This window comes from Condylura cristata, unplaced genomic scaffold, assembly GCF_000260355.1.
Source record: "Condylura cristata isolate star-nosed mole 26May11 unplaced genomic scaffold, ConCri1.0 scaffold00002, whole genome shotgun sequence".
NCBI classification, from domain to species: Eukaryota; Metazoa; Chordata; class Mammalia; order Eulipotyphla; family Talpidae; genus Condylura; species Condylura cristata.
In genome coordinates, this window is record NW_004567103.1 from 75,993,687 (window position 1) to 76,065,775 (window position 72,089).

Here is a 72,089-nt window from a genome sequence, read left to right on the forward strand (position 1 = left end):
AGTGGGCGGGTCAGGAGAGGTCTGCCACGCCATGTGGATCTCCTCGGGGCAGACGGGGATCGAACTCATGCGGAAGTGGCTTTAGTTTCTCAGTGCAGTGCTTTAACCCACTGTGCCACCAGGGAGGGCCCTCTTATATATTTTTAAAGATTTATTTATGTGTACAGAACTGGGTACAGGCCAAAGGTATGTGGATGGAAGGTGTGAGGATTCACCAGAGACAGAGTGGGGAGCACAACAGGCAGATGGATGAATTACACTGCTGAGGGGAATAACGGGCAGAACAGGAGAGGTTTGCTGTGCCATGTGGGTCACATCCCCTGGCTGTGGCGAACTTCCTTGTGCTATGGTTTTACCCACTGTACCACAAGGGAAAGCCTAGCTGGCTTTTTCAACAATTTCTGTTTAACTTCCTTTAAATTTAAATTTAATTTAAAGTTAACTTAAATTTCATCAAAATTTAAAACTTCTCTGTGTTTGATGCAGTTACAAATGACTGGTCTCTCAGATAAGCATTAACAAATTTCTCTCTCCCATGTATCATACAGTTTCCTCCCTTGTTTGACAGGCTTGTCTTTTTTATACTGGTCTCTCTGATAAACATTAGCAAGTTTGTCTTTCCCCTATTTCTTGCCATTTCTCCCTTGTTTGACAGGTTTGTCTTCTTGCATTCCAAGGAAAAGGGAGTTAAAAGCAGTTGTTGATAAAGCAAGCTGGCTCCCACTGGTCTCTGTGCTGACTCCTTCTCCTCTCCCCTTTGCAGACTCTTGCATATCTCCCTTTTTCTTTTTTTTTCCCTTTGCATAGATAATCCTGCACCCTGCCAAAGGAACAGGACAGTGGTCTTTCAGACATGAGTCTGTTGCCTTTCTCATTTGTCCACTTAAACCACTTTGCTTTTCTTCAAGCTCTGTTTCCTTTTATTGGCTGAGAGAAACTGATAAAAAAAACTATCAAAATTTTAAAAGTATCCAAACATATCAAACAAAGATTTAGTATCTAGATATATAGAGAACTGCTATAATTAAACAACAAAAAGGCAACCCAATGGAATTGTCAGTAACAACGTTACTTTTTTTTTTTTTAAGTTTTATTTTATGCTGTACTGAGCTGGGGTACAAGCCAGAGGTTCAGAGGCCATGAGAGGATTCACCAGAGAAAGAGCGGGAAGCAGAACAGGCAGATGGACTAAGTACACTGCTGATGGGAGCAGTGGGTGGGTCAGGAGAGGTCTGCCATACCATGTGGGTCACCTCCAGGGCCAGGGATAGAACTCACACTGAACCTGCTGCAGCCAGCTTGCAGTGCTGCATCCTAACCCGTTGCGCCACCAGGGAGCGCCCACAAGGTACTTTCTTAACAAGTAGTTACCATCTACTTACTGCTCTAAGGATGTACTAAATACCCAATAAGCACAAAAGCTGCTCTTCCTAAGTCAGCAGGAAATTGCTTATCAAAGTTATGATGACACAGAATTGTAATGTATTAAATATCATTGAATCATCTTAAGAATGCTAACACTGATAAATTTTATGATATGCATATCTTACCACAATAAAAAAAACCTTAAGCATAGACTATGAAAACAAAACCAAAACTACAATAAGATACTACTTAAACCTCCTTGGATAACTATAATGAACACATACACACACCACACAACAGAATAACTGAATTAAAGCAAATGTTGATGAGGTTGTAGAGAAACTGAAACTCATACATTGTTGTTAAAATGTACTATGACACAGTCACTTTAGAAAAGATGAGCAGGTTTTAAACACTGAAAACAGTCACCATTTGACAACAATTCTATTCCCAAGAAAAATGCAAACAAATGTCCACACCAAAACTCATACACAAATATTTGTAGCATCAGTATTCACAGTAACTAAAAGGTGGTGATAACACAAATGTCCATAAACTAATCAACAGGTAAACAAAAGATGGCATATCCAAATAATGAAATTCATTTGGCCATAAAAAGGAAAGAAGTAACAGCCATATACCAGAGACATTTTGTGGGGATGGAGTGGGGAATGGGATCAAAAACGGGGGTGGGGGGAAGGAAATGCATGGTACTATGGTGATGGCACATGGGTGACTTGGTGATGGGAAACCCGTGGGGATTACAATTGAGATTAAAAAAAATGTACAAAATGTAAAAATAAACATATTATTTAAAAAAAAAAAAAAGGAAAGAAGTACAGAGGTACTATAGCAAGGGTGAACTTTGAAATCACATTAAGGGAAAGAACCTAGACTCAAATTACCAAATTACCACATATTATATGAAATGCACTAAATAGGCAAACATAGAAACCAAAAAGCAGATTAATGGGTTTTTTTTTTAGGGTTGGAGAGAATATAAGATTTAATGGGGAGTCCTAGGTGACAGTGAAAGAGTAGATGTAAGTTGGGAATGATGAAAGATTTCTAAAATTGACAGTTTTTCTGTGAGCAGACTAAAAACACTGAGTTTTATGCTTTAAGTGGGTAAATTGTGTGGTGTATATCCCAAGCTATTATAAACCAGTATGATCTAATTACTAAGTAATGAAGGCCCAATGGTAGCAAGGCTATCAGTGATCAGTCTTTCAAGATTACCCTTACTAAGAACCTTCTGAATCTTGACATCTAGGACGTTCTCTGAAAATGCTCTACTTGAAGCATTGAGAATCTGAGTTACCAGCTACCACTTTGTCATTTTAGACCTGTAAAACTATCATTCACCACATTCACCTGGCTTTTCACCTTTTAACTCTTGACTTCTCCACATTGAAATGAAGCATCAAATGAAAGAAATTTGGCATTCAGAGAGAAACAAGACTACAGAGCAGACTAAGTAAAGGTGATTGAAAATGGTAGCTTTAGATACCTGCCAACTTATGTGATTAGCATATCAAATGAGCAAGTAGGGGAGGGAGTGCTTTGAAGGCCATTTATCACCATCATCTATGGAAAAATACAGTTAGTCCATTGTTCACTAGGACTTTTGATTGATTTCTCTAAAAAGAGCTCCTACAAATCAGCATATAAAAGATCAACAATCCACTGGGGAATTGAATATATAGTTCATGGAAGGAAAAAATGTAAAAATAAGATTTGAATATGAGAAAGTATGCCTCTTCCCATAGGACAAAACTGCCAGTTCAAACTACCCCAATATTGCCAGACTGTCCAATATTAAAAAGCCTACTTACATTGGGTTTTCAGATATTAAGAAACAAAATACAAAAAAAACTGTTCACTAGAAACCTATACGTTATATCCAGTCTTATTTCAATAGTAATAATTATAAAATGAAGACCCTCATGCATTTTTACATAAAAAAAAAAAAATCAACCAGCACAAAGGTAAGCATCTAACAAAATGAACAAGACCTGGGACCCCGTGATTCCATCCCAAGAGCCCAGGTACCAGTGCACTGTAGTATTTCCTCTGTCATTTATCCTCTTTCTAATTTCTACTCTAAGCCTCAAGTGAAGTCAATAAATGGAAAATAATTCCCTTAAAGTCCATGGAATTAATTTCTTTTTGACTATAGGAATTGGCAGTTCAAAAAAATCTCGATGCCTTAATAATTAAAGAGAAATCTCAAAAGTTCCTTTTAAGATGGTTCATAGCTATAAAAGTAATAAATGAAGCTACTAAAAAAAAAAAAAATTGCCCTGTAGGTCGGGTTAATAATCCTGTTCAACAAGAGCTGGGTGTTGAAAACTGAGCCCAATTATCAATATATGTGCTACCAAAGTGCCCCCTGCTGGCCCAAGTTAAAAACACAGTTATATGGTTTTCATCAATGATTATTTCAGGTAAGTGCTCCAAACAAATCACATTTCCTGAAATTTCCTGTTAATTACCTCTGCTCTCCTCACAGTATTTTTCTTGTTGTCAGATGGGCTTACCTCCTGCTTCTTTGTGAAGATCAAGATCCCTCTGAAGTTCCTTTTTTTTCTTCTCTAAAACCAGACTGTAAGGAATTTTGCTGTTAGCGTAGTATAAAATGAAACTTCCAATAAAATAAAAATAAAATAAAATTAATAAAATAAAACATTCCAGTTTTCCCTGGGAGAGCAAACCCCCTTTTACATTAAAACACAATTTCAATGTTAAACCCAGGAGTAGACTATGTATGACACTTATTAGTGTTCCTTTTACATCTTATTCTTGCCTTTCTTTTGTTTGTTCATTTCTATTGTGTATTTATTTTTACTTTTTCATTTAACTGCAACAGAAGGTGAGGAAATACACAATCATTCATATAATTGTGAAATTTTTATTCAAATTAGGAAGAATTTAGGACATTAAAGTAAAATTGCTACAATTCACTCAAAATGGTAAAATGGCAAAAACTGTAGGCTGTGTGTGTGTGCTTGTCTTAGTGGTGGAGCTATTTATAACCTTGATATGGTTATATATGTAACAATCTCAACTATCTCAACCACTAAGAAATCTCTAATGAGATAGTCCATCTCTAAGGAGTTGGGTATTAGGTCACTTGGCAGTGCAAACCCCATGTGGATTCCTGTGTTCACAGCCTGCTTTGCTATATCTACCAAAACATGGCCTCATTTAGATTTTGCCTGAACTCTAGCCTTCAGAATCATGTAACTTCTCCCCTTTAAGTCAGAACCCATACTCCACTGAGCTTTCAAGGCCTTAAGTGAATAATCCCGATGTGAACTGTAGGTTTGTCTCATGATCTTGGGCTGAGGGATTAGGGCAAGATTCTTGGCCAACCACTTATGTGTGGATTGCTTATTTTCAGGAGAGCCTACTAAGTTTTTAGCAAGTGAGTTAGGTGATCAGATCTACATTTCAGGTAGGGGCTAGGAAGAAATAATGTGGTGTGGAATTAACCCAGGAAAGTACTAGCAGAAAGAAGGTAAGACCCACCTGAAATAGTATAGAGAAGAAAGGATAAGAAATAAATGAGGCCAGTGGCATGGATGATGGAGAGGAGCAGGTGAGACAAAAGCCAGTGACAAAGCACCTTGACATTCATAATCTCCTGCCCAAAGGATTTTACTCCTTCACATCTCATTTCCCTGATTTTCTGTGCCTGGGCTTTCATTTCTTCAGTAATTATAGTTCTACTTGTTCTTGTCACTGAAAGTGCCTGTATTTATACTGTTCACTTACAATATTACAACTCAAACTTGCACTCAGACCACCACCATTCCCTTGCTCACTACCTCAGACCACCTGCAGTTTATTAATCTCTATGATCCTTAATCCAGAGTTTCTAAAATATGGTCTGTGGGCCAGCTACTTACTATTTATCTGGCTAATTTCTAAAAATGTAGATTGCTGGACCCTGAGTCAGACACAAAATCATTTCTAAAAAATCCCTGGAGAATTCTTTTGCATACCCACGCATACAAAATATAAAAACTAGCCTGATCTTTATCAAGCTGTATGCTCTTGTTCAGAATTTTGCCATAATTCTAAACCACCTAATGAATTATGTGCAAAAAACTCAAGAATCATGATAAATATTTCAAAACATCTGCTGTTCCTTCCTGTTAAAGGATTATATATCCTTTTTTGCAAATGATTTGCAAATCGACATGGCAAAAACCTGTAACTTGCAAAACAAAACTTCACCAAATATATCACAGCTATGCTAAGGCAATTTTTTTACAATTATGGCCCAAATTAGCTACTATATATTCCTATATTCAGGAAAATGTATATCCCTGCTTATGCTTAAATTAAGCAAAGTAGAATTACAATTTCAAAACAAATACATTTTACCAAGCCCCAATAACAAAGTACTATTTCTACAAACCCTTGTAGCAGAGTTCTTAAAGATTTGTTTATTTATGAATACAAGAACTGAGTTGTAGGCCACAGGTGTGGGCTGGGGGGCAGGGGTGTAAAAGGATTCACCAGAGTGGGGAGCAGAACAGCAGATGTGCTGAGGACAGCAGAGGCCAACCAGAAGATTTCTGCTGTGCCATGGGATCACATGGCCAGTCTGGGATCACAACAGTGGCTGTGATAGCTAAACAGCACTCTCTTTTAACTCCTGAGACACCAGGGAGGCCCCCCAAAGTCCTTATTCTCAATGACAATCCTTTGCCACCTCTCTCCAGCATCTATCAAGTTAATGTCCTCTGACATATTTTGGCAGTAATTGGAAAGCTACTTCAGGTTTTTCTGAATCTAATTTTGAAAGGACAGGAAATTATTTTGAAATGTTTTACCAATTTCATGCTGTGTAATGTTTTATTGCAAGGGGAAAGTAAAAGTACTTTGTATTTATTAGGAACACAAAGTTGTTTGCCAGAGCACCTCAAATCAGCAGTCTATGTTGAGAAAATACATCATTCATTCAGCCTCATTATCTCAGGGGGTAACATTTCTTTTACAAAAACCTCAAAATAATATAAAAATGCATAAAGATTGCTGATCTTTTGTTAGTTATTTCCCATATTGATATCAGCATTTTCTAAATTTTACTCTGTGGGACAGTAGTGTCTCTGAAATATAGATAGATGTTTAGCCAAAATAAGCAAAGGGTTATGCAGGGGTTGGAGGTGTGAGAGTGGCAATAAATCATCAATCAGAATGTTTGAAGGAAACCACAAATTAGAACTCATTCCCAAAATGAGTTCTAATTCGAGATATATATCCACCATATTATATATGTGTGTGTGTGTATACATACATATGTGAGTTCTAATTTGATATATACATGCATATATAATAAAAATTTCATTTAATCCTGCAGTGCAACAAACATATGTACCTGTTTCCCAATATACTGACCCATGGTATCTGTTTTGTTCTTTTGTTTTAGAGTACTGGTACTCTAAATTAACTGGTACCAGTTAATCCCATGATATAACAGTGTGGATCTCCAGAAAAAGGGAAGGTTCCAGGTTCCCTGCCCCACCCAAGGGAGAGTGGAGCTAAGCAGGGAGGAGATGCTGGAGAAGACACTTGAGAGGGAAGAAAGTAGGATGGAGAGCCAGGAGAAAACCTGAAAGAGGCACATGGAGCAAAGAGACATGTGAAGAAATTGCACTTGTTTCTTGTTCCTGGACCCAGTGAAACAGATATGGGTAAGAGACCCATGGTGAGGTTAACAATGGTAACTTTTATCTTGATTTTACCCTTTTTCTCCCAGACTTGTCCATTTCTTTTTCTGTGGGACCCCACCAGAAGGTTCTACAGACTTATGGCAGGCGTTCAGACCTTGCTTTGGGCCAATCCCTTTTGAGTGACTTTTACCCATGAGGGGATGGGTAACTTCCAGTGTTTGATGTTCTGTATTGCACACTAATTTTATTAAAGTTCCTTTCTATTAAAGATCTCATATGTTTTATCTTGAAGTGGCAGATGACATAACCTATTTAGAGCAGTCAGGGGCATGGAATGTCCCCTTTTTATGGGAACTAGCCAGTAACAATGAGACACTCATAATCAAAAGAGATAAAGGGCAGTTAAGTATGCTTAAATATTCTATCTAAAATAAAAGTAAAAAAAAAAAATTCTTATTTGAAAATTCAGGTTCATGCAAGTACATCCAAACTAGTGATTTCTCAATACTAAGCAAGCAGAGTTAATGGTTCTCAATGACAGTCACTCACAAGAAAAGTTTTCCTAGTTCGATCCTATTTTGATTGTTGAAGTGTTTCAATGTACCCTTAGTTGAACTTCTGGGATTTCTTTCAATTTGCATTTAATTGCAGCCCAGACTGACTTACAATAATTTTTAAACGCTCACACTTAATTCTAAGGTTAGGAAGAAACCTCTAATTCCTAAACTATTACTGAAAAGTAGAGTTCAAACCACACTTCAAATGCTCTAACATTTATGGCTGCTGGGTGAGAGGCAGGGCCTCTAAGTCACCTACTTCTGATTGCCAACAGGGCTTGGTTTTCAGGAATCCCACAGGCCCACATGTAACAAAGCAGCACTTGTTAAACAAGTTAGGAAGCATTTCACAAGGCTAAACCTTCAGTTCCCGCACAGATAGGAAGCAATAATGCAGGTTTTCTTGAAAGGGTGTGACAGCATACTAGCCCAGCCAGGCCTGACATTCTGGTTCTAATCAGTCTGTATCTGGGGGGCTAAAGGGGCTAAGCAGCTGCTCTCGCCCTGCTTCCTCACTCCATGTTGACACTCAAAGGCTGCACTGCTCCTGAGGCAGCTTGGCTTTCAGTCAGGTTCTGCTATTGGGCATTAACTGTAAAAAAAGAAATATCATCTCTGACTGTGGATCTGCTAAACCTAGGTGGCTTATCCAGCCTCCATTTTATTACCTACAGTTCTGTATTCCTAAAGCAAGGTCAGAACTGCCTGGTCATAGGAGACCAACCCTACGAGATACCATTCACATCAATTAAGAGTATAAGCTGGATCACTCTGGGAAGGGTAGGCATCATGAGGTGGCCAAGAACACCCAGGGGGCTGACCACAATGCATAAACTTACTCCTGACTTACATATCACGAGTTATGACCGGGAACACTGGGGGTGCCGCTGACTGATGTTAAGGACCCCAGAAGCCCATCAATGGAATGCCTTATTGATAAGACTGAAATCCTGACTGGGGAGTCAGGGCTGGATCTACATACCAAGCTATTAGCAGATGATAATTACAGTTCCACCCCTCCCCTGCTTCTTCTACTTCTCCCTTTTTTCCTACTTCCTCATAAACTAATGCTGTATGACTGCTTTATCAATAAAAAGACCAGGATCTTGCTCTTGAGCAGCATCCTGCATTTATATAGCCTGCTCCACGACTCCTGTCTCTTTATCAGTGCAGTGTTGCCCAATGCAACACCTGACTATCAGTACATCACCTGTAAGTGTCCTGCTCTTTGCAGTGGGTGGTTTGCTCTAGAAGACTCCAGCCTTGGGCTTTGTTAACATTATCCCTCTGCTCCACCAGTCTAGAGATAGTATTGGCTTCCTTCCATTGCTAATCTCTGAAGCTGCCTCAGTCTTTTGTCTGCCTTCCTATCACTAATACCTAAACAGTCAATTCTGCTTTAAATCCCTTCTTTTTAAAATACTCGAGTAAATTTTGATTAGTGGTCTTGCGTGTTGTAGGGTTTGTGTGTGGTGTGTGTATACATGCTATAGTACTCAAGAAAATAACAAGCTGTTTTAAATCTAGAGGAAAAACTTACTGAAATGCCTTGTACATCCACGGGCGGCAGGGTAAGGTTCACCGAGTGTTCAGGCAGCTTGAAAGAGAACGTTGGTGCTTTTGGCGTCATCCCCACAGGTTTGTTATTAGTTTGTCGGGGGAAACAAGCGAGCAGAAAAATAGCAGCCTGAGCAATCCTGTGAATCTCTAGTCTTTCCTCTGGGCTTTCTCTGGCTTGCTTTTGTGATCTTCCTCCTGGGGCCATCACCGGTTCTATCCTTGCCGTTCGCTGCGCAACGGTACACTGTATCACAGGCCCTTATATCCTCAGCCTGCAGGCCCAGGTGTGCTCACTTATGCGCGCCCACGCCACACTCCAGGTGTCCACAATCAGGCACACGTACCCCATACCCACGCTCCCAAGTGCCTCCTGCTTTAGCACAATCATGGCCGCAGGCTGTGTTAGCAGAGAGGCCAGCGGCATAAACCAGTGTTATTTACCCTGAAGGCCTATATTCCACTGAGATTGAATAAATGTCTCCTACATGGAATCTTCCCAAGAGTAACTTGACTATTTAAATATTTCACCGTTTATGTCGGCTTTAGACCTCAATATAAGATGCTACTTACTCACAGTTCTTAATGAATTGGTTTCTCCAAGCTGAACCATGTGGGTCCACAGGAAGACTTACTTTATCAAACACCTGAGATGCATGTTAGAGAATGAGGCATAGGAATGAGTGGTAATGTCTTAATAAGGAAATCTTAAACATCAAGTACTATTTGCAGAGGGATATATATAAAAACTTTTAATGTCTTTTTTGGTTTTTTCAATAATATTATTTTTATATCATTTTGCGCATTTATCCTTCTCAGTTGTAATCGCCTTGGGCTTCCCATCACCAAATCATCCATGTGCCATCACCATAGTCCAGTGCATTTCCATCCCCCCCACTGTTTTTGATCCCATTCCCCACTCCACCCCCATAAAATGTCTCTGGTATATATATAGCTGTTCATTATTATTATTTTCTCCCCTGGTCCTTTATACTCCTGCTATGAGTGAAACCATCGGTATTTTTTCTTTTCTTTCTGGCTTATTTCATTAAGCATAAGCTAGCTCCTCCATGTTGCTGCAAAAGACATGTGTTTTTTTTTTGGTTGCTTAGTAATATTCCATTGTGTATATGTACCATATCTTTTTAATTCAGTCATCCACTTTTGGGCATGAGCTGTTTCCATGTCTTTCCAATTGTAAATAAAACAGCAATAAACCTGGGGGTGCAGGTATCTTTTTGAATCAGTGTTTTTGTGTCTTTTGGGTAGATACCTAGGAATGGGATTGGTGGTTCATAGGGAAGCTCCATGATGTTTAGCAGTAAAAACTTTTAACATGTTTTTACTGAAATAATAAAATATATACTTTAAGTAGAATATATATGACGTTACACAAATATTGCATACATACTTTATGTTAGGTTATTCAGTCCATAAATTTATTTCCCAAATCACACAATGTATAAATGATGTTTCATATTGTCCACAAAACTGGGATAGTTGTCACCCCAAGCTGTAACAGTAATTGGAATTTTGTAATTGTGTTATAAAAGTATTACATTTTAAATACTCCAGAACCTGAAAATACTCATTTTATTAAAGGGAAGAATAAAATTATCAAATTTTGTAACATTTGAGGTAAAAATATGCATTAACTCACCTATACCTAGGAAATAGATCTAAAATACTGCTTTTAATTTATCACAACTATTTTATCTTTCTGAAATAACTCATTACTTCTGGCTCCTAGGTCTGATAATTTAATTCTTTTATATAAAATAATTTCTATACTACCTACTATATTCGTGGGAGTAGTTGCACATAACTACTAACAACTCAGTATAGAACTACTAGGTAAAATTACAATGCTGCTAAACTAAAATGCCTTGATAAGAATAATAAACTCTTGTCTGTAAAAATACAAATCACAGTATGTCAACACCTTATAATAACTTCAGCTCTAATTATCTAGTCAAGAGGGATTAGGAATATAAACTTGTTTGATAGGAAGTATCTTGGATACAAATCTTAACAATTTATCAGAACTGTAAAGAAATGCAAACTAAGTATATATATCTGATCCCATACAAGTATTGCTGCCAAACCTCGAACACTAATTTGAGTAAGATCCATTTTAGATTACACAAGTTGAACTTTATCCTATGTTATTATATTCCAACATTTAATTGATTTTTTGCCTTTATCAAATATTTCATGTTATTATAATAAAAGAGAATTTGCATTTTTCAAGGACCTATGTCCTTTCTCTCTAGCCTTTTTATGTTCAAACTTTTAAAGCAGATATTTCAAATGCAGTTGCAATGTTCAATGGGGCAAGTCCCTTACCTCTGGCCCTGGTGTCATTTTGCAGGCACCAAGCAATCAGAAGTTGAAGAAGAGTATACAAGATGAATGAAAATGCTTTATTCAAGTTGCGTATGTGGTTCCAAACCCTAACCAATTAACTGTATATATGCCTTTTATTGTATATACTTCTCCCTATACTTATACTATTGTAGATCTAAGATGATGAAAGAAAATTTAATGACATTTTAGCCTGATATGTTTAGCATTCCCTATTTTTAAAGTTATAAATTCACAATAGTGAATGTACTTTTGCTATTTTACATAAAATACTGAATACTATACTAATTCATATATTCACTATCTTAGTGTGAATTTGTTTAGTAGCTTAATGCTGGCTGAGAATCAAGCAGGTAATGAATAGTACTTTGAATATGCATTATAGGAGGCAATGTTGTGGAAACTCAGTAAGGCCAGTTTTAGTTAGAAAACTTAGCCCATTTATATGATACACTCAACCCTCATAAAATTGCCAGAGGTTCAAACTGTGCTTTAATATAACTTTTTCAATGATGCTTTATAAACCTGAAATGTTTTCAGTTCTCTAAAGCCTCTTGGTTCAGCTGGGCTTTGACCCATTGTTTTTCAAAACCAGACATTTTAGAGGATTATCTCTAGTGAAGTTCCCAAGGGTTAAGACACACATAAAGGGATTATTGATAAGACATGTCACTGCTTCTACTGTCTGATGTCAGCCTTTGTCCTATGATGTAGAGAAGCTGTTTAGCTAGTATTCAGTACTTTTTTTGGAGAGAATTATTACATATATAAGTGCATATTTGATGTGTCCATAAGGGAGTTGAGTTCAGGAACTTCCAGTGCCATCCTTTTGCCTCTGACCACCCCTCTCATTCCTCCATCCTGTAGGTGACTGAGAAATTTAGTATGATGACACTAAGCCCTAACAAAAGCCAAATGTGCAGCTATGTTCTAAGAAACGTCACTGTTTTTACTACTCTCATTAGAAAGCACCAAACACAGTTACAGTATTTGTTGTTCTCTCTTTAACTGGAATTTGAAAACTGAAAGTTTAGATACTGAGCTTAGTTCTTCACTGTCCACTTCTAAGTAGTAAAGGGAGAGCTGACCAAGACAATCAGCACTTATCAAGCACCTGAGCACATGAGGCTGGGTTCTTTTCTCAGGTGACATTACACTCCACTTTATAAGTAAAAAATAACATAGACCTTGGATTAAACACCTCACTTCCACTCCCAAATAACATCATTAATGAGGATAAGGGAAATCTAACTTCATAGTGTTCTCTCCATGGAGGTAATAGTTCACAAAGAGCAGTCCTAAGATCAGCAGCATGGACATTTCCTGGAAACTTGTTAGAAATGCAAACCTCTTGGCCTTCCCCCAGACCTACCTAATCAGAAACTCTGAGGCAAGCTCAGCAACCTGTTTTTAACAGCCTTCCAGGTGATGTTGGTGTGTGATCGATCAAGTTTGGGAACGACGGCTATAGCATGTTAGCTCCTTGAAACTTAAAGCATATATATTAAAGTATAGACAATTTTACACTAACTTATTACAAAGGTCAAATGAACTTAAGGGTACTATGCTCTACATCAGAATAATAAACACAAAGGTAGCCTTCAACAAAATTTTGCTTCGAATGTTACTTGGTAGGTGACACTGAATTTTTTTCACAAGAAAAAAAATGTGGAAAATATTCTAAATAAGCAAATGCTGGGAGTAAGATTCTAAAGAATTGTTTTCACCTTGTGTAAAAAATAAGATTCTTAAGACAGATATCTTGTGCTTGCCTTGCAAGGACCCACTGCAATTAATGGGCACACTAGTATAACTAACTTTATTATTACTTGCATAATTAAAACTAGGTAAAGGAAAAACAAGTAGAGAAATACTGAATGTTTAGTAGCCAGGATCTAAATAAAGTTAGTAAAAGTAGGTCTGAAGAAAAAAAGTGACCTGTAATGTAAATTAAAAACTAAAAATTCATGAAGTTTCCTATTTTCAATCAGAAAATTTTAGTTTTCCAAGTTAAAATTATCATGAAGGAAATGTCTTTATCTGTTTGCTTCTCCACCCCAAACCTGTAACACACACAAACAAATCACATTTTATCAAAAGCAAAATATTTTCATTGGATAGCTTGTCATTTCACAATAGCACTTTGGCAAATATGCCTAACCAGAGTGCTAATTACTTTTCTTATGTAACATATCCTGAAATATATGCCAATGATTTCATTTCAGATTTACTATTAATGTATTTTGTATATAGGAAATTTTATAAGAAAGCATTGCTTTTAGATGCAGTATTAAAATAATGCTTAAAGATTTGTAAACCTCCCTGGTGGTGCAGCGAGTTAAAGCACAGCACTAAGAAGCTAAAGCCACTTCAGCAGAAGTTCGAACCCCACCTGCCCCAGAGGTAATCCACATAGTATGGTAGACCTCTCCTGGCCCTCCCGCTGCTCCCCTCAGCAGTGTACTTCAATGATCTGCCTGTTTTGTTCCCAGCTTGTCTCTGGTGAATCCTCTCACCACCCTGCACCTCTGGCCTGTACCCCAGTTCTGTATGCATAAATAAATAAATCTTTAAAAAAAAGATTTGTAAACCACATTTATTACAAAAAAATTCAAAATGAAAATGAGTTAAACAATTAAACTAAATATTTCAATTACTGTGCAACTTTTATTCCTGATGACAAAAGTTTCATATTCTCAAAACATTACTTCTGATTAACATAAACTACTTTTCTGTCCCCACTTTATAAAAAGTTCTTAAACTTTAAAGGGAAATTTTCTGTTTATACAGTGTACAAATTATGAAATACCACAGTATCAATTTCTGTAGGTAAGGTTGCTACTGTATAAAGGAAAGTGCGAGGTGCTAAAAAAATTATAAGTCTATGTAAAACATCTATCTCAAATGATCAAAATGGAATTTGGACACAGGAAAAACACACTTAAAAAGAACTCTAACTTCTCTAAATTGAATATCTCATAAATGTCACACCACTTTAAAAAGAAATCATACATTTTAACTATTAAGTTATAACTACAGATGTCACAGATAATATTTATTTATATCTTATTTCTTTGACTTCTGAAAACATGACTTAATAACAGACTATTTTAAAAAGGAAGCAGAAAGAAATGAAACAGGATTATAACAAAGAATCACTTAAATTAAAAATGTCATTTATTTATAAATGATTATGAGAAAAATATTTTCTAATTCTAACTCCCTCTGCTTAAAGGATATTTTACTTCTTCAATCAGCTCAGTGAGGATTAGTGCTGCAGAATCTACTGTGGTCTTATGAAGAAGCTTGGCTTGCAGAGCAGTAATACTTTGTGACCTCAAATTGGCTCTGCATGATTGATTGTAAAGTGGGTATTAGCATTCTTCCTGAAACAGGCTGCATACCTTTGAGAATATTCACATTTAACCTTGTTAGCTCAGGCCTATAAAAACAATGAAATTATTCATCAGCTGCCAAGGGGGAAAATCAGTTTATTGTAAGGAATTAAGTAGGCTGATAGAGGCCAATATAGCAATTAAAAAAACAAAATCAAAACTAATATAAAGGGAAAGTATAGGTGCATTTCATATATCTAAGGACTTTCATAAATTCCAAAAACATTCATCAAAGCACATTTAAGACTGTCTCACCTTTCAGTTGTTTTAGTAGAGATTCTGAAATTCTTCTGACTGAAAATCTTTCTGACAAAATAGCAGGCTTCCTTCAATCAAAGTCATAATTTAAAACATTAGACAACAATGGGATTTAAATTATGTATGGGAAGAAAAATAGAAGATTGAAAATAAGGTATTATAAATACCTATTTGTGTCTTTAAATTCAGAAAAAAATATAATCATGGGCCAATACTCATCTAAGAAAGGAAACACTCTACATGAAGGACATTAGTAGTTACTTGAAGGTGACCTCTCCCTAACACTTACAAAGGTCTTCTGCAATGAGGTTGCTGTGATCCTAGGAACTTATACCTAGATATTTGGGTAATCACAAAATGAAAGTAATCCACAGCTTTATTTCCTGAGACGATGAGCCCTTAATTATAAGAGTGAAAAAGGAATTTTTCAACTCTTCACTTGCCATGGCTATGGTATACAAATACAAAAATCATTCAGATAAAACCTGATTGAAAAGATAACATAGGGTGAGCAAAGTAGCAATAATACCTACTTTCAGCTAGCTAATTTAAAGATGCTTCCTTCTAAGAAGTTGTCTTTAATAAAAAAAACTAGTAGTAGCCTAATTCAAAGTCCTATTCAGGAACTATGTAATCTGCAAACTAAGGCTTATTACCTCCAGAATCCTGAATGACAATGCATGAATTGTATGTCAGTGTGAATACAAAGCACATGAACAAACCAAAAAAATTCTAAGTTTAGCCTCTTTTCCTAACATATTTATAGCATAATTTAAAACTCAGGTTTCATCTCCACTGTTCCAATTATTTTACCTAGAAAACTGCAAAAGTGTTGAACTTTCAAACATAAAATGAAAATAGATGCATCTAGGTAATAAACTTTAAACAAAATTTGTCCTCAATTAATAGAAATGTTACTTCATTAAGTTCTTCTAAAAAGAAATCAGAGATCCACATTCTTTATATGTCTTTTACCCTGTGTCAGATAACAAAACCAGTATTATTTTTAACTTAGTAAGAATTATTGTGGTACAAATTAGGAGGACAGCTGTCTAGTTTTTAAAATTTAATATCACAAATAATCTTCAGTTAATACCATGTAAAAATTCACAGGACTGGCCCTCCGTGATGGCGCAGCGGGTTAAAGCACAACACTGAGAAGCTAAAGCCACTTCCGCATGAGTTCGATTCCCGCCTGCCCGGGGGTGACCACATGGCGTGGCAGACCTCTCCTTACCGGCCCGCTGCTCCCCTCAGCAGTGTACTTCGTCGATCTGCCTGTTCTACTCCCCACTCTGTCTATGGTGAAGCCTCTCGCTGCCCCTGAGCCTCTGGCCTGTACCCCAGTTCTGTATGCACAAAAAATAAATCTTTAAAAAAAAAAAAATTCACAGGACTAAGAAGATGACTGAACTTCATTATAGACTTGTGGTAATACCAAAGTAATTTTAATAATATGAGTAAGACAAACTGAAGCTAAAATTGCAAGGCGGATTTTAAAAAAAAGATTTGTTATGGAACTTGAAGAGACATAATCCTCACAAGACATGAAAAGGAAATCAGCTCTGACTAGTCAAAAGCCTGGATAAATCCTGAGACATATTTTCATCAACAGATATCTATAATGGAGCAGTTACACAGTAAATACATATTTAGACCAAAGTTTCACTTAGTTTTGGAACTATTTTTTCACTTTGGTTCCCTAGAACCAAAAGTTCTAGGATCCCACATTGTGATCATTGTCTCAGTGGAGTTCTTTTGAATAAAAGATTTATGGTAACAGATAAAGTATCTTAAATGTATTTATAATAAAATGTCTTTTTAATAAATAGTGTTTTTTTAATAAAAATATCCCAAATTATAGGATTATAATTAGGAATATTTAATAATTTAAGCTTGGCAGAGGAAAAATTCAATTATATATATATATTTCAATTATAATTTTTAAAGTAGAATTCTTGCCTTCTTTGGTACTTTAGACATTAAATATTTGGGAAAAAATAGAATTATTTAAACATATCTAGATCTAGAGTAATATGCCACGTTTACATGTAAAAAAAATCAGGAACCAATTAACAAATTTGTAATACACAAATACATGTATTTAACATTTTATTTCAATAATCCTCCTTATCACTTCAATTAAAGTTATTCCATTATGAAATTTTCTTAATTGAAGAGAGAATTTCTTCAAAACTCTAAATTAAGCAGAGCTTTTTATCAATTAAATTTATAGCAATATAGCCTTTAGAAATACATAATTCTTCATTTTATAATACTTCCCCTTAACAATTTGTCATGGTTTGTCACAGATTTGAAATACAAGGCACCTAATGCTATGAAAGAATAACACAGTATATGTAATGTAAATAAACCAAAAATTTTCTCAAAATGCTATTTTTAAAGTCCCAATAAATTTGTATGAACATACCTGTTACATAAATTAAACATTTTGTCTGTGTTGTTAATTTGCAATATTCTATAAAACTCAAAAATATAACCTGTGCCTATTATAGGCATCTTATGTTAGCATTTTATCAGTAAGAAACATGGATCTACACACTTCAATGATTTCTTAAAAGCATTTTTATAACGTAGTCCAGTATTTAACAAGTAATATGTGAAAATAAAGTCTCCAGACGTTAGGATTTTATTCCTTGATTAATTCAAATCATTTCATCAGCTGAACTCCTTGAGATGTATAAGGCAAGTTGGTCCTTTACATGGGCTGTGGACTGGAACTTCCTATAATTGTAGTGATATGTACACAACTACATAACAAAGTTCTTCATTATGAAAATGAAGAAAACAGATATAAGGAAAATATATTTTAGAGTTCCAAAGAACTGAAACTGTTATTTTCAGACTAGGCACTGAAACATTTTTCTGTGAAAATTTACCAGAGATTGTCTCTTCGCCATATAACGTTCCGTTTTCAAACTAAAATTAAAAATTACAAAATTATCGTTAGATTATGATTGTCATAGCTTTTATTTTTCTATTATTTACATTTTAAAAAGCAAATTATCTTAGCATTGAAATATGTATCAAATGCAGTATATATATTACTTAATAACTGGCTGCTCAAACTTATGGATACCAAAAACTCCTGAAATTGAGTTTTATAGCGATATAAAATGCTGGCATCCAGCACACTTAAAAGACAGTGTAATACCAGTATATTCCCCTATTACCCCTGTGGGGATAAAGACTCCTATCCAACCTGTATCCTTTTCACTATACTCTAGGTCCATTTTCTTTACCATCTTCACTCTAGACCCTTCACTCAGTTCTCACTTCCTTAAAAATTGAAATCTTGCCTGGGTTGGACTGGGTATGAGTGTGAGTACAGAAATAACACACAGCATGCTAGGGGGAAAACGCATAAATTATATCACTAAAAGCCTTTCAAGATAACTTTGTGTCATTTTAAAATTTAAAGGTGGCAAATAAGCAGTTACTTAGTGTATCTCTGTCCTCAAAAATCTCAGTAAAAAGAGATTTTTTTTTTAAAGGAACAAATCGCATGAACAATGAGAAGAGCAGAGCAAAGAAATAGCAGCTAAACCCTAGTTAGCAACAGGGTAATGTAACCAGTTATCTCTGTAAGGAGAGGTTAAGAGACAACTAAAAACAGGAAGATGGTACAAAGTTTATAGGAAAAAGAGACACTGAGAAGTCCTCCCCTTACTTTTTATAGCTGATCAAGTACTTCTCCATGCCAGTGAATATGTGAGGTTTATTTTCTAAGAAGGATATTAACAGAGGGTGTGCAGACTAGGAAAATGTCAAGTACAATCTTATCTGGCTCAGGTGAAAGTAATATTTGTACAGACAAAACAATGTAAACAGTGATTATATTACATTCTGTCCATAATCATGTAATAACTGTACTGGGGCGATAACAAAGTATGAATTACAGACAGTATGAAAGCAGTAGGCAAGTAGGATGGGAACAGAGAAGTGAGAAACTTGACAATTTCTATACTCATCTACCAAAATGGGAAAATAAACTGAAGATGTCTAAAACTGAGGAATCAAGAAATAGAAGCATAAGCATGGTACTTAGAGAGGGAAGAACTGACTACATATTTTCCCTGTATTGGGAAAAGAATGAAAGCAGGATAGGTAGTGCAGGGCCGGGTTACTACCGTATATAAGAAGTCTTATGAAACACTGACTCTTTGAATTATCTGTATATATAGCCACCATAACAGTAAATGCTAGAAATAAGAAAAACATAAAACTAAAACAATCAGCCTTAGATTAGAGGTAAATTTACCACAAGCATAAAGAAACTCAACCTTAAAGGTCAATGTGACGCAAGGTGTTCAAAGGAGTTGTTTTATGTTGTGGTTAAAGAGGGAAGTTCAACTGCAATCAGGAAACATTTCAATATAAATTGCCTAAAGTTACTGCAGAAGACATGAACCTGAATCTCCAGAATTTCCGTAATTTACTAAGATCTCTCATTCTAAAATACATAACCACTCTTGTACAAACATCGAATTATTTTAAACATTCATTCAATGAAACATAGAATATCAGGCACTCCTTCTATCATGAAAGAAATACAAAAAAAGTGTTTCCTAAGATTTAAAAAAATGGAGAAATGATTTTGAAATATCGTTAGGTGAAAAATCAGTCAGTGACTTAGGATATCTGTTGCATGTCCAATTAAGAAAAACGCACATGCACATAGAGAAAGACTGGATATAGACAAAGTATTACACTTCTCACTCTTATAGACAGAGAAAAAATATACCTCTAAAGTACATTAAATATTATACTAAGCATGAATAAAATAGGTAAACCTGGGATCACTTAACCCCAAGGTCACTGAATGTGCAATACTAATGCTTTAAATTTCTCAAGTATTTAATACTTCTAACACTCTTATGAGGGTAAAAAAGAAGGCCAATACATAGAGAGGTTAACCTTACATAGGTTCACAGAGCTAGTGCATAGAGCCTTGGAACTAGAACCCAGTTTGATTCCCTTAATTCTGGAAAATCAAATTTTTATATGAGCAATATGTCAATAAGTTTCTTAGTCAGCACTAATGCCACAAACATACAAACCTGGGTTATAGACAACAGCTAGCTAGTTCCATTCTCCTGAGAAACACCATGCATAGGAATGAGACTCTCACACTGTTCATTGTCTTCTGGAACCCTTCAAAAAAGAGAATACAGTTAAGGAAAGTCATAGAGCTAAGAGGAACCCTTAAAAAGATCTATTCCAAAATGTACAAAATGATGTAAAAATAAACTGTTATAAAAAAAATTATAATTAAAAAAAAAATGATCTATTCCATCAGGGGAAGCTATGAGGTCAGAAGTAACACTAGGGCAAGATTTCCTAAAAGGGAGCCCAATTATTTTCTATAGTAGAATAATAAAAGCTTTCTCTCTTTAAAATGAAGCATTTTTTTGGTTTGACATGACATCATCATATTTTATTATGATTTTTGTTCAAACCACATTTTTTTATTTTTAAATTAATTATAACAAAATAGTAAGCAATCCAGTTTTACTTGCATATGAAAATAATTTTTTAAAATTGTGAAGAAATTATTACATCACTCAGAAGATCTGAACAAAATCTTTCAGCTTTATCTAAAATAATACATTATGTAAATTATAATCTTTCAAAAATTCTTCCCCAAAATATCTAAACCAAGGCCAGCAAATATTGAAAACTCATACTGGAATTACTTGTACCTCTGAATTCGATGTTTTCTGCATATAAAGGCAAAAATTCTCCTGATTCCCACCATCACAGGATCCCAATTATTATAGTGGCATAGAAGAGTAACAATAAAAAAGGAAAAAAATACAGGGATAGCGCCTGCAAAAAATAACCACGAAAACTGCACCTAAAAATAAAAGATAAAAAACTCTTACAAAAATCAGTGAAACAATTTTTCCTTTTAACATGAGTTTCCCATTTATGAAAACTTGTAGGAATAAGTAAAAACACTAAGCACTGACAATATATTAAGTATATTACTATTAATTTAAAGCATATTATTATTTAATTTAAAGGATTGGGGACTTCAATGTATTATCTACTTGCTTAAACTACCAACAGAAATACTTCTCACTATGAAAAGATGTTTGAAGGTTCCTCAAACAAGCTTCCACACAATCCAGCAATCCTACTCTTAGGTATCTACCCAAAGGACACAAAAACATTAATTCAAAAGGACGCCTGCACCCCTATGCTTATTGTAGCACTACTTACAATACATAAGCTAGGGAAACAATCCAAATGCCCAAAAAATGGATGACTGGATCAAGGAAAGTATGGTGTATACACACACACACACACACACACACACACACACACAAACACACACACACACTGGAAAATTACTCAGCAATCAAAAAAGAAACTCGTGACATTCTCAGCAACATGTATGGAGCTGGAAGGGATCATGCTCAGTGAGCTAAGCTAGAAAGAAAAAGAAAAATACCAGATGGTTTCACACTAAGGAGGAATGTAGCAGTTCCAAACAAGGGAGATCAGGAATCAAAAAAATAATAATAAAGTAAATATCAAAATCAACAGGCAACTCTAAACCAAAGACATTCTGCAAGAAATGAGAGGAGAATAAGATCAAAACAGAATGGGAAAAGCACAAGGAGCTATGGTGATGGTACATGGATAAACTGGCGGTGGTAATTTTATGGGGACTACAACTGGAATGAGAAAGCACACATTCTACAAAAATGAAAAATGAAACAAAAAAAAAATACAAAATAAAAAAATACTTTTCACTTGGAAAATATCCTACAGGAAAGACAGTAAGTATGCTTTTTATTATTAGGCTTAGTACATTCTTTTTTTTTTTTTTTAAGATTTTATTTTATTTGTGCATACAGAGCTGGGGTACAGGCCAGAGGCTCAGGGGCAGTGAGAGGCTTCACCACAGACAGAGCGGGGAACAGAACAGGCAGATTGACGAAGTACACTGCTGAGGGGAGCACCGGGCGGGTCAGGAGGGGTCTGCCACGCCATGTGGTCACCTCCGGGGCAGGCGGGAATCGAACTAATGAGAAAGCGGCTTTAGATTCTCAGTGCTGTGCTTTAATCCGCTGCGCCACCAGGAAGGGCCAGGCTTAGTACATTCTTAAGCAGATTTATGAAACTTTTAAGCTTTTGTCATACATACCATGTTGCCAGTTTCTTTACTGATTATTCCTTATTCTCAATTGAACTCTTTTTCAGTTTCTGAAGCCATCTTTAAAAACTCAAATTATTAAAATCTACATTGTGCTATAAGTGTAAAGAATAATGCTATAGTTTTTTGTTTTTTTTTTTTAATTCTGAAGTACAACTATCTCAGACCTTTTGTTAACAAATTGCAGCAAATTCTAACTCTGGCTCTTAACATTAGCCTTCTGGAAACAAATTTTAAAAAATTCAAGTGGGAACATTCACTAAAAAAAATAAAGACCATAAACAGAAATACTTTTACTAAGAAATGTTAGTCACAGAAGACAAAAAGGAAACAACCTCAGCAGTGAAGAGCCCTCACACATTCAAGTTTTACCCTTCAATACATCATTTCTCAGGGCTCTCAAAAAAAAAAATAAGAAATTAGCTGCTAGAAAGATACTAAAGAAAATCATTCTTTGACTAGTTTACTATCTAGATTTTAACTAAGGATTGAAAATAATGGTCAAAAAAGCCTACATTGACCAATCACTGAGACTCAGCAGCAACGTATTGGTGGTTTGCTTTCCAGTGATGGAAATAGTAATTCCTAGGTTTAAAATAAGTAGATAAAACTGTATTTACTCTCTTTAAGCATTTAAAAAACAACAACGAGGTTTAGAATCACAGACAAGACTCCCTCTAGTGGGAAATATATATATTCCATTTCATAGCACCATAAGCCAACATAGGGTTTTTTTAAGAAAAGGTTTTTTGTTTGTCTGGTTTTTTTTTGTTTGTTTGTTTTTAAAGATTTATTTATTTATTCACATAGAACTGGGGTACAGGCCAGAGATGCGGAGGGTGAGAGGATTCACCAGAGACAGGGCCGGGAGCAGAACAGGCAGATCTACGAATTACACTGCTGAAGGGAGCAGCAGGTGGGTCAGGAGAGGTCTGCCTGGCCATGTGGATCTCCTCCAGGGCAGGCAGGAATCAAACTCATGCGGAAGTGGCTTAAGCTTCTAAGTGCTGTGCTTTAACCCGCTGAGGCACCAGGGAGGGCCTTTGTCTGTTTTTTTAATGAAGGACTCAATGACTACCACAAGAATAATCAAGGACAATTTTGTAACATACACAGCCTGCTGACTGACACATATGCACAGGCTGAGTCATTCTAAGAATACTCAGGAAATAACAGTAAGAAAATACTAAAAAAAAAAAAAAAAAAAACCCTTTCCATTGTTATCAAACTATTGGCATAAAATTTTTCTGAAGATTCGCCAGACACTTTACCTAGAAAAGCCATGATTTACTTAAATGATCCCAGACTAGAAAAAAAAAATACGAAAAACCTGTGACTGAGTTAAAAGTGTTGCTATAGTTAATAGAATGACTTATTGGATATTCAACACAAACTCTATGAAGACAAAGGACTCTCAAGGGCAAAATTCACTTTTAAAAATGCAGTTATTTGTGGTTGCCACTTAACAAAAAAACTTCTGATTCTAATAGGTTATTAATTTTTTCCCTTCTAATTGAGGTAACACTGGTTTATAATACTGTACATGATTTAGGGGAATAGGTTCACACTTCTTGGTAGGCATAGTTCACTACACCACCTCCAACATCAAAGACCTATGGTCCTTGACCTCAGCCACTGTCTTACAGCTCTTTGTTTCCACTCCCATTTTTCCTCCCCATGTAGTAACCTCAACCTTGCAGTCAAGACTTCTAGGGTTGGTTTTGATTTAGTGTTGTCAGATTCTTTGTTTTCTCTGTCTGCCACATGAGTGAAATCATCTGGCATTTTTTTTCTCCTTCTAATTTAGCATAATCCCCTCTTGTTTCAGTTATGTTGTCCAAATGGCAAGTGTTCATCATTTTTTATAGCTGAGTAGAATTCCATCATGTATATACCATACCTTCTTAATCTACTCCTGTCATCAGGCATTTAGATTATTTTTTTACACAGTGCTACAAATAAACACAGAAGTGCTTACATCCCTTCAAATCAGTTATTTTGCACCCTTTGGTGGTATACCTACGAATGGAATTGTTGGATCACATGGTACATCTATTTTTAATATTCTGAGGAAACTTCATAATGTTTTTCCATAAGGGATGATCAGTCTAATGTGTATAATGAAGTAGTATAATGCAGATGCCTTGTCCATCATATCCTCACCAACACTTACTACTGTTTTTTTAATAATGGGTTGTTCTAATGGAAGTGAGAAGGTATCGCTCATTGAGGTTTTGATTTGTATTTTCCTGGTCATAAGTGATGTTTAACTTTTTTGTATGTGCTGCTTGGGTCATCTGCATATTTTTCTTTGAAGGAGATTCTATTTAGCTTTTCTGCTCATTTGTTTTTTTGGATTCTTTGTTTTCTTTTTTGTTAAATTATATGAATTCTCTCTAGACTTTGGTATTATCCCTTGACAGATATATTATGTGCAAGTATTTTCTTCCATCCAAAAGGGTTTTCTGCTTTAGTAATAATTTTTTTTATATCATACAGAAGCTTTTCAGTTTGATATAGACCCATTTATTTTCACTTTTGTTTCCTTGCCCTTGAATGGTGTCCCCAAGGGCATCGCTGACCCCAATGTCATGGACTATTTAGCCTACATTTCCTTCTATTTATTCATGGTTTACTGTTTCATATCTAAGCCTTTAATCCATTGTGAGTTATTTTTTTGCATATGGTGTGAGAGACTGTTCTAACTTCATTTTTCTGCATGTAGCTGTACAGTTTTCCCAGCGGCATTTGTTGAAGGGACTTTCCTTTCTCCATTGTATACTCTTGGCTCTTTTGTCAGATTAACTGTCCATATAAGAGTGAGTCTATTTCTGGGCTCTCAATTCTATTTCTTTGGTCTATGTGTCTATTTTTACCCCAGTATCACATTATTTTGATAACGATAGCCTTATAGAATAGTTTGAAGTCTGGGAGTGTGATATCTCTATTTTATATCTTTTTAACACAACTTTTTAAAATGGAAGCATTTGTTAAGAAAGAAAATTTCCTTTATGAACAAAAAAACTGGATAATTCCTGAATCTATTTCAATATAAATTTGAATATCATCGGGGATGGTTATTACACAAAATAGCAACTACAAATGTTAGGGGGAAAGAATGCCTTGAAGGAACTCCACAGACTTTGTGGACTCCACCCCCCTACTTCAAACCAAAGCCATCAAGACATGGCACACTAGAAATCCCATCACTGAAGGGAGGATTGCTGGGACCTGAGGGTAGAGTTAAGTAGCCAAGTTTGGTATAAAAGCAGACATGTGGGTCTTGAGGCCTCTCTTGGTTTGGCTCTTTGCTTGCTTACTCCTTCTCTTGGCTCTTGGCTTCCCCCAGCTCTCAGTATGCCACTGGGATTTCAGGTTGGTGGAATAAGTAGTACGCATTACCAAATTCATCACCCTTTCTTTCTCCTTGAAATATCCACTTCCTCATTTCCCCTACTTTTGGAAATAAACCTTTTATTAACCTTCTTGTGTGTGCCTGCAGCTGAATGTCATAAGTCATCTTAAGCACACAGGTGAGGACCCACAGTCAGGCATTTCATAGCAAGGTTACCCTAAAACAAGTAATTTAAAGTAATCAATTTGTTTTAAAGTCAACTAATACTAAATTTCAGAAAAGTGTATATATACATGTGTGTATGAAACAATCAGCTCTTAGAATAAAAAAAACTCCAGAGCCTCCTAGGTGGCATAAGAGTAAGTTTCAGTACTCTCAATTACTGCCACCTACTGTGGTATAATTTAATCCACATGGAGCAGCACGCCTTTCCTGTCTTGCCTGATGCTGCCCTTAGCAGTATATTTCAGTAGGTTGTCTTTTCTGCTCCCCATTCTGTCTCTAGTGAATCCTCTCACTCACATCCCACATTCCCACACCTCTGGCCTATACCCCAGTTTTTATATGCATAAATAAATTAAAATAAATCTTAGAAAAAAGTAAAATTTCTCCTACCATCTTTCTGTGCTCCAGGGGAGTACTGCTACTTTTTCTAATAGGTATCTCCCTAGTCTCAATTTCCCATCTCAGGTGCTGACAACTCATTTAAAAAGCTGTCTAGTTCTAGATATGAATAGAATCAAAAAAAGATTGCATGTTTAACATTTAATGTTTTGCTTTTATCTTACAGTATTTTATTAAACCGATTATATAATTATTTAATGAAATCAGGTTGCCCAGGATAGTTTTTTTTTTTTAATCTGAAATTAACTTTCAGCTTTTATATTTCAAATCTGAAAAAATCAGATGTTTTCCTAATATCGGTAGGGTAAAATTCATTTACGTAACAGTCTACCAAAATCCTCTAATAAGCAAACACATCCCTAGTTTAACGAGAACAATTTTAGTTAACATCAAAATTTATGAACCTGAGATGTGGAGTGATCTAGATATTATTTACAGCTATGAAAAAATCTGATGGTTAACTTTAATGTTATGTATATTTTATAGCATTCACTTTCTTTGAACATGCATGACATATAAGATCATTATTTCTCAATTAAGGGTAACGTTTCCTTTTTTAAACGACAAATAAGAATTTACTGAACCATACAACAAAGTTAAAAATCAACACAGAATTGTTTTATAAACAAAGTATACAAATCATTGTATTTATCCTAAAAACTGCATAGAGATCTAAATAAAATACCTTTAAAAATCTAATTATAACTTCTATTAAAAGCCTTTTATTTTCAAGTAGTCCCTCTTCACCTTATATTAACTGACCCTTGGTCCCCACACATACCAATATGTTACTTAATACTTAATACTTGGCTTACAAATATTTAAGTGGGTGATAGTGGCTACAGTACCTTTTTTAGCCTTAGCCAAAGGCACACCTCTTTTCTTGCTCTTACCTCTAGAGCTCTAAAGAAATTCTTCCTTTCAGGTTGCTAGGAAGGACAACCGAGATTCTCTTTTCTGCAGTGTTGTCACTGCCAGTGTTTACCACAAGAATCCCCATATCCAGACCAGGACTTCATAGAAGAGGGAAGGAACACCTGTCTTGTAGTGTCCAGGTAGAAAAGAGCATTCACTGAGAAATGGTGTTGCTGTGCTGCTCATATCTATAGCAGTATGAGGGTAGTGTTAAGTAGCTGAGGTTTATCTCAGAAAATTGATATGGTAAAATATATTCCCTCACTGCTGACTTACCAAAGAGCATATGGAACATAATCAGCTCCAAAACTAATGAACTATATATACAAATACTGCTTTTAATACAGACATTAAGAGAAAAAATTTGAAAAGGTAAATGTGCAAGAAATTATCCATTTTCTTGGCACTTTCTATTTGCTCTATAGTAAAGCACCTTGGGAAAGAAGGTATCATGTGTTATTATTCACAGTCACATCACTTAAAATTTTATATGGGAGTTTATAATAAGTCACATTCCTCAACTTTTATCAGTTTTGTTTTAATAATCTACATATTATATCTAATAAAGAATATGCCTTACCTTTTGCATACACATGTCTGCTATTATGGACAGAGGTATTGTAAGGCTTAGTGCAAGTGTGCCTATCAATGATGAGGTAAGAAAGCAGCCCCTAAAAAAAAAATGTATTTCCATATTAAAAAAATAGAACAAGAGGACAGTAGCCCCCCCTCCCCCAAAATAAAAATAGAACAACCAAGGATATACACTGATCAATGACTACCTATCTACAATACAGGAGTAACAGATCAGGAGCAGAAATATAAACTTACAATGGACTGAGACTTAACAAATGATAGCTTCTAAGATGGTTTTTAAAGTTCATTTTCAAATATTAACAATCCAAATATCGAAGAATAACAATGTCAAAGTATTTTATACTATTTTCAAGATCTGCTTACAGATACTATTTACCTTTGGATGAACAGCTTACTACTTTATTAACATTTTTTATACAATTTTTAAAATTCTTAATATTTTAGTAATATTTAGCTCCTAAAATAATTATTAAAAACTTAGAATATTTCACAACATAAACTTTAAGAAAGTGACAAACCAGCATGTCTGTCACCAAAGCAAAAGTATCTCACCATTAAGAAAACTAAGTCTTTAAGTAAGTGTTGTTTTTTAGATTGGGTTAGCATTGAAAAGAGCTGATTCTTTCAGAATACTGCTTTGTTGTCTTCCATTTTCCCAACAATCATCCTACTAAAAACTAAAGTCTTCATTTTATTTTTACCTTGAATTATCAATGCTGGTATCAAACTTCAAAATTATCAATCTGCATTTAATTTTGTTACATTGAAGAAAATAATGAAATGAAAGTATTATACCAAATAAACAAGCCATTTATAGACTAATAATTTGAGTAAATAAAAAAATGAACTATTGGCCAATATAAAACCATAATGTATAAAATTGGAAGCAAGCAATTCTTTTTCAGTATGTTAGAATAATGCTGCTCTACAATTAAAAAAGGCTGTTGAAGAATTCAACAGAAGCTAGACAATTAGTAGTACTGAAGCAGTACAGAGAACTGAAGTACAAGTAGTCCCCACTTATAAGCTGCCTTGTGGGGGGAAAAAGGGTTTAGGAGTCAAAAAGAGTTTTTCTTTAATGCAGCATATATCCTTAGGGATTTATAATGCAAAGTACAATCATAAAGAGTCAAAGATAAAGTACTGATAAAAAGTCTATTTGACTTATACCAGTTTTTCTCAATTTAACAGTTAAATCCTTTTGTCATCTATTATTTCTGAGGCACACTTTGTGAACTGCTGAGATAGAGAACTAGGTCCTATCACTTAACATATATACTAGTGTGGTACATGATGTTAAGTATAAGGACTTAACTATGCACTTAGTTTATCATCCCAGTTCAGTATATAATAATCCTGCACTCCCCAAAGAAGGCAATTATTAATACAAAGATTGACTGGATAGAAATGTTTGATTTTATGACTTAAATTACATAACTATGATTTCACTCATATGTAGTATATAGAGAACCTAGTAAGCGGTTAAACTAAATAAAACAAAAATAAACTTTTAGGTAAAACAAAATAGTGGCTAGTACCAGATGGTAAGTAGAAAGAAAGGTGCTTATCAGTTAAAAGTAGTTAATTGTATGATGAAGGATAGAATAGGACTTTGAAGAGTAAATGTAATGTACACATACTTGTTGATTTTTAATAATGGGCACCTGAAACATACACTATAAAACAATATTTCTGCAGTAAACATAAAATTAAAATGCATAAAATATATAGTAATATTATCAGTTGTTTTGAATTATAACATCACCTAGAATGTAAGAGATATAATGTTGCTTTCATTACTGATTAACTTACTCCAGAGTTGATACTGTCAAGTACCCTCAAATGCTTGAAACATATCTAAAAAATAAACCTTGAGTTCTTGAAAAATCCACCCTATGGTACCATAAAATTGTGAAATACAGAGTAATGAAACTAAGGGTCAGATAAAGACAAGTTTATAACCTAACCCTTGAAGGATGACTACAGAATTGAAGTAGCAAGAGTGGAGAGGTTGAGGGAAGGGTAAAAACAGAGGGAAGGAAGCACAATACTGGGATGGTAGACTATGGGTGATCTGTAGAGGGTGCATGACAAGGGCAATACCTAGTTGGATGGAGAGCCTAATGCTACCTCAATTAAAGGAGAGGGGAAAAAAGGTAAATTCATCCTAGGAGAAGATAAATATAGCTTTGATCATGATATGTAACTGAACATCCAACTTAACTATTCAACAATAAATACTCATATGTGTAGTTGAGAATATAAATTGTTCCCTTTTGAAAAATGGTTTTTCAATTCTTTATCAAAGTCTAAAATTCACAAGTGACTAGGTTTTTTCCACTTACACCTATTTGTCCTATAGACTACTTATATAAAAATGCAAAGATATAAGTATGTTTAATCTGTGTTACTTACAAAGCAAAAGATAGGAAGCTTAAAATGTCTTTCATTGAGGAACTGGTAAAAACAAATGTTCTAGTCATTATATTACATAATGGATTAGACTACTACACTGGGTTTAAAAAAATTAACCGACTCAGTGCTGATACGTAAAAATTTATGACTATTTGTAAAAATCAAAAAAGTAAAGTAGGCCCTCCCTGGTGGCGCAGCGGGTTAGAGCACAGCACTGAGAGTCTGAAGCCACTTCCGCATGAGTTGGATTCCCGCCTGCCGCCTGCCCCGGAGGAGACCACATGGCGAGCCAGACCTCTCCAGACCCACCCGCTGCTCCCCTCAGCAGTGTGCTTCGTCGGTCTGCCTGTTCTGCTCCCCACTCTGTCTCTGGTGAAGCCTCTCACCGCCCCTGAGCCTCTGGCCTGTACCCCAGTTCTGTATGAATAAATAAATAAATCTTTAAAAAAAAAAAAAAAAGTAAAGTATAGAACAATATCGATCCCATTTGTGTTAAAACTAAAGTAAATTGAGGTGAAAACTAAGAGCATGATACATAATTTTGTAGGTACAGGAAAATTTAAAGAAGGCTAAAAATTAATAGTGGTCACTTGAGAGAAAAAATCGGAAAGCTGGTAGTTGCTTTGATAATACATATAAGGAAACAATTGGAAATCTGGAATAAAATGGAGGCTTTTAAGTAAACATCTTTGTAGGTATTACTCTTTTAATTTTGAAAGTGTTAAATAAGGAAATAGAATATGTTACTATTTTTTAATGTATAATTTTCCAAGGGAACAAACTTAATAAATTCTATAAAAGAAATGTCGCAATTCATACTTGATTGTTCCCCCAAAGGCAACATTAAATTTTGTTCAACATAATGAAACTCTATTGCATGTTTATTAAAATAAAGCTCTCAATATAAAATGAACATTTTGATATTTGTAGGTGGCAAAGTCTATGTTTATGTGAGTCTTAATATAATAAGGGCTATATTAAACCCCTCTGGTTTAAATTTCAAATAATTAAAAATTCATATTTTGAAATTTTCTAATTTAAAGAGAAAATGAACTTATATTAATATTCAGTGACTACTAACTGCATATAACATATGGTTTGGTGGGTTGAGCCTTATGAAGATAAGCAAAAAATTATTGAAGATAAAAATTTCTAATCAGTAAAGTCAATTTCAGCCAAAGGAAATGCACAGAATGAGCACACTGTGGATCTCCAAGGTACTGATTTGCTCTTTTAGCTAACTGCCTAGAACCACTTTGAGAACCCAGTAGCTGAGAAACAGAACCCTTTCAGATGGACAATGATCTCGCAGGATACTTGGAGAGCAGGAGAATCAACAGCACCCAGTACTAGTTAACAATAGCATTCAGGCAAGGCAGGAGGACTTGGGGATGAGTGGGGAGGAGACCACCTACAGTCTAAGCTTCCTTTTCCCACAAGTAGTGAGATGGAGAAACTGGCAGGAGTTGAGGGACTTGAATAAGCGTCAATAAATGTGATGAGTTCTTCAGGGAGAAAAAAAGTCAAAAGAAGCAAATTATCAGTAAATAGCTCTGTGTTTAGAACCAAAATTGGAGAGAGGCAAGAAAAATTGCAGAACAAAAGGAATGATTAGACAAAAGAACAAGAGAGAATATGATATTTATTAAAATATAAAGTAAATAAGTAGGTCTTTTTGATTACAAAAACCAAGCACTAAAATGTATGTAATAAAAGATAGAAAAATGAGTAAGTAAATGTATCCTGATATCAAAAATTCAGATGAGCAAAGGAATTTAAGCTAAGTACATAAATTACTACAATAGAAAGTACTAGAGAATACAAAGGAAATAGAGATACATCCGTAGGGAGGAAGAAGTATATAAGTTTAGTTATAGTCTTTTGCAAAGGAAAACTAGTCACTAACCTTAACTGGCCTATAATAAAATTCACTTAGGAGTTTAAGGTGAATTTATGTTTCTTTTTAAATTCCTCTTAGATGGAAAAAGGACTATAAAGCCCTATAATTACAAGGTTTCTTATATTCCATACACAATCCTATCTTCATATTTCCATATTTGATGTTATAACATTTTCAAAGAATATTAACATCTCAAATTAATCATAGTTTAGTAATTACATATCTGGTTCACTATATGAAGAGTCCTGAGAATAAGTAAAGCAAAAAAGTTATGAACCTAATAGACATTCCAAAGTCTCTAAATAAAACAGATTCTAAATATACAAAATCCCTTGGATTCTCATTTAGATATATTTATTCTTGAGACACCCATATTCCAAGTTTGGATGTTCATTAGATAATCATGCCTTTCATTTGTTTAACATTCTACTTTGTAAAAATTCACAAGTTTAGATGATTCATATCCATGCATTTAATAAACATGTATTGAGCTCCTTCTATATGAAAGGTACTACTCTATACAATAAGGTAAGTAAAAAAATAAAGAAAGAAAAATTTCTGCTCTAATGGACTTATTGTATTAATCTGTAAATGGGAGGATTGGGTAGTGCACAGAGGGTCATCAGAAGACAAAACAAATAAAAATACTTAAATTATCCAATAGTCTATGAATAGATAAAGCTAATAAATCACAGGGTAATAAACAGTACATACCACAACCACAGGAACTCTGAGAGAACTGTTCCAATAAGGCCATTAATGATAATGCACATTAGTACTACTTTATTAGGAAATTCAAAGTCCTCAAATCCAGTATAATGAAGTAAAAAGAAACCTGGCCATAAGAGCAGCAGATTAAACAAACCTACAAAACCTAAATATAGATAAAAGAGACAAAAGTTAGTAACTGTGATTTACATTTTCCAAACTTTTAACTATATGATTAGAAAACATTAGATACTTCACAAAGGGTTCCAAAAGGTTTCCTTATATATAGTACAACACCAGAAAAAAACTGTATCAAGCAACTGGTGATCACCAATCTTCATGGTTCAACTGTCCACAATACAAGCAATAAGCTATTTAAAATAATGCAAAAAGGAGAAAAAAAAAAGGTTATTAACCCTAGCCACTAATAATCCAATATGCTAGAATTTAAAAAAATAACTGCTGTACTTCAATTATGGAACTGGATTGCTTTCTGATTTAAATCATATTTATGTTTGAAGTGCCTGTATGTATGAAGGTAGGGTTAATGGAAGGTTATAAAGGTAAAATTCTTAGCTCCCCTCTTCCTAGAGCTCATAAGTCAGTGATAAAATATATATACATATATCTATTCAAAATATAAACTTAACACAGAATGACCACTTGTAAAGGAAGGCTATAATGTTTAAGAGTTAGAAGATGTACTCTGCAGTCTTATTGCCCTGAATTCCCACCCCAGCCCCACCATTCACTAGTACTGTACACCTTAGGCAAGATGCTGAATCTCTTTTAAGCCTCTGTTTTCCAATCTATAAATGTAACATATATTTAACTAGTTTTCTGGGAAGATTAAACAAAACACTTTATAAAACATAACAGTTCCTGGTATGGAGTAGTGAGTAATAAAGGCTTGTCATCATCATCATCATCATTGAAATGTAAATTTATACATGACAGCATAATGTAAGTGTAAAAACCAAAAAAAAATCAAATTTTATTGTATTTATATTATACTTTTTATATAGTTTAACACCATATATCTACTAGGCAACCATAGTTTTCTTTAAAAAAAAGCTAAATTATAGTAGATATAGATTTTAAGCTAAGTAGTAAACTAGTATTTAGCATTCCTAGCTAAATGGAAATAACAATATGGAGAACTAGACAGCTTCTCTAAGGCCTCCCTGGTGGCGCAGGAGTTACACATCTAGCACAATCAAGCTATAGCCAGCCACTGAATCATGAATTCGACCCTGGCCAGGATGCTAACTCACATATGGCCCAGCAGACCTCTCTTGTCTTTTCCAACTCTTTTTAGCAGAAGTCTTTTCTAAATATAAATTATAATGCAAAAAGTTCATCAAAACAAAGCCATCAGTGAAGCAGCAAAGGAATTCAAGTGCCAGACAGAGGCATGTAAGCTCTACCTTTTCCAAACCTTCCCAGGGTCCTTTGTAAATCAGTTTGAAATCTACTTATCTGAATCTAATTGGCTCATTTTCAGGTGAGTATGAGACAAAGGAAGTTGCTCTACTTCAATCTCCTAATTCCCTACAAGTTAAACTTTGAAATCTCATCATGAGGCTTCATTATCAATGATACTTCATTATTGTTTGGAAACCATTTTGTCAATATGCCCTTCTTTTGTAACCCTACATATCATACATGTTCTTTTCTAAGCTGATTTTAGGTAAAGGAGATTTATAAATCATGAATATGCTTTTTTAAAGTTTAGAAATATTAAAATTAACCAAAATTTGAAAATGATGCCAGAAAATACAAGGGTAATATTAAAATTTATGTCATGAAAGAGTCTGTGTCTTAAAATGCAAAAGGATCAATAAATTTTTAATGAAAATTAGCAGATAGACTGGAACAGTATACTTAAGAACAGTTTCCCCAGTGCTTTCAACAATTCAACAATGGTAAAATGAGATATATATTCATGTGTTCATAACAGCATAATGTGCATATCAATGAGGAAAACATCTGAATCACAGGCTGATGACATAAATGCACAAAAAGTAGTATAAGAGGAATTTCTATTTTTACTAACATTGAGGGAACCTATGTTCCCTCATTGATACACAGCTATGCAGAACTAGGTACAAGAAAACACTGTAACTGTACTTCAGTCTTTAAAATGTAATGATTTGACTCATAAGGAATAGAAAAGGCTCCTCTATCCCTCCCAAAACACATAGTCATTCAGAGTAAACAGCATCACAGATTCAATATACTCTTACCAAAAAACATTGGAATATCCAATTTATCTTCTCTGTCTACTTTTCTCTTAATCATAACAATATAGACAGCATACAGCATGGCTCCAACAAGAGACCAAATGGAACCTGTAATATTAACATGACTTAAGTAATTTATTCATTAATGCACTCAGCATATGATTATCTAAAATCTAAAAATGTTTCAGGTACTATTTCAAGAAATTAACATATAAATATAAAAATATTAAGTAGACCTCTCCTTTAGGAGTATAGGAAGGATTTTAAAATGTAAACAAATCAGGCCCTCTTCATGCCACAAGGGATTAAAGCATAGCACTATGAAGCTATCCTCAGTCACTGCAGCAAGAGTTTGATTCCCTGCCAATTAGGTGACCCACATTGGGTGGTAGACTTCTGACCCGCCCACAGCTCCCCTCAGCAGTGTATTTCAGTCCATCTGCCTGTCCTGCTCCCCACCTCTAACCTATATGTACTCCAGTTCTTCTATGCATGAATAAATCTCTTTTTAAAAACTGTAAATAAATGCAAAATCCTGCGCTCAATGATTTAACAACTTAAACTCATACAGTACTTTAAATTCTGAAACCCGTATTTCCAATTTTTACAATACTTACTATCATTAAATACATTATTTTTTTCTCTAGTGTCTTTTGCAAATCTCATTTATTGTATTGCATGCAAAGTTGCTCTGCACAAGAAAGAGGTAAGGTAGTTCAAGGAACAGCTCACAGGTCAATAACCAGAAATAGTTTAGAAAATGTTGTTCCATTCAATAAACTTCAAATAGTTAAAAAGAAATCTATAGGAAAACTATATAACTGGGTTTTGATGACATTTGTTTTGTTAAGTCTAAACAAAATAGTTGAAAAAATGAGTGTTCACCATAGTCGTAACTGTTTCACATAAGAATCAAAGGTAAATTAGTGAGAAGAAGCATGATAGAACAGAGTATTTGTACAGGCTCAAAATATCTCACTACAAGATGCTTATTACTTACAAAGAGAAAATTTAGTAACTTTATACAGAAGCAAAGTAGTAGACACCATTTTAAACTTAAGGTCACTAATAATGGGACAGATCAATATAATATTAATTTTTGGTTGATATACTCTTCAGGACACAGTATCATTTCTATGTTATTCTTACCAGAAATATACACCATAAGGGAATATCAGATAAACACAATCTGGGTGGCATTCTACCAAAAAACTGTACATGCGGTATCCTTCAAAACTGTTGAACTGTTAACAAAGAATCTGGGTGAAGACTATAACAATTCGGTGAACTACTGTTGAATTTTATTACATTATTTTCCAAGGAAAAGTTTAAGACAGGGGGAGAGGGATTTGCCTAGTTAGAGCCTAATCCTGTGCATAAATACAGTTAGTGGACTCTAACAAAAAGAATGCAGAATCAGATACTTACCTATTGTGTCTCTTCCAGCAGATTTCTCAGACCCTGACAGGTTTACCAGCACAACACCTCCAATACTATGAGAATAATAGTCATTACAGAAGAGCAAAATGACAAATTCCTTAAAAGAGCTAATCATAAAGATAAAAGTGATAATGATTTACAAATCATAAAGACTAATCTCAAATTGGGTAAAACTATCAATGAAGGTGGACAGTAAGTTAATCACATCTAAAGATATTATCAGTTATAAATGCTTTATGTGTATTAACTCACTAATTCCTTATAAAAAAAATAGGTTACCTCACATGGGGGTGTTATTATTAGCATTAACATTTTACACATTAGAAAACTACTAACAAAGAAATAAAAAGAAGTAATTCGACCAAAATCACATGAAACATAGGGAATCTGTTTCTAGAATCTAATTATTTGTACCAGCTATACTATCTATTGTCCTTCAATGAGGGAAGAATACCTCTTACAATCTTCCCTTTGGAAAGATACATCTATTAAATCTTGGCAATAGCACAAACTCTTACTGGCAAAATCTAACTTATCAGTAAAATTATCCTTAAGTATTAAAAAAATTAAATTAGTTCTACTATTTAATGGGTTAAAAATGGGAAACCGAGTCAAGAAATCAGAGGTCATTTATTCAATTGTTATTTACTGAGCTAAGTACTGGATTACAGATGTAACAGATATAGAGATGTCAGATGCTATTTCAAGAAATAAGTATACAAATATGCAAAGACAAGTCCACCTTTTATCCAGGTTCTGTAGGAGTATAGGAAGGAGTTTAAAGTGTAAACAAATAAATTAAGATAGACGTATTTCCTGTCTTCAGGAAGCTTGTCTTTCTATTTCTATGAAGCTTACAAACTGTATATATATTTCAAGCAAATGAAATACAACTTTTTTTTTTAATCTGATCACCTACTGATCAGAAAAATCAAATGGTATTAGTATAAGAACATGAAAAAGAATTTTTTTTTCCCTTATGGAATTATGTCATCATATATCAAATGTGGTCCTTACATTAAATTACACCTTTCAATTAAATCATCATAATTTCGGCCCTCCCTGGTGGTACAGCGGGGTAAGGCACAGCACTGAGAAGCTAAAGCCACTTCTACATGAGTTCGACTCCTGCCTGCCCCGGAGGTGACCACATGGCGTGGCAGACCTCTCCTGACCCGCCCGCTGCTCCCCTCAGCAGTGTACTTCGTGGATCTGCCTGTTCTGCTCCTCACTGTGTCTCTCTGGTGAAGCCTCTCACCGCCCCTGAGCCTCTGGCCTGTACCCCAGTTCTGTATGCACAAATAAAATAAATCTTAAAAAAAAAATCATAATTTCTTCTTACAAAAACTTTAATCAAATTCAGCTATAAACTGTTGAATACCCACAACATACTAGGAAACATCAAACAGATGTTCAAATTCCATTTAGGTTATAATAATAATGACTGGGCCTCCCTGGTGGGCTAGGGGTTAAGTCTCAGCACTATTACTGCTTTGTCCTGAGTTAGATCCCTGGCCATGAAGCTAACCCACATGGTTCAGTAGACCTCTCCTGCCTTGCCTGCAACTCCCCTCAGCAGTCTTCTCTTGCCTCGCCTGCAACTCCCCTCAGCAGTGTGTTTCAGTACATCTGCCTGTTCTGATCCCCACTCTGTCTCTGGCGAATCCTCTGGGCTACACCCCAGTTCTTCAGTGTAAAAATAAATAAGTAAATCTTAAAAAAATAACAACTAAATACTGCATGCACCAAACACTGTTCCAAGCACTTAATAAGTTTTAACTCATTTAATATTTTCAACAATCCCCTGAGACAAATCTTATTAGTAGTACCAATTTACAGAAACTGACTTAGAGAAGCAAGAAATGCTCAAGATATTAAATTTATTAATAGTGTAGGAAAGACTAGATTCCAAGCTGTTTGGCCTAAAGTCATCTTTTTTAATCTCAACTGATAAAATGAGAACTTTAACTTAACACAGGGCTTCCTTGAAAAGTGTTGCTATGCTAAATTCTTGTTTGATTCTCAGAAACTTAATCTCATTATATATACAAGGTCATTTCAAAACAAAATATTAAACAATGTGTTCTTAGGTATCCTTAATGATATATAAAAGACATATAAGTATTCAGTAATAAATTTTCTAGCACACATGTTAAGCAAACTTTTTTGGAAAAACAGTATTTAGTGTGAAGGTCAGAGGAAGGTCTCTTGCAATCATTGATAGTATGCAAACAAACATGATTGGCTGTATTCCAATTAAATCTTATTACAAAAACAGGTTTGTGTGTGTGTGTGAGTATGTGGGTATGGGTGTTTAAGATTTATTTTACTTATTTAAGTATACAAGAACAGGGGTCTGGGCCAAAGGTGCAGGGAGTGAAAGGATTCACTAGAGACAGTCTGGGGATCAGAACAGGTTTATCTTCTGAAATATACGGATGAGGGGATCAGCAGAGAAACAAGAGAGGTCTGCTGCACCATGTGGGTTAGCTCTCTTGCCAGGATGGAACTCAAGCTGCAGTGGCTGATGACAGCTTGATAACACTAAAACAACCCCTGCAACCACCAAAGAATCCCCAAAACAATAGTTTATTGACCCTTGTTCTAGCTACTTTCAAAAGGAATAATGAAACCAGCCAATATTTGCAATTTTAACATTTTATATCCATTTCCTTCTTTATTATATCTTTCTTTATAAAGATTATAAAAAAGAAAAAGCAGGAACTTTAAATAAAGTCAAATAAAACCTTACTTACTTCCCAATAAAAATATATTGGATTTCCCTAAGGCAAAAATACATTTGGATAAAAAAAATTAGCCAATCATGCAAAAGAATAAATTCCTAGCGGCCATAAAGACTAAATGTAAGTCAGTTGAATCAACCAGAGTACCATGGAAACTACCATGAATTGACCCTTACACCAAAAAAGACGGAAAATAAGAACTATGACTTATATGATTACCTAAGAAAAGTTTCTGGTAGTGATATAGGATAGTTTATATTATAGCATACTATATGGCAACTTAAGCCTCAAAACTTCCCCAGTTTCTATTCCTGTTCCAAAACAAGTTTCCCTTTTTGTTCTAGCGAAGTAAAATGTTTTAGTTTCTATACATCCAACTTTCAGGAAAAAAGCAATCTTCTCTAACTGACTCATGCTCAAGTAACCTCCAGGTATTTTCTGTGTAATTCACTTGTCAATATTTTCATATTGACACACTATTACTGATAACTATATCCAGCTCTTATATTTTCCTTTGACTTCCCTAATGGCTAGAACCTTATTTTGTACTTCTGTAAGGGCTAAAACCTTATTTTGTACTTCTGTAAGGGCTTACCACAGGGCTTTTCTTAGCAGCCGTACTCAAAAGATACACTAGTTTGATAAAACTTGTTTTTGAGAGAAAAAGAAAAGTCAGAAAAGGTAGAATAACTTAATGGAGAAAGTGGTGTTTCTTAGTTCCTAGAACTCCCTTTGAATCAGAGTCCTATTCTGAGACAATAGACTTTCTAAGAGGATTTCCTAGATTAGAAAGCGGTGATAGTTTTTTTAGTTTGTGGTCTTGTTTTTAAAGTTTGCAAGGAATATCTATAAAAAGTGATTACTTTAAGCATCATAATTTTTATCATAGCAAATTAGCTATTAAGCTGTCTTCTTACCTCAAAATTACTGCTAGAAGTTTAGAAAGGGTAAATCTATCTCCACTGTTACTTGGAAACACTGCAGCAAGGATTAAGGTAAAAAGTCCTATGACGAGAAATGAAAAACAAAACAAACAAAGCAAAACACATGAGCTTATAGTATGAAGTAATTTACTATCAATTTGATTGTTTAAACAAATGATATACCTAACTTTTAAACGAGTTAAGAATAATACTGCAATTATCGAGGCTGAAATGTTCAAAAATCATTCACAAAAGCAGCATCTAAACTAAACTATGTTTATTTCAACAAAATAGTTCACAAACAGTCCTATTTATTTTCAACTAGGAAGTGCATTAAATTGAGAAATTGAGTAACATTCTGATCTCATCATAACCAAGCATGTACGTCATTTTTTTTTTTCAGTTCAAAATACTTTTGTCTTCCAAATTTAGGAGGTAATTCAATTTTAAAAATAAAACACCTTTCAGAGGGCAAATTATAGTGCTGAAATAGCAATTACATTTGGCCAAAGGAACTAGAAAAAGATCTTTACAAAGAAAATGTGAAAGGAAGGACAACTATAATAGAAAGAGCCAGCTTATAAATCTTTAATATATTGTTATATATAAAATATTGTAATGTATTTGAAAGAATATAAATAGCACAAGGTTATGGTATAAAACTATAAAGATTAAGAAGTAGTTATAATAATGTACATTAGAATAAATACAATAATTTAAATAATTTATACACTGTAAAAATGTACCTACATACACACACACACACACACATACATCAGAATTAGACTCAATTTATAATGAAAACTGGACAAATTTCTTACCAGACGTTGAAGACAAAATATTAACTATAGCAACTTGTGTGTCTGAAAGCGCTTCCTGATATGACAAATTTGCCAAAAACCACTAAAGAAACAGAAAATGACATCTAATAAATGACAAATGCATAATTTGTTATTATAATTTATAGTTTACCCCTTATTTTCTACTCTCAAAACCATTATCACAAGAGGTTTTAAAAGCTGTCCTGTTTTGAAAATACACAGAGCCTTTCTGTGCTACCACCCACCTGGGAGCTATCCCACATGGTATAGCAGGTCTCTTCTGTCTCACCTAAATGCTCCCCTCAGCAGTGTATTTCAGTAGATTTTGTCCACTGAAGGTCTACTGAAATACACTGCTGAGGAAAGTAGTGGGAGAGACGAGAGGCTTGTTGCACCTCCTAGCTGAGTATCGAAATCATGCTTCAGTTGACTACTGATAGCTTCATAGTGCTGAGCTTTAATCACTTATCCCATCAAGGAGACCCCACCCCAATTCCTGTATGCATAAATAAATAATTCTTTTTTAAAAAAGAAAAGATATTAACAATATTTGGTTGAATTTTGACACTCAGGTATTTTTTTTTAAATGTGGGTAAAATAAAATTAAGCTTTAAAATTAGCTTTATACTAAAGAGCACTGGACTATGGTGATGACGCACAGGTGATTTGGTGATGGGAAACCCATGGGGATTACAACTGAGATGGATAAATGCACAAAATGATGAAAAAATAAATTATTATATTGTTTAAAAGAAATTAGCTTTATACAATCTACCAATGATTTTATGTGAAATCAAATTTAAAGGAAATTCTCAAACATTAAAATATGTACAAGTGAATAGTATGTCACAACGAGAAATCTATTAAACAAGATAAAGCTTGTGGGAATGAATAGAACAAGTTAGCTAGTCAGGCTGATAAATAAAAGGCTATATTCACTTTGGAAATTTTAAAAGGTCCAAGGATGTTGTGAATTTTCTGGCTAATTGGTTGTTTCCTTGGTTTTCGGTTTGGAGATAAAACAAAAAATGTTCTCATACCTTTGGCTATAATAAAGGGCATTTTCTGGATATAAGGATTTTTTTTTTCATTTTTTACTTTTACTCATCTAAGCTAAAATATTCTTATTATTTCCAATCACGTGCCTACCTGATGTAGAGGATACAAAGTAAGGCCTCCATTGATAAAACCTAGGTGCGTGTATATCTCCAAAGTTAATTTATTTTCACTGCTATCAGACATTATAACACATATTACCACAACTCAACCTTTTTCTGTTGATGGACTTTACTATTTCAAATAATGGTACTGTGAACAGTCTCGAGAAAGCCTCCTGATGTTTATGTGCATGAGTCTCACTAATATATATATATATATATATATATATATATACTAACAAGCAGAATGCTGGGTCACTCAAAGTAAATTAACTGTCTAATTGCTTTTGGCAATTGTTATTTAAAAAGAAGACATCTCTTGATCTCTCTGAACTTAGAGTTAAGTAATTATTATCATTTACATTTCAAAGCAATATATATGTAGTATTAGAGCTCTACTAGAAAGTGACAGCTGAGTCTAGTTGTCTCCTTATTCAAGGAGAAAGCCAGAATAAAACTGTGGCAAAGTGATTCAGATGTCACCTGCAGTCACTGGATTTGCTACATAATTTCATTTGACTATTGAAACAAACAGCAATCTGTGAGAAGGGGAACATCAAATGTAGTAGTCAATCGCAACTATAATCTGCTTGTAGTTTAAGTGTTAGAAGGGAAGTAAAGATTCAGTCCTTAATTATCTTTTGGTGATTTTCTGCTATAATAGATAATGGCAATGGGAGATACTTCTTGTTTCATTTTCCTTACCACTTTGATACTTAACTAGTGGGCTTATTTTCTAAACAAAATCACTGGTCTCTACTAATCAAAATGAAATAAATGCAGGCCACTTAGTGATAGACATTGAAAGATCGTAAAAATGCATTATTAGTTATCAATTCTTACAGAAAACAACTTCCTATTCCATACTACTCCCAAAACACTATTTCCTGACTCAAACTCAAAACACTTTTGCCATAAAAGATCTACCTCAATTACCTGCCAATAAAAATTATCCTTACAACACTTCTCTTCATTATTCCAGATTGAGGACAACCACACACTAATAATCAATCCATCACAAATAATTTATATATCATTCTTTCAGGAATGGTAATTATCATTAGGAAAGGTATTCTTGGTAAGACCTATGTGATCTAAATTATATTTTACAGAGAAAAATTAAAATACCTAGACCTTCCAAATGAAAAGATATTCAAGGAAAACTGGCAAATACTGTGAATATTTACTCCCTTTAACCTGCACTGTCCAATATATTAACCAATAGCCATGCATGATAACCAAGCAACTAAAATGTGACTAGTATGAATTAAATGTTTAGAAATCGAAATTGACATAAAAACTGGAACCAAATTTTAAAAATCAAACTGAAATAAAATAGAAAAAAAGAATTTAAATTATTTCTAAAAACAAATTAAGACTTAAATTTTAGTACAAAAAAGAATTTCACTAATAACTTTTATAATAACAAGTTAACATTTTATGTAGACAATAGGTTAAAAAAAGATTTAAAATTAACTTCAATTGCTTCTTTCGTTTTTTTTCTGTTTAATATAGCTAACAGAAATTTTAAAAATATATGTGACCTTCATTTAGGCTCACCTTCTATTTCAATTAAACAGCTTATCACTGTACTCAGATGTGAAAAAAAAGTTGTTTCCCTGCAATATATTATTCTCATAGTCGACAGAATGTTACCACTAAAGACTAACGTAGATTTTTTCCTCTTATAATTTAAGATTTTTTTTAAAGCTACTAAAGGTGGAAGCAACCCAAGTATACCTCAATAGGGAAATAGATAGACAAAATGTGGTATATGTACAATGGAAATATTAAAGGAAAGAAATTCTGTTAGATGTAAGAATTAACCCTAAAGACATTATGTTAAATGGAATAGGCCAGTCACAAAATGAAAAGTACTGCATAATTTCATTCACGTGGGGAATTTAAGGCTAGTCAAAAATTTAGAGACAGAAAATAGAAAGTTGGCTATCAGTGGTTGGGGGAGTCAAAAAGGGGAACTATCAATTAGTGGGTTACAGTTTCAGTTTTACAAGATGACATAAGTTTTGTTAATAAATAGTGGTGATGGTTGATGACAATGAGAATATACTATACAAACTAAAACTATAAATTTACAAACTATTAAAATGCAAATATTATGATACGTATATTTCACAATGTTTTAAATAGCCTGCACATATCTTAACTGTAAATCTGCTTACAAAACAGTTTATTACATAAGAACCTTGGCAATACACTTTTCTTGAAGATTTGCATTAGGAAAGGGTTTGCTTTATTTAATGAAAATGATGCCTCATTTTAATAGATAGAAAATTGCATATCAGTAAGTTTTCCTTTTTGCCTTCCCTCCAATTTTCCTAGAAATGAGTTGTGTGCTCACCTAACAGTTTCTTTAAATAAAAGTTGCCGATATAATCCAATTCCACAGTCAAGCTTCCCCACCCACCCATCCACTCATACTCCCAATACCTCCCATTTAATCTGGGTTTTATCTTTTCACCTTTAAACAACATTTATGCATATATGATTTTGTTACGCTTCACCCTTAGTCTCCTTTGAAAATTAAGCAACATTTAATTAATAAATCTTAGTCTTGACTAATACTTATTTAAAACAAGCAAACAGAAATCATAGCCAATAGCATAATTAAAATATACGAACATCTGAATTAACCTTATTTTATTTAAAATTATTGTATTAGGCCCTCCCTGGTGGCGCAGCGGGCTAAAGCACAGCACTGAGAATCTAAAAGCCGCTTCCTCATGAGTTCAATTCCCGCCTGCCCCGGAGGTGACCACATGGCGTGGCAGACCTCTCCTGACCCGCCCGCTGCTCCCCTCAGCAGTGTACTTCGTCGATCTGCCTGTTCTGTTCCCCACTTTGTGTCTGGTGAAGCCTCTCACCGCCCCTGAACCTCTGGCCTGTACCCAGTTCTGTATGCACAAATAAATAAATCTTTAAAAAAAAAAAAAAAAATTATTGTATTAAAACTCCCAAAGATATTCTGATTTGTGCAGTAGAAAATAATGATCAAGGCATCACTAAAATATAGGTTATTTAAGGTCTCCCTGCTAGTGCAAAGGTTAAAATCTTAGCACTATCAAGCTATTGCCAGTCACTGCATCATGAATTGGATTCCTGACCAGAGAGTTAATCCACAAGGCATAGCAGATATTTCCTTCTTGGCCAGCTGCTCCCCTCAGTGGTATAGTTCACTCTATCTGCCTGTTCTGCTCCCCATTCTATCTCTGGTGAGTCCTCTCACTGCCCCATCTCTGGCCTGTACCCCAGTTTTGTACCCCAGTTTTGTATGCATGTGTGTGAGTATGAGTGTGTGTGGGGGGGAAGTGTATAGGTTTTTCAGGCACAGATGGAGAAAATGTACTTTGTAGTATGTATGAGGCAAAACTGTGACATAAAACCTAAGAGTACACTGCTGAAGGGAGCAGCAGGCGGGTCAGGAGAGGTCTGCCATGCCATGTGGTCACCTTCGGGGCGGGAGGGAATCGAACTCATGCGGAAGCGGCTTTAGATTCTCAGTGCTGTGCTTTAACCTGCTGCGCCACCAGGGAGGGCCCGTACTTGTCTACTTTTAATGATAAAAAAGACATAAGAGGATTGCAATTCAGTTTTTAAATACTAAACTTCAGAGTTTTCACTAATACAGGCAAGTCTAAATGCTGTGTGAAATATAAATCACATTTCTCAGTTTCTATAATATGAGAAGCTTTCAGTACTACAATAAATATTGTTGGACTGTTTACTATGAATACTTGCTAAGTACTTGACCACATTTCCATGTATTTAATATAAAACTGCAAAACACCTACTGAAAGAAATCAATGCTTATGTTAAACTCTTATCTGGAATATTTACTGCCCTTATATTCCTCACAGTATAAAATAGCTCTATTCACTATTTTGTCAAATATATGAGACATTATAGTACCACAGTATTTACTGAACTCTTTGATATATAACAAACATTTATTAATTTTGATACTCTAACTCTCAGTGATACCAAATATCAGTTGATTTAAGAACCCTAATTAATTTTATACTGTAATAGTACATTGGTGCTATGTATGCTACCTCAAAATTCAAATCCCATACATACCAAACAAGAAAACCTACCACAAAGCAAAAAAAAAAACTAATTTTTGCTACTTGAGTTGCAGTAAGTTTCCCCACAGTTTTGAGTAAAGAATCTTGTTCTTTCACAGTAGGATATGATGACATGCGAGACAACTTAGCTTCCAACGCATGGCTTGATGGCAGCTGACGAATCTCCATGATATTACTGAACCTTACACGAGATTTTTTGGAAGCTTAAAAGGAAAAGTACAGTAAAAATCATTAAGCATTTCCTGTAGAATCTAATAGAAGTCACAAATTTAATTTGCTGATGACCCTATATTATTTAGTCCATCTATAATCAGACTTGGACAATCAGAAACCGGAGTTGTATATTCTCTGGAGGCAGATTTGTTCACTCAAATGAGTACTCAAGAAAAACATTTTCATCTATAAAAAATGCTTTAAAGGTTTTAAAAGGAGACCAATGTTCAAACAATATTTCTGCAATTGTATACACGTAAAGAACTTCCTAGCTCAGAATTATAATTTTAGCATCACTATCATAAAATTTTACTTGGGTTTTTTTCTTCGTAGACACCCAACTTATGTCAACTATTTTCCCAATCAAGAAAATAGGTCATTCCTCTACAGGTCCATTCCTTTGAAGACAATATTATGGGTAAGTGCAGTACCTTATATTGAAGCTAAGTGTTTTTTACTAAATACAAAGAACCAGAAAAACTTCTGTAATTTATTATTAACATGTTTGAGGGCATAGCTGAACAAGATTATTGATCTAAAATACATACATATATAATGAAACTACAGAGATTTCTTTCTGGTATTTGGAAATCATTTTCAACTAAGTTAATTAAAAACTTCCAGTCAAACTCACAGAAGACTACAAATGAAGCTTACACATGTAACAGAAGAACACTGCCAGGTGGTCACAGTCGACCCACAGCATTAACAATGCTAATCTTTACACCCATTTCTAAGTAATGGAACAGTATTTCTTACTTTTTTCACTATCAATGTTTGGATTCTCAGAAAGTTTTTCATTTGGAAGATCATGAAATTTCACAGGAACATACAGAGGTTCACTCTGGAATATAACAAAAACAAAAACATATAAAACAAGTGTAATAATTGAAACGTTAACTAAACTTAAGTGAATGGTAAAAAGATACACATCACACAATCCAAAACATGGCTATTTGTTACTATATTTGTATAGTATAGTTTCCCAAAGTATATTTTCAAAACTTAAAAAGCAAACTCAAATGATCCACAAAGGGACAATGACAGAAAAGACATATAATTTAAACCTTAAAATGTAACAGGACAGTACTGACCCATTTTTTAAATTTAATGCCACTAAATAGGGATCTTTCTCTCAGCTAACAGATTATTTCACATTGCTTTTCCTAATTCTTTTAACAAACACACATCGATCTCCTACTATGTCTAAAGCTATTGTAGGTTTTAACAACATAAGACTGAATATAAACAAAAATCCTCAACGACCATGTATTCTAGTGGGCAAGGCAATGAGTAAATAATAAAGAACATTGGGGGGGGGGGGGCAGGGGGTTGTATATGTGTGTGTGTGTGTTTGCAAAAATGTTTACTCTTGTAATTCAAGATTCAAGAAAAACCAAAAATTCTTTAAAACTTTATAGTATTAATAGATAAGAGGAAAATAGCTATCACTTATGAATTTATACTATGTATGAGGTACCCAAGGCCAGAGCAATTAAACACACATTTCAAATTAGTCCTAGGAACAACCTTATAAAATGTTATTTTAAAGACCTTTTCTAGAAGCTGAGATATAAAGTAATCAAGTTATGGCAGAGAGCTGAATTATAGCCAAATTTGTCTAACCATATTCTGAAGGTTAAATGGGTCTAAATTTCTCAACTGTTTTTACAATATGTTCTTGAGAAGACCTATATTTAAAATATGATTGGCCAATAAGTCTTCTTCTTACATTAAAAAAAAAAAAGTTTTTATTTTCGTTCTGTTTTTAACTCCTGGTATAGAACTCTGCCGATCAAAAATATTCAATAAAAAAGACAAGAGAACCTGAAAGCAGATACATTCTCTTTGTTGCACTGAATTTTTCATTATAGCATTTGGCTTAGAATAATCTGACATATCCACCTTACAAATAATAGCAGAAATTAGTAGAGGAGTAATTAAAAAAGTAGGCGGCCATCTCCAGTTTGCTTTCTACAATGTTAGACAGCTGACATTAATCTTGTTGATGTTAAAGATCCCAGAGAAATGACATTTTTCAACATTTCATCAACTATTTACATAAAATAATCTATCCTCCATGTAAATGTAGGTCTAAAAGCCAGACATACAAAAAGCTGTACTATCACCAAGCTGGTGATAAATTTTAGAGTAAAATTCAAAAACTGATAATAAATTTTAGAGTAAATTTAAGAAGGAAACTTTTTTACATGCTATCTCTCTAATTATATAAATGCTTAAAATAATAGAATGTTTATCTGTTTGCTTATAATTTCACGTGTCCTCCCCTCCCCAAACATACATTCTTATAAACTCAAAAATAAGCTGTAAGTGGTCCCAAAAATTTGCGGGATAAATGAATAAACTGCTTCCTCATATATTCTGTATCAAGCAAAATATTTTTTCTAAGTAATAATAATATAATAATGAACATTAAGTTACAAAATTGACAAGAAACAAAGGACTCCTTTACTGTTTTCACTCCTTAACTAATTCCTTTTCTCCTCACTCTCAGGAGGCTGAACTTCTACTTCCTGGCAGCGGGCATCGAAGGAAAGGCATTACCAAATTACAATCCTCAATGTTGGCACCCAATAATGAGACAGATCTATAGCTAATATAGCTGTGGTGCTATCATAGCTATTCCAGTCCTTCCCAACTCTACCCTCTCTACTTACCAAGGAACTACTCATAGTTGTATCTGTTGTGCAAGCAGCAAAGTAACCTTCAGCATCTGTGAACTATACATAACAGAACATAAAATTCAATTAAGCTCATGCTACAAGGTAAGACTAATATTAGCCACAGCATAAAGGAATAAAATCTAAACTTCAGAGTAAAACTATAAGAGTATAACTACTACTAATAATAATAGCACAGCTAATACCAAGTATTTAACCATGCAAGGTAGGTATTGTCACTTCCTTTTTAATGAAAAAATTGAGGGCGAGAGATTTCATCTAAGTAAGGGAGCCAGAATTAAAGCTCACTGTTCACAATATTATCATACTGTAACATTTCAGATTGGGTAGGAAATGGATGGATCAATTAATGAAAGACAAATAACATCATAGTATCATCATAATAACAGTATTAATCTTACAAACACCCTAAATGGATCTCAGGGAATGCATTACATTTTGAAATGCTCTGTCAGTGCTATATAACAAGTTTATATTCATACCCACAACTAACATATCATTATTGCTACTTAAAGTCTTAAAAATTTGCTGAGGTCAGACAACTGGCAAGCAACAAACAAGATTCGAAAACCAGAACCCATGCTTTTAGGAACACACATAAAACAGAAAAAGTCAATTGGAAAAAAGGGGCATGATATAGACAATTCATAAAAGAATTCTATTGTGAAAAGTAACCCCAAAAGTGTGAATTATTGTTCACCTATCAAATGGAAATGTTAGAGCTTTAGTAAGGGTTTAATCTCATATACTGCTAATAGGAATATGAATTACATATAGCTATTACAGATGACTTAGCAATAAGAAGCAAGTTTTAAAAATGGCATTATCTTTTCCAACACTTATACTTTTATCCTACATACATGATTACAGACATGTATAAAAATATTCCCATTTATGTAAATTAAAAGAAAAAATAAAAATTTATCAAGAGTTAGATCAATTAAACAGGAAAAGATAACAAATATTTATGTTAGCCCATAGCAGTAAGTGGGGTATATAGTTAAATGAAAAAAGAATTGGGTTAGAAACTTATATAAACTAAATATATCTCTGCTTTATTTTTAATATGTACATATAAATATATAGCTATAGATACTATCAAATATTTATCGTGGTCTTAATATGGAGATAATATGGTTATTCTTACTCGTGTTATAACCTTAAGTTGTCTTCAACAATGAACATCACTACAATTTTAAAAAATATATTTTATTAAAAAACATTCTACTTCTGGCCCTCCCTGGTGGCGCAGCGGGTTAAAGCACAGCACTGAGAATCTGAGGCCACTTCCGCATGAGTTCGATTCCCGCCTGCCGCCTGCCCCGGAGGAGACCACATGGCGAGCCAGACCTCTCCTGACCCGCCCGCTGCTCCCTCAGCAGTGTACTTCGTCCATCTGCCTGTTCTGCTCCCCACTCTGTCTCTGGTGAAGCCTCTCACCGCCCCTGAGCCTCTGGCCTGTACCCCAGTTCTGTATGCACAAATAAATAAATAAATCTTTAAAAAAAAAAAAAAACATTCTACTTCTTTCAAAATTGGAGTCAATTTTTTCAAAGCCCACTGAAGTTTTATTAAGTTTATGGAATATTCTAAATTCTTAAATGTTCATAGCCTGTTCATTAAAAGTAGGTTTCATCTTAACAAATTACATTCCTGTTGGTGCTTTGGTGATGGGTATGATGCGGCACCATATATCTGAAGAGATGTGCATCTATACCCTATATTATATACAGTGTGGTAAGCCAATGTTACTGCAATAAAAAATATAAAATTTAAAAAAAAATTAAATTAACTTCAAAATTTAAAAATAGTTCTAATAATACTGAATTACACAGAGAGCTGCTCATTGTAAGTACAGGTAACAACTTATACAATAGAGCATAACAGGACAACTTCATTTTTGTAAAAAAATATAAATAAAACATACACAATAATAAAGAGTAATAAAGAATGAGAGGAGATATGCAAAAATACTACCAGTGGTTATTCCTTGAATGGTAGAATTTAATGTTATCTTCTTTTTGTTCTTGGTATTTTCTAAATTTTTGACAATGTACATGTATTTAAAAATATATTCCCACAGCCAAAACTATAATATATAGTCATTTCTATTATATATATATCTTACTTTTGCAAAAAAAATCATATTTTGCTAAGTTAAATTTTTGTGCTTGTTAGTATACATATCTAGACTTTATCTCAAAAACAATTACAGAAAAGCCCCTGATAAATATCCAATGAGTACATTTCTCAAGAATTTACTTATTAGGTAAAATAAGAAACTCTTTTAACTCACAAGAAATAACAAAAAAGCATGTAAAGGACTAATAGAGACAAAAAGTAAAACAGTGGCTATGAGAGTCTGGGGGAGAAAAGCATGAGAAGTATGATTAATGGATACACAATTTCCATTTGGGATAATAAAAAAGTTCTGAGTGGATGGTGGAGATGGTTGCATAATAAAGTATATACACTTAATGCCAATGAACTTAAAACTTTAAAATGGCTAAAATGGTAAATTTAATGTTATCCATATTTCAGCATAATTATATGGAGAAAGAATGGGAAAAAAAGAATAATATAATAGTGATATATTCCTCACTCTCGAAAATTCTACTTATTTAGGGATGATACATCATTGTGTAATTGGCCATTCACTTCAACATTACAAACCAGCATATTATATCAATGAGAGAAAATATAATTTGATTAACCAAATACCTGAAGAATGCCCTGAAGTATACTATTTTCATTTTAATATATAAAATCTTGAATTATTTGGCCTCTACAATCAACTTTACAATTAAATGGAACTTATTTTATCTACAAATGGCCAGACTCTGGATAGCTTCTTTTTCCTTTTTATCTTCTTCACATGAATTAATTTAGGCTAGTTCAATAATTTTTAACAACTCATATAGATATCATGAGGTAAGGGGGAGAATGTGGTTGTGTATCTTTTCACAACTTATTCTCTTATACAAAGTTGATTTGTAGAGCAAATTTAAAATACAAGGCAAAATTAGGTAGATATTTTATCATGCTTTACTTACTAATTGAACCACTTAAAATCTGACCATCCTTCAGGAAGCTAATTTATTTTTAAACATTGGAAAAATATACCTCTCTGGGCCTCTCTGGTGGTGCAAGGGGATAAGTCTCAGCACTGTCAAGTTATTGGCAACCACCACAGCACTCCCATCCAGGGAGATAACCCACATATGGCACAGTAGACCTCTCCAGTTTCAACCACTGTTCCCCACAGCAGTGTATTTCAGTTAATCCACCTGTTTTATTGCCTACTCCATCTCTGGTGAATCTCCTCACCAACCCCATACCTCTGACCTACACCACAGCTCTCATATGCATAAATAAAATAAGTCTTCTGAGAAAAAAATACCTCTCCAACAACACTTAGAATTGAAAACTTACAAAAGCAGCATGCTTTCCTCGAAATCCTCTTGTACACTGTTGTCTCCATGGCTTCCAAATAATAAAGCCCAAAAGGTATAGAACGAACATAGATGTTTTTGCAAAAGTGCTGAAGAATGGTTTGTTGTACTGAGTAAAAACATACTGTAAAAGAAAAAATTGCATAAGCTATAAAATGACTTTAAATTTTATTTCTCATCTTCAATAAAATAAGGCCATTACTTGATTTTTAACTCTTTACAAGTTCATTTAAAAGTAAAAAATCAAAATGGATTATATTAAAGGAATATTGATCCACTCTCTTCATCAAATCAAGGTTTTAATTAAAAATAGAGGAGTGGGGATATAGTTAAACTAAACAATACAATTTACTGTGTGAAGCCTTTTTGTATTTTACCTAGAAAGATGTCCTTGACACAACCAGGAATATTTGAATATGGATTGGCTATCAGAAGACTCTGATGAATTATAATTTTTTATTTGAGATTAATTATTTTTACTGGAGATAATATTTTACAAATTAAGAATACTTTTCAGTTTGAGAAGAACATTAAAGAACTGAAAAGTGAAATAATATGGCTAAAATTTGCTTTAAAAAAACGTTTTAAAATAGGGCCTCCCTGGTGGCATAAGGGGTTACATTGCAGCAATTTGAAGTTATCCTGCAGCTACTGCATCATGAGTTTGAACCCTAACCAGGGAGCTAACCCATGAGGTGCAACAGACCTCTCCAATCTCACTGGATGCTCCCCTCAGCAGTATATTTCAGTTGAGCTGCCTTTTCTGCTTCCCCCTCTGTCTCTGGTGAATCCTTTCACCATTCCCTACCCCTCTCACCTCTAGCCTATACCCCAGGTTCCTTTATGCATAAATAAATTAACCTATTTTTTAAAGTTTCAAAAATATTAGGGGAGGGTTAATAATACTGGCAAAAATTTGTAATCGCTAAATGTAAATTATGGGTAAAGATCCACTATAATATCCTCTCTACTTTACACATATTAGAAACTTTCATAATAAAATGATTTTCTTTGAAATTCACACTTTATCTCAAAAGTATGATGAGCAAATGTGGCTGAAGAATTATTCCAACCATTCTCTTAGAATATGTAATTAGAAAATATCCTATTACAATCAGATTTAATTTAATCCAGTGCTCTCTTGTCCTAATTTTCATTACTTGATATGTAATAACTAACTTAGAATTAAAATGATTTAAGTAGTTTTAGTTAAAACTAAAATAGGTTTATAGATTTTTTTTATCTGTCAACATTTAAGAGATCACTTTGTTGTTAAACTAAGGAGTGTTAATCTAAAAAGTAGGTTAGAGGAAAGTGAATGGTTATAACAAAGTAAAAAATGGTCCATTATATTTCATAATCTAATTTAAAAAAAACTAAAAATTTATGTATTCATTTTATACAATTTCAACTATTCACTTAGCTATGATAATAGCCACTTCTGATATTCAAAGTTCATTTTATATATTAGCCTTAAGAATGGCAACATGTGAATTGAAATGCAGTAATTTCTGAAAATAAAAGTTCTTTTTCATTTATGGGGATCAGAAGCCAAGCAGAACAAAGTTTGCAAGCCAAAAGAATAACTAATTTCCTGAACTCAAAATATCACATTTCTACGTACAGGTCATCAGTAAAGACAAAATAAAATTTAAAAGTAATCACTGCTTACCATACATTTCACAAATACTGTCTAAATAGCAAATATATAATGTGCATGCACCCAGACTGTACACAATATCAACCTATACATGAAATTTGTCCAAAAACACTCTTACTTTCAACTAAATGGTAACAAATGTTTTGCATTCTAAATGGTTATGTCACTAGAAAACAGTACTACTAAAGAAAAAAAAATTAACGGAATAAAACAGAAACACCTTCAAATATTTAGAAAATGATTATAGCCTCACTTTCTAAATAAACGTCCCTGAAAGATACCAAAAACAAAACAAAACAAACAATAAACAACAACAACAAAAAAAAAAAACCATGAAAAAACAAAAGGATATCCTTTCAGGTTCAACTTGAATTGACAGCAATTCAATGTGACAGAAAACATAATATAGCAATATTAATGTTATCACTTTGAGTAATCATGAGAAGTAGTAAGACTAGAGATAGAGATACTTTAAAATAACATTATAAATTATGACTATGCTTTGTAGGTAACAGAAGTTAAATTGCTATAATGCAACATCATTCCCAAACAAGAATTACATACCGATGTAAGTTCTGAGGATGCCACCCATATCACATCAACAAGTAGGAGAATAACAATCCCAAGAGCCATTCGCCTGCGCTGAGTGAAACCACTGCTCTGGGAATTCATTCGGTTCATGATAAATACACACACCATTTGCAGTCTGTTTTTTAAGAAAATATAGATCACATTAGAGAGAATTTTTGAAAAATAAAAATGAGAAAATGTATATGAGATACATGACGTTTTCTAGCTAAAGAAAGTGAGTTTGAAAATCACAGTAAGTTAAAAATGTGGAGTTTATACCTTATCTTAAAGGCCTTTCTGAGATCTTCAAGAGCCAAGCCTGAGAAGTTGACTGCGCTGAGTCTAAAAGGAGGTGAAGGGCTCAGTACACCTAAAAAGAACCCCGACAACAACAACAAAAATGCTTAGGAAAACAAAACACTCAAAATAACACTCATCACATATTTTTGCTCTTCTAAACGAATGCAAATTAAAGAAAACTATCAAAGTGTGGTAAATATCCGTGACACTTTTCTCTAGACTTCAGCGTTATCAGTTGCACACTTCACATTATACTCAGAAGTACACAGTACAGAAAAAAATCTGTAATACTCGAAAAGGCTTGTTTAAGAATAGTTTACTATTGGAAAGGGGCTCCTCCTAGTTTTATACATACAGAACTCCATTTTCCTCCAGAGGACTCCACCCCAGGAGTCGCTACGTCTAGACAGCCCTCTATCTAGGTGTCTTTTCAGCCCCAGATCTCCACTAAAGTTCGGTTCAGAAGACGTGATTTGAGTTTTGGGGCACGTTTCCAATCATCTCCCCTGATAAAAGGGAAGTACTCTCCACGGTGCCCTACTGGTCACTACATCGTTATTTAGGAGCGAAATAGCCATTTAGGAGCTGGACGAGGAAACAGCTGTTAAAGAGAATCCCCCACCCTTCTTTTTGAAGGCAAAAATAACGAGCCAGTGACTCTCCCAGAGTAAGATAAAGCCCTGACGGGCAGGCGCTCGTCTGCACCCTCATTGCCAAGTCAGGAGAGGGCTTGCACGCCCCTGTCAGCCTCCCCCTCACTCCTCCCTGTTACCACAACAGTCAAGGCACCTCCGCCTCCACCAGGAGCAAAAGGAGGGGCTGTCTGCGGCCATTCGGTCCAGATTTGGGCTCCGGATGATTTCAGGAACCTCCTGCCTGCCTACCTGGCCTTCCTGCCCCTCGATGGCGTCGTGGCGGCACCATGAGCGGACTCGGCCCGGACCCGCCGCCGCCCAGCGCCACCGCCGCGTCCTCACAGCGCTGTCACGGCGCCTGACATTTCGCTGCACTTGTGGTCCAACCCCTGAAGCCACGGTGCCCCTCGAGGACACGCTGCCAAGTCACCTGGCTCCAAGCGACCCAGGAGGGCGGGAGTGCACAGGGTAAAGCCTCGCGCAAGCAGCTATGGCCGCGGAGGCCCGGAGCTGGACCCAGGCTCCGGCCCCGCCCCCAGCTGACCAGCTCCACTTCTGCGGTCCCACCCCCGGCCAGACGGCGGTGGCGCCTGGGTTACGTCATGACCGCGCGACGGCGCCCGGCGTGGGTGTTCGTTTCCACGGTGACTTAAAGGCGCTGAGCTGGGTACTGCTGGATGCTGGGCTCTAAAGCAGTGGGCGCGTTTGCGTGGTCTGGGAGGAGAGGAGATCCGAGGAGTAAAGGGGCGGAAAGTTGATATGGGTGACTGGGGCAGAACTAAGGACAGGGAAATAACCGAACCTCCAGGTGGCTCCGCCCATGGAACGAAAACCAGCAACTTCATTTCTTCCAAAGTCCGACCAGAAACTCGATCGTCCTCTCTCACAGGAGAGCACTGAGAAGCAGAGCTTCGGGAACTTTTGCGTTCTGGATCGTTTTGATTGAAAACTTTCTAGCTCTTGAAGTTTGTGACTGTGTCCCTAGGACAAGCTTCTTCACCTCATTGGTTGACGGTTTCTCATCCAAAACATGGGCAGAAATGGTAATACCTGCCTCGTTTATTTTTTGTATATATGTCACAAGTACATGACTTTACACTTGTGAAGGGCCTTGGTCTATTTATCAGTAAGAATTTTCACAAATACTAGTAATTACTAAACTATATGGGTGTTTTCTTAGCAGTATTTTAAATATCTCATAGGGGAAAAGTGTTGGCCAGTATCCTGGCTTGTATTTAGAAAACAAAAATCTATTAAACGGTTCTGTAATTTAACTGCAGTTGTCTACCACCTTAGTTAGATAATGAAAAAAAAATTTTTAACTTTCTTTAGAACATGTCTTAACTTTAAAATCTTGTTTCACTGAAATTGTGTACATACTCAAACGTAAAACAGTACCAATGGACAGTTTCTGTGTTGATCCATTTTCTGATAAATTATTATCAGCGTCATGCACTGAGCAGCCTATCATGCAAAGTAAAAAGATATAACCATTTATTTGAAATTGCTACTTCAGGGAAAGTTGTTTGCAGATATTTTCTAAGTATTCCAGCAAACGATGGTACTTTGTAGAAATGATGCAAATGATGGTACTTTGTAACTGTAAACTTGTTACCACTAGAGCTTTTCAAAAGAACCATGCTGCAGTGTTCTAATGGCAAGGTAATGCCAAACAAGCCTTCTTCTAGTAGTGTCTAATTTTAAGTTAATCTTTCTTTAACATTCTTTCCTAGCCCTCTGTGAAGTCTTCTTACAAACATTTATCTTTACATTTTCCTTGATACCAGTTCCAATTGCCTAAATTTTCACATACAGTCACAATTTTTCCAACTTACAACACTTACACAGTGGTATAAAAGTATTCAGGAGAAACCAAACTCTGAATTTTGAATTTTGACCTTTCCCAGTGATATTCTGTATGTTTACTCTCTCATGATGTTGGGCAGCAAAAGTGAATAATAGCTCCAAGTCAGTGACCCGATATAAGGATAAACAAGGACTGCTCTAGAATATTTTCACTTTCAATTATTCAGTAACTTATATTAAATGGTCAACCCTATATTATAAAATGGGTTATGTGTTTTTGTCAAACTGTAGGATACTGAGCATAGTTAAGTTACCCTAGGCTAAGATAAAATGTTTGTTAGATTAGGTCAATTAAATGTGGTTTTGACATTTTCAGCCTCCAATGGGTTTATCAGGATGTGAAACCACCCTAAATCCAGGAGGCTGTCACCCTCTGCACCTATGGCCTACTCCCCAGTTTTACAAAATAAATATTTTTTTAAAAGTTTACTGAATGAGGCCCTCCCTGGTGGTGCAGCGGATTAAAACACAACACTAAGAAGCTAAAGCCACTTGCGCATGGGTTCGATCCCCACCTACCCCGGAGGTGACCACATGGCGTGGCAGACCTCTCCTGGCCCGCCCCGCTGCTCCCCTAAGCAGTGTACTTCAAGGATCTGCCTGTTCTGCTCTATCTCTGGTGAATCCTCTCACCCTCCACATCTCTGGCCTGTACCCCTGTTCTGTATGAATAAATTAAAAAAAAAAATTACTGAATAAGCGCCCTCCCTGGTAGCGCCGCGCAGCGGGTTAAAGCACAGCACTAAGAAGCTAAAGCCATTTCCGCGTGAGTTCCATCCCTGCCTGTCCAAAAGGTGATCCACATGTTGAGGCAGACCTCTCCTGACCCATCCGCTGCTCCCATCAGCAGTGTATTTTGTCAAACTGCCTGTTCTGCTCCCCACTCTGTCTCTGGTGAATCCTCTCACCACCCCTGCACCTCTGGCCTGTACCCCAGTTCTGAATACATAAATATATTTTTTTTAATTACTGAATGAACTTGAACATCTCAACATGTTTTATACCTAAATTTTTAGCCAGCATACTAAAAAATGAGCATAAATTTAAATTTTGAAACCTCCATTTCCTTAATCTCACAGGCTTAAAAGTCTAATCTTTCATTTTTGATCAATTTCCTTTTATCCTCCAAGTCTTTTTGAACTCTTTCAGTAGTAGAGCCTTAAGGCTTATCAGTTATTAAGTGTGAAACCTTATTTTAAAAATCCCCCAAAATACAGAGAATAAAATTTCCTCAGTAAAGTACATACACCTTAAATATGTATGTGAGAGCAAAGTGGTGTGTATATGCAAGGCAGTCATTCGCTAACTCTCCTATACACTAGTGTTAAACACCTTTCAGATGTAAGCCCTAGTGAAGTTACAAATAACTGTGTAGACAGTCTTTAGGGCTTCTAGTCATAAATATTATAATTGTGTAAATTACAAATATGGAGGTAAAATCACCCAAAATGAGAAGAAGAATGTTTATTCAGAGCTTGCTATACCCAACGCATCAGTCATCATCACTTAACACTTGGCAGAGATTTAGGCACAGGAGTGCAAAGCTTTTTAGTAGAATAAAGGAAAGGCTTTAAGTATGCCCTGGCCTGGGGGAACTGGAGGAAATCTTACCAGAAGGAAGACATCTTTTGTAGTTGGCTAAGGTACATATTTGCCTTTCTCAGGTTGTAAATAGGGTAAACACTAAGTTAAAGATTGAAGTTACTGAGCTATGAAAATCACATTTTCTGCAGTACCTACCAGATGCAGGGCATGTATCTTCAAAAATGTATGGATTGATATGCTTCTAAGAATGACTTAGTGGGTAGAGATTCACTTTTTAAAAATTATGTAAAAGTCTGCTTTAGAGTTTGACCCTTTGCATATTATGGGTTATGTGTGGAAGTCATGTGATAAGTCATAAACATTTGAGGTTTCAAGATAGCTAAGTAACTGCCAGTTTATTGTATACAGTCAAGACCTAGATTTTAAAGGATTTGCAAGCATATTGGAGAAATCAATCTGATTTTAATGGACAGTCCATATATTCATAGAAGAGACACTACTAGATTGTACTTGATTATTGATCACTATTCATAATGCCTTTGAAGGCATGGCCTACAATTCTGAGGCCATAATTTATCTCTTCAAGTTGAAAAAGAACTCTTTAAAAAACAGGTTGTGGGCCCTTCCTGGTGGCAAAACAAGTTGAAAAGCAGCACTACCAACCAGGGAGGTGACCTGCTTGGCATGGCAAGTCTCACCCTCTCCTTCCCTCTGCAGTGTATTTCAGTTATTCTGACTGTTCTGCTCCCCACTTTGTCTCTATTGAGTCCTCTTACTGCCCCTGCACCTCTGGCCTATATCCCAGTTCTGTATGTATAAGTAAATAAATCTTTTTTGAAAAAAAAAAAAAAGTCTGTCATTTTAATGATGAGTAGGATTTGATGAGAGGCTCAAGGGAAAAGTGATTTTCTTTTTTAAAGAGTGAATATGGGGAAGAAAACTTCCTTTAACCCTCCTAGGTTACCTGGCCAGTACTATAAAATTAGACTGGCAGAAGATTAGTAAGAGAAAAACGATTTCTTAACACATAGTACACAACATTCTGGACTTAGTAAAACTTAATAAAGAGTAACTCACTTTGGCTAATATAACATCTTAACAATTTGTAGATAAGTGACAAGATGAAAAGAATTTTAGAGTTTGGAGATTATCTAATAGTGGGAAACTAATAGAATAAAGATTTGTTTGTGTTGGTCTATCCTAGCAGTGATTTTCTGCTATCATGTGCATAAAACTTCCCTTGAAGGGAAGCTTTTGACAGTTTTCATTTTTCAGAAATGCCTGTGTTTAGTCAGATAAGGGTAAACCCAGAAAGCTCCTTTCTATATCTATTGATTCTCACTTGCCTCCAGCTCAAAATTATCCTTTGACCAAAGTAATATATTTTGGGGTCCCATATTCTGGTTTTCTGTATAAGCAACATAAAAAGGTTGTTTTAGCAGCAAGTTATAAGTTGATTTGGCAAAGCATAGGATGGATGGAGAGAAGCACTGAGAAATAAGACAGATTAGGTAAACTCTGGGGAAGCTATTGCAGACTCTGGAATTTAGGCCAAAGAGTTAAGACTTGTGTATATGATAAAACCTCAGAACTTTTAAATAAAAAACACTTCTAGTAAATCAGAAATTATTGTATGTCTACTTGATGTCTATCTGTGTTGTGGTATTATATGTACTACTGAAGACATGGGATCTGCCTGAAAGGAAATCATGCTATAGATAAAACCAATTTTCTAACTAGGGCAGTTATAGCTCAGCTAGAAGATACTGAATATAAATGTACTCCTCCAGTATCTTAACTGTATTATGCTGGACACCAAACTGATGGTCATTTTGAAAATGTTCTCACTTGGGTATTACTTCCTGGTATATCTTAACGCTAAGGGCATAATTGATAAGAAACTAGAACAAAATTATAAGGTCCATCTAATTGATCTCGAAGAATGCTGTGTTCAGCTAACTCACTAAGCCCCTGACAGTTGAGTGGCAGTAAAGCAGGCAGGAGCTTGGTAATGAACTTATTGATAGTCACATCCTCTTACCACCATGATCTTAACCTCATCAGTTTCTAAGTTCTCTCATCTCCAAACTTTGGCTTGTGTTTATTTTTTTTTAAATTACTTTTATTTTATTTATCTAAGAACTGGGGTATGAGCCAGAGGTGACATGAAGGTGACGATAGGATGGGTTGAGAGAATTCATCACAGATAAAGTGGTGAGAAGAACAGGCAGATGTACTAAAATAATATTGCTGAAGGGAGCAGCAGGTAAGACAAGAGAGGTCTGCTGTGCCATGTGGGTCATCTCCCTAGCCAGAGAGCAAACTCATACCTCAGTGGCTGGCCATAACTTGATAGCACTGAGATTTTAACCCCTGTGCTACCAGGGAGCTCCTTGTGTTCTGTTTCTGATACCACTGAGTACAACTTCATCTGTTTCCTCTCTTACCAGTTGCTCTAACAACTGAGCTCCCATCTGGTGGTAGGCACTAGATGAACAAGCTATCCTGAGCTTCACTGTCCCAGGAACCCTTGCTCAGTCAGTGCTGCCCATGTGCAGCTCAGGTTGCCTCAACTCCCAAGTAAGAAAATTTGGAGAAAAAAAAAAATCTAAAGCTATTATGTGTGTAATAAGCTGTGAATGTGTGTAATAAGCTGTGAGATATGGCTCTTCCTATTGTCTTCTGCTTTGAGCAGAGCCCCAAAACACAACAAACAATAGTTAGAGCCATATTATAAGCTAAGGTTAGGCTATATACAAGGGACTTATAAAACCTAGTTTTATAAGTCAACACACTACTGATAACCAGACTGTATGTGTAGATGAAGAATCATAAGAAGAATTAAGAGGTATTTTTCTTTTGATTGTATTATTCTAGATATTCTCCTGTTTGAAATGAATTGTCACATTATTGAGTATCTCACATTATAGAGATTAGGTAGATGAGATTCTCCCTTCCTCTGCTCCAAGGAGTGGGGGGGGGGGGTCCAAGCACTTCAAGACAGCATTCAAAGATGTTGACACAGTTCCCTGAGCTTAAAGACCACTGTCAAGAATCTGGATGTGAAAGGATCCAACTAGAATCTATGGGAGGCTTCCTGCACACAGCAGGATATGGAAAGAGGACTGGTGTAATGGCTTATACTTCAAAGCAGGGCATATGAATATGAGTATCTCATGTACCAGAGTGGTCCTCACAGGAAAGATGCATATTAATTTCCTTAGAAGTACTCTATATCCTAGGAAGGAGAACTACTTGGGAAGTTTGTAACTGACCAAGTGGATGAGACAGGATCACGCCAAAGGACCTACATGAAATATTTCCCAGAAACATTCCATTAAAATAAATATCTATAGTTTGGACCCTCCCTGGTGGCACAACGGGTTCAAACACAGCACTATGAAGCAATCCGCAGCCACTGCAACACAAGTTTAATCCCAAACCAGGGGGTGACCCACATGGCATAACAGACTTCTCCTGACCTGCCCACTGCTCCCCTCAGCAGTATTTCAGTAGATCTGCCTGTTCTGCTCCACAGTCTGTCTCTGGTGAATCTTCTAACACCCCAGCACTTCTGGCCTGTAACAGTTCTTGTATGCATATATAAATAAATGTTTAAAAATAAAACAAATATCTGTAGTTGCAATGGTGTTCTGATAAAGCTTACCTAACCACCAATTTTTTTAAAAAGAGTCCAGATTTATAGTGTTTTTGATTTCTATGGTATTATTCCATAGTTCCTAGCACCTATCAAACACCTTCAAGCTCCCAATGAGACAACACTTAACATAGAATTAAGAAAAGTGACACAGTAGTACACCATTAAGTTCCACCAAGGGAATACAGTAGACAAGCTAAACTCAGGAACATATATAATTGTAGTGGTGAACATGTGTACTGTATACAGATGTTGATTTGTAATTATGCACACCTGAAATCTATGATATTTAAACCAATGTCATTTCAATAAAAAACAATCAAGAGAAAAAAAGGACATAGTAGTGAAGTGTAGTTAAATAATGATGGCTGGATTTAACAACCACCCCAAATTCCTAGTAATTGAACAAATAGCTACTACAGATTAGTAAGGCAAAATTCAGCATAATACCACCGAACTTCCAGAAAACACAAATTATAGTAAATCAGACAAGTAACATCTTTTCTGTCCCTTACCTAGCTTTCTTCCTATATCCTATATCCCCTATCCATGGAGACATCAGACACAGCCTAGTGAGTGGGAGATAGGGAATAGAAAATTGAGAATAAAGAAACCAGCTTCCATAGTCACAGGAATAGAAAATGGAGAGTAAAAGACCAGATTCTTGTCTAAAATAGCCCTTGGCTAGTAGAATGGTAAAGCTTAAGTTGAGTAAGCATTAGGAGTGGGACCTCCTTTGTAGAGCAAGGTTAAAGTCTCAGCACTATCATCTATAGCCACTCCCTGTGGCCTGACTTATCCCCAGCCAGGGAGCTAACCCACATGGCACACAGCATTTCTCTGTGGTCTCTTCCCCTGCTCCTCTCAGCAGTGTATTTAAATGGATCTTCCTGTTCTGCTCCCCACTTTCACCCCTGACATCTCTGCCTCCACCCCAGTTTTTTTATGCATAAATAAATAAAAATAAATCTTTCTAAAAAGAGTTCTCCTTTATTAATAGAATAAAAACTCACTTTTTAATATCTAAAGTTGTTCAGAAAAGCTAAGCAGCATGACTACTATTTTATACTGGAGCATCAAAGAACAAAGAGAGAAGGCAAACTGATAGGTGTAAAAATGAAAAAGAATAATTTTATTTTCTGCTGCCTACAAATCCAACTCATCCAGTAAGCATGCCAATTATATATTGCAGTTTAACAATTTACTCTAAAATGTAACAGCCTAAAACTGCAGTTTCTGTGAGTCAACAAATTGGGAGTGGCGTATCTACAGTCTGACTTAGGGTTTCCACATGAACTTGCGGTCAAGATGCTAGCTGGAGCTGCCATCATCTAAAGGTGTGTGGGTGGCAGGGGCTAGAGAATCTGTTCCTAAGATGGTTCACCCACAAAGCTGTTGGCTGGAGGGCTCATTTGCTTGCAAGTTGTTAGCAATAGGTCTCAGTTCCTTTCTAGGCAGGAATCTGAAAGGCCTCTGTCTTCAAGATGTGGTGGCTTGTTGGCTTCCTTCAGAGCAAGCAATGTAAGGGCAAGGATAATCTACAAGGTCTTCTGTGACCTACCCTGGGGCATCAAGCCCTCATTTGCACTATGTACTACTGTTCATAACACACAAGAACCAAGCTGTTAAGTCTCACCTGCACACAATTGGGTAGGTAAGGGAGGAAATAGTATTATATCTTGAACTAACTAGCAGAAGGACGGTTGCATTGTGGACATATCTTAAAACCAAAAATCCTTTCTATAAGCAAACAATAAGCATACTTAAGTTAAGAAATTCACATGTATTTGCTGTAGTCAAGTTATCACAAGTTAAAACATCCATCTGTGTGTTTAATGCATAACTGAATCATTTTATGTCTAGCTATAGCTTGAGCCTAAGAGGCTTTCAGAATGATCTGGTGAGATCATTGGCAAACTGGTAGCTAAAAACTAAGCTTTTTCTGGAAACTGACTCACCCTAAGAAAGAATTTAGGTCCCTCCTGGGTGCTGCAGCTGGTTAAAGCATAGCACTGCAGGCTGGCTACAGCCACTTCAGTGCAAGTTTGATACCCCACCCCGGAGATGATACACAAGGTGCAGCAGACCTCTCCTGACCAACCCATAGCTCCCCTCAGCAGTGTACTTCATCAGTCTGCCTGTTCTGCTCCCCACTCTGTCTCTGGTGAATCCTCTCAATGCCCCTGCACCTCTGGATTGTACCCCAGTTCTGTATACATAAATAAATAAATAATAATTTTTTATTAAAAAAGAATTAATCTAGGCACAATACTGAGACCCTTTTTCATGATGTAATTATTTTTTAAACATTTAAAAGTGGCTTCCATGAATAAGGCATTCTTTAGAACGTTTCGCAATACATGTTGGTACAAACATGTGCATATTTATTATTTACTACACTAGATATCTTACACAATAAGCTTGGTAAGACTAATTTCCAGTAACTTTGAATAGCAAAATATTATTTAACTACAATTTAAAACTTAAGCCTGAAACGGTATAGGCCTTCATTTGACAATTAATAGTGTTTGTTGTTGCTGTCATTGATGTCCCTTGCTAGAAGAAATCGGAAAATAGCCATTGTATCTCCAACACCCTTTGAATGCCTACTATGTTCCATCCTCTAGTCAAAACAGTGGACAAACTTAGAATGACCATGATATCCAAAGGATTGGAGATACAGCAATAAACAAAATCAATAAGGTCCTTAAAATCTGGAACTTGTTTTCTATAAAGGAGAAGTAGATACTAATAAGCTAACAAATATTTAAAAGAGTAAATATAGATGGTGATAAGAGCTCTGAAGGAAATAAACATAGAAATGTGATAATAATTAGGAGAGGCCTGTTTTCAAAGATGTTATGCCCTTCTAGGGAGGTAACCTTAGTTCTGAAAACAAATACTGAGCCAGTAAGTGACACAACTATGAGGAGGGAAAAATAATGGAGGAAACAGGTGGGTTTAAGAAAGACAGGTATGGCAAAGACCTTTCCTGCCTTGGTGGGCAGGAAGCATGACATCGGCATGAAGAAATTGGTAAATGCTGGCTAACATACAGAGTGCAAGGATCATGGAAGAAAGTTTTAATTTCTTTCTTAGTGCAGTAGAAAGCTATTGATGACTTTTAAGTAAGGAAGTGACAATATTTTTGATGATATTTCAAAGTGTACCCTGACTGCCATATAAAAAATGAAAAAGGTGGGTAGTGAGGAAAGAGAGGAATCATAAGTTTACTGTGTAAGCCTAGAGAGATGATTGTGCCTTGGACTTGATAAGGAGTCTTGAAAATGCAGAGAAAGACAAATTTGAAATAGATTTTGAAAACAGAACTTAATGATAAATTGGATGAGGTTTCAACATAGAGTATTAACTATTATTCATATGTGCATACTTCTAGTGCCTTAAGAGTACCTGGGAAAAATGTACGTATTTGTTAAATGAATGCAACTGGTTGAGCACGCAAAAACATAGAAAATTTTTGAGCAGGAAGCATAGAATAGTGTTATTAAAGCTTAACCTGTGAATTACCTATAAAAACTACTATAAGGCCCTCCCTGGTGGCGCAGCGGGTTAAAGCACAGCACTGAGAAGCTAAAGCCACTTCCGCATGAGTTCGATTCCCGCCTGCCGCCTGCCCCGGAGGAGACCACATGGCGAGCCAGACCTCTCCTGACCCGCCCGCTGCTCCCCTCAGCAGTGTACTTCGTCAATCTGCCTGTTCTGCTCCCCACTCTGTCTCTGGTGAATACTCTCACCCCCTGAGCCTCTGGCCTATACCCCAGTTCTGTATGAATAAATAAATAAATCTTTAAAAAAAAAAAAAAAAAAAAAAACTACTATAAAACATCAGAGATAAAACTAGGAGTCAACTATTTCAGTCTGCAGGCAGTTTGAAACATAGAATAGTTATGCCAACTGATAAAAAGTGGAGCTTTGCTTGTTTGTTCCAAGCTAGAAAATGGGATGAGTTGACTAATGATAGGGTATTGCAATGGAAAAAAAATGCCTTGGAGGTGGTAGGGGAATATAAATCCCGTTCAAAATGCCTTTAATTTACCTCCTAAAGAACACACCTAAGTATCTAGGTCTTCTTTACCTAAGCAGTGAGCTATTGTGTATATGGATATTGTTAGGCTAGATTTTAAAACTCATGCAAAATTTAAAATACCTAGAGTACTACTTCACCTTCCAAAGTCCTTTTTATTGTGCTTTCAAGGGTTTTAAACTGCAGTTCAATTAACATATAAAATAGGCACTTTCAAAATTAGAAATTTGTGGGCAGTGAGTACACCAGACAGTCAAAGCTCTCAACAAATCCTCATCTCAGAGTGACCTTAACTTTAGCTTCCTCCCTTGCCAGGAATTTAACTGCCTCATTAATAACTCCTTGGAGCAACTGTTATCACTGATTTTTTAGATCATTATGTATGAGAATGACATGAAATAGGGCACTTTGAAAAATGTGGTTAGAATCCACCAAACTTAGCATTAACATCTTGTAAATGTTAAGATAATATTTTAATATTTTTTCAATACTTTCTTTTTTTAGAATAGTTTTAGTTCACTGCAATTGAATGGAAGGTGCAGCGTTCCTATATATTCCCTGCTTCTACATAGGTACTGCCTCCCTGCTCTACCAACATCCCACACTGCAAAGATTAAGGTAGTATTTTAAATGTACTGATTTTATGTGAACACTTTTTCTACATCTTTCTTGTCTGACAAAAAAAAAAATTTTTTTTACAGATGCCTTTGTAAAAGGCATCTCTCATGGTTTAACATGGTTAAACTTCTATTGCCCTCACAGTCAGTTCCCCAGATGCACTAAAACCTGAAACTCTTGGCCCTCCTTGGTGGCTCAATGGGTTAACCATTTCAATACCCAGCCAGGGAGGTGACCCACATATGGTACAGCAGACCTCTCCTGTCTTGCCCCCTTCTCCCCTCAATAGTATACTTTGTCAATCTGCTTGTTCTGTTTCCCACTCTTTCTCTGGTGAATCCTCTCATTTCCCCTGTACATCTGGACTGTACCCTAGTTCTGTATACATAAATAAATAAATATTAAAAAAAAAAACAAAAACACAGCAACTGCATATTCTACTTTTCATGTTGTTGGCAAGTTTTCACTGCCTTCATCCCACCACCTTCCCTGCCAAACTTAAATTGTCAATGATCTTTTTCCTTAAATAAATGAAGGATAAATTTTCTGAAACGAATTGCACACCTTGCTGGATTTGTGTATCTATTTTTTATATTAGTTGTTTAACTGCCTCTTTGAACTTTGAAATGCAGTGTTATCATTAAGATTACCTGGAGCCAACCCAACCATTATTTTTTTTTCTGGGAAATTGATGGTGGAGACAACTCAGTATGAACACAAGAAGGATGTTGAACAAATTAGAAGACATCGAATTCATTGATATGTAAACTTGCTTTTTTATCACATACCTACTCTGGACCAGATATTATGCTTGCTGCATAGTCATAAGTAAATCAGAAGTGGTCCCTGTATCTCAAGAGCTCAGTCTAATATGTTAGCTCCCTCTAGGCTGGTTTTACCCATCCCCCAACACCCCCAACCACAAGATACTTAACCTCTGGAGACATGTTTTGCTTGTTACAAGGAGGATGATACTAGTATTTAATGGGTAGAGTCAAGAGAAGCTGCTTGATCTTTAATATGCAGGAGAGCACCTTAACAAATGCCAAAACTATCCCCAACCTAAAATGGCAGTACCGCTGAAGTTGCAATACTTGAGTGGAATGGAAATGTGATACTTGTAGATTTATTGAACAATTGAATCCTCCCTCAAAGATTTCATCTCTCTACTCACTAATAGAGAAATATAGAGCCCAATTTGGAGTGGTAGAGGCCAATTACCAAGCTTTTTTTCCCTCCATTCAATCCTCTTCCCCTCCTTCCCTTCCTTTCCTTTTCCCCTTTTGTCCTTCTTTCAATCTTTTTCTTTTCTCTCCAAATTCCTTCAGCACTTACGTACACTTTATTTCAGAACTGACTGTGCATAGCTTTGAAGCTAGTTATTTTATGAATGGAAATACTGTCTTCCCAAGAGATAGCAAATAGGAAATGTCTTCTCTAATTTTTTTGTCCTCTCCTGGCCCTACATAATGCCAAACACTTAACAGGTACTTGGTGATTTCAATAAGGGAAGCAAATACTATTATCTTAGTGTAAATACCAACTACAGAGATAGGAAGAGAGGAAGAGCATCAGATATGTCATGAGATGACAGCTAAGTACATTGCAGTGAATCAGAAAGAAAAAAGCTACAGAAAGACTATTATTGAGATAACTTGAACTTTGAATATGGACTGTACATTAGAGGGTGATACAATGTTAAAGTTAAATTTACTGAGTTCTGTGCTTAGAAAAGAGAATGTCTGTGTTCATAGGAGATACAGTAAAAAAAAAAAAAAGCAAAGAGGCCCTCTGTGGTGGCGCAGTGGGTTGGGATGCAACACTGCAAACTGGCCACAGCTGCTTCTGTGCGGCTCCTTCCCAGGCCCAGGAGGTGATCTGTAAGTCACGGGATACCTCTCCTGGCCAGACCGCAGTTCCGCTCAGCTGTGTACTTTGTTGGTCTGACTGCTCTGCTCCCCACTGTCTCTGGAGAATTCTCTCACACCCCACCCTCGTCTCCCCCCCACCTCTGGCCTGTACCCCTGTTCTGTATGCATAAATAAATAAATCTTTAAGAAAAAAAAAAGAGCAAAGAATTATGGTATCTTAACTTACATTTAAATGGTGCTATACAAATGATACTAATAACATATGCATATTTTCATTCACATGCATGTATAGCTATGAGGATATAGTGATATAGCAAATACAGTAGGTAGAATATCTGAGAGTTCATAGCACTGTCCTTAGCCATTGTTCTATAACATTTGAATGTTTCAAAATAAATAATTTAAAAATTAAATATATATATAAAATACTGTGTTGAAAATAAACTTGGCAATTACTTGAATGCACAAACCAAAGAGGGATAGTTTCCTGAAATAGAATACCTTTGCCATCTGCTATAAACATGATTCACTTATGTGGCTACAAGAGGGTACTTGTGTGAGATGGAACTGACTAATTAAGGAAGTGGTGTGCTTCTCTTACTGCACTGCACATGTCAAGCTACATTTGTATGAAAGTCTGTAAAACTGGGAGATAGTCTCTGGATCTTTGTTTCAGTTGAAAGGGCATTGTGTAATTGCTTATTCCCATGCTGTCAGGAAAAATATATATTTTTTCCACTCTTGAACCTCTAAAAAGGTATGTCAGTGGAGGAACATGGCCTTGAAGCAAAATAGCTCATCTTTTTTTTTCCTCCTCCCTCTAAAATCTTGAAAATATCCTGATTCAGTCTAGTACTAATTCGTTTAGACTACTAGTTTAATTTTTTTTTCCTATGGAAAATGTTTAATATTCTGTAGTTCTTCAAAGATTTTTATACCCCTAATGTCTAAACTGTGAGAAACTCATTATCTAAAATTATTCCAAACTACTACATATTTTTATCATTTTGGAATAATGAAGAAGTAAATTACTCATCATCTCCATTGCCACAAGCTTGGAACATCATTGATTGAGTCTTTGGATTATTCAACAAACATTTAATGGGTATCAAACCTCTTCCTCTCACAACCTTTCATTATCTCAGGTAATAGGTCTACTATTCACTGTGGTGGGGGTGGGGTAAAGGGTCACCCTTTACTTGCCTTTTTTTCTCACACCCAAGCACATCATGTTGTGTCAATTCCACACTTAAAAAAAAAATCTTGAGTCTAGTAATTTCTCATGACCTTCACTCCTACATCTTAGTCCAAACCATCATCAATTTGTACCTTGACTACTTAAAACTGCCTCATTACAATTGTGCTCTGAGCTCCCAACTGCATTTAGAATAACCCTCTAAAAATCAGAGCTAAATCAGAGCATGTTCATCCTCAAAACTATCCCACAGATTCAATCACACTGAATAATACAAGATGCTTATTAAGACCTTCTAAGACCCTGAGTATACTGGCTTCTACCTAGCTCTGCCATTTAGCACCTACTGCTAATGTTCCCAGGTACACACACCACCTTCTTGCTGCCTCTATCATCTTTAGGCCTTCCCACCTTCAAGCCTTCATACCTGCCATTCCCTTTCCTTAAAATACTCTTCCCAGGGGCCCTCCCTGGTGGCGCAGCAGGTTGAAGCACTGCACTGAGAAACTAAAGCCACTTCCGCATGAGTTCAGTCCCCGCCTGCCCCGGAGGTGACCACATGGCGTGGCAGACCTCTCCTGACCTGCCCGCTGCTCCCCTCAGCAGTGTACTTCGTTGATCTGCCTGTTCTGCTTCCCGCTCTGTCTCTGGTGAATCCTCTCACCCTCCGCATCTCTGGCCTGTACCCTAGTTCAGTATGAATAAATAAATGAATCTTTAAAAAAAAAAAAAATACTCTTCCCAAATTCACAAAATCTAAAACTGCTGGTCCCCTCCCTCTAGCACATTGAACATACACTCTGATCACTCATCATTCTCTCACCTTGCTATATACTTTTCATAACAATTTACCACTAAGGAAATACTGTGTGTATAAACAAATATACATGTGTATGCATATATATGTGTGTGTGTATATGTATATATGTACATACATATATACTTTCCAGAGTATTCTCTTCATGATTTTTTTTTTGTCTTGAATCACCATCACATCCCTAGCATCTAGCTCAGTGTCTAAAGCATAGAGGAGCTAAATTTATATTTATCAATAGAATGAATGCCTGACAAATATCTCTGGCAAGTTTCCTTAAAGAACCACCCTCTTGCTTCAGAATTGCTAGCCTTTACTTAATGTTCTTAGATCCATTGTTCTCAATTTTTTGGAATCCTTTCTGTTTTTGCTCCTGTCCTTTTAAGAGCTCTTAAAGGCCAGGAATATGAGAGAGAGAAAGGAGACTAATAGTTTGGAGGAGATTCATTCACTTTCCAGATCTGGTACTGTGCACTGATAGCAGAGTAAGTGCCTGCACACAAGGGATCATCTGAGATAATAAAAAGGCATCTGTAACCAAAAATTTAAAATGTAGGACTTCTCTGGTGGCACAAGAGGTTAAATCTCAGCACTATTAAGTTATCGCCATTGCAGCCTAGTTCCATCCTCA

General features: G+C 35.4%; 1 protein-coding gene across 1 annotated transcript; it reads right to left on the bottom strand.

Annotated features, from left to right (window-relative positions):
• Positions 1-17,275: 17,275 nt before the first annotated feature.
• SLC35F5 (solute carrier family 35, member F5) lies at positions 17,276-56,472 on the bottom strand. Its single transcript, XM_004674703.2, has 16 exons — positions 56,096-56,472; positions 55,191-55,281; positions 54,906-55,047; positions 52,662-52,805; positions 49,206-49,268; positions 47,287-47,371; positions 46,324-46,517; positions 41,052-41,133; positions 40,225-40,312; positions 36,552-36,616; positions 35,127-35,231; positions 32,887-33,046; positions 27,841-27,931; positions 20,904-21,058; positions 20,262-20,355; positions 17,276-18,120 (listed from the first exon to the last, which is right to left on the bottom strand). Exons 1-15 carry the CDS (start codon positions 56,133-56,135, stop codon positions 20,280-20,282), a joined length of 1,581 nt encoding a protein of 526 aa, XP_004674760.1. The 5' UTR covers positions 56,136-56,472; the 3' UTR covers positions 17,276-18,120; positions 20,262-20,279.
• Between the last annotated feature and the right edge of the window lie 15,617 nt (positions 56,473-72,089).

What these genes read in the sequence shown, in the direction of transcription:
- SLC35F5 (XM_004674703.2), bottom strand. Translation starts at nt 56,135, where the DNA reads ATGGTGCCGCCACGACGCCATCGAGGGGCAGGAAGGCCAG. An exon ending in TATTTTGTCTTCAACGTCTG is followed by an intron (nt 40,313 to 41,051) that starts GTAAGAAATTTG and finishes TTCTCGTCATAG; the next exon opens with GACTTTTTACCTTAATCCTT. An exon ending in TGCTGGAAGAGACACAATAG is followed by an intron (nt 35,232 to 36,551) that starts GTAAGTATCTGA and finishes TTAATATTACAG; the next exon opens with GTTCCATTTGGTCTCTTGTT.